A 71797-nucleotide genomic window follows, 5' to 3' on the forward strand; every position below is an offset into this window, starting at 1 on the left:
ATCATTATGCTCATTCTCTGTATATGCGTGTGTTATTTTGCATAGCCCTAGTAGTGAAAAGTGTAACATAAACATTATGCCCATCCTAAGATACTTCTTAATGATCTAACTGTTCCAGGACTGTCATTTCCTAGGGCACAGCTGTGCCGTTTGTGGGATAGAAGGTCAGAGCAACACAATCTGCACTTCCAGAGCAATTCACACTTAGACGCTCTTGTTCACCTGGACATTTGTGGTCACTTATCTTTTTCAGCACAGGGATAATGAGAAAAAGACAAGAGCAAAGAGCAAAAGCAAGCAGGGATAAGAGAGCAGCCAAAGAGAACGCAGCTGAGAAATTCCTTTCGGAAAACCAAACAGGAGAGGAGATAGACCTGAGAGGAAGAAAGGCTGAGTTTGGTGGGGTGAGGAGACAGGAAGTGTTATACATTACCAGGACAGAAATACTTCACACACTTCATGCAAATTAGGTACCGCGAGGCGGAGTGGAGCCCGGAACTGGCATTTGGGGCCCACACAGCACCGGCTCTTTCAGACATGCCTGCAGACACTGCCATCACTGAGCCACAGGCACCCCTCCCTTCAGTCACAGGTTCTGCTCTGTACAGCACAGAGCACCTTCATTTCAACGTGTTCAGCTAGTGTTGCGTGGATGGGACCATCTCCTAGGTAGACAGAATACATGGCCCAGTTAGAAAGCCCAGCCTTGTAGAGACTCCCCGAGCAGAGATGAAGCTGAAGACCAACACTAAGTAAACATTCTTATGCCACAGTTCTATACTGGGGGCCAAAGAATTGAACTGCAACAGGTGGATGCAGTGCGTGTGCTTGCATCCAAAAACCTTTAAACATCTTGCACTCTGATCTGGCTCCCATCTAAGAGTCTTATCATGCCAGCATCCACATTTGCCTCCCTGCTTGGCCTTTGAATACACTGGCATTTGACTCCTTCTAGTGCATGAAGAACCATTTGATATTCAGTTTTATCACTTTTTGTGTGGAACAATTGCTAGCATGGCAATATTCCTGACTAGATCAAACAAATCCTTTTGGAAATAGCAGGTGTCAGCACCAGTTTTTTGTATGTTCTCTGAGCTAACACTGTTTGCCTTTGTTTCTACAACTACATACTAGATGGATAGTTTTAATGATTTTTCAAGAATAATCCCTAAATCTCTTTCTTGATCTGTGTGCTAGAGGATTATTTTCTGCCTATATGTATCACTGGACTGGCCTCCTTGATCTACTATTAATTATTAGTTTGTCTCCATTAAATACATTTGTCATCTTCTGATCAAAATCATGAAAGTCTGAAAGACTTTTCCATTGCTTTCATTATTTATTGTTGGATCGTTCTGTCTCCCACCACCTGAATCATTAGCAGACTGAGAGATTTGGTTTCCAATTCCTTCCAAAGGTTCTTCTCTTTGTTGGAACTTCTTTGTGAAATTTTCCAATGTCCATGCAGAGCTGAACATTTAAGACAAAACTAGTGTAGCCAGTCTTTCTAGAAAGCATAAATAAAGTGAGAAATGTATTGAAGGTTTTGAACATTCTCATGATGGGGTATAAAATAATTGTTCATTATTTTATAACAAAAAATACAAATGAGGGCTGGGAAGGTAGCTCAGTGGTAGAGCACTTGCCTTGCATGCATGAGGCCCTGGGTTCGATTCCTCAGCACCACACAAACAAAAAGAAAAGAGCCGGAAGTGGCGCTGTGGCTCAAGTGGTAGAGTGCTAGCCTTGAGCTGAAGAGCTGAGGGACAGGGCCCAGGCCCAAATGGTTCAAGGCCCCACGACTGGACCCCCCCCCCAAAAAAAAAAAAACAAAAAAAAATACAAAGGAAGACAGATGCCTTATAAGATAATACAACAAAAATTTCTTCTCAAGCCCCAATGCTCTAAGATTTGCAGGCCTCCAGCCCTTTTAGAGATCAGACTCTGACATATCCTCAGGGTCAATTTAGGAGGGCTACAATGATTAAAAAAATAGCACAATCTCCATGACTTAGACGAGAGATCTATTGCCCCACAGTACTGGAGGCTGAAATTTCAAGGTCAGGGTGGCAGCATGGTTGGTTTCTCCAGAGGCCTCTTTCCTTGGCTGGTTAGACAGCTGTCTTCTCCCTCTGACCTTCCGTGGTCTTCCACATGTATCTGTGCCATGATCTCTTCTTCTAAGGACCCTAGATATACTTGATTAAGGCTCATCCTAATGGCTTCACTTAACTTCTTATTGTACAGTGCCCAAGGTAGAAAGATGTCTATTTATTTGTTTACCTTCTGCAGAGACAGGAAAACATACCTCAATGCCTGTGTCAGGCATTGAGCCAGGAGCAATTCACCCACACACATACACATACACACACACACACACACACACACACACACACACTCCCATTATGCCCTAGAGAAAATTGAGATGGAGAGAAATTAAGCAACTTGGCAAATCAAAATAATAAAAATATTTAATAATAAAAATAATAAATAATAAACCAAAATAATAAAAATATATTTAAAATATATGTTTACATTGCTTAAAACTGTTACAAAGAATGAGCTTGAGTAGATTTTGGTCTTGATTGGAGTCAACAATAGATATTCTTGATATGAAACCAAGAAAAGATAGTGCGTGTGTGTCTGTGTGTGTCTGTGTCTGTATGTGCCTGTGTGTGTGCCTGTGTGCATGGCTGTGTCGACCCCGGTGCTTGAACTCAGGGCCTGGGCACAGTCTCTGAGCTGTCTTCCTCAAAGCAAGTGCTCTACCACTTGAGCCACAGCTCCAGTTCTGGAACTTGGTGTAGGAAGAATCATCTCTCAGGTGGTTTGTTCCAGCTACACCCTTCCTAAGAATGTGTATGCGTTTTTGATTGCTTCTTGAGTCAAGTTAAAACTAATCATGAACTCTGAGGTTTCCTACTAATTTGTCTAAGAGCCCTCCCTCTGCACAACTCCAGTTCCATTGTCTCCTCTGCTCAGACACATACTGTCTTCCTTCCTTTCCCCAGAGCCTTCTGTTCATCTAAGGAGAAAGGCTAAAAATCACACTATAGTTTCCTTAAGAGAAAAACAAACCATTTCTGTGGAAATCACTACTGAAGGTTATCTTCTAAAGCATCTCCTCAACACTACTCCAAGTGGCTTTCTAGTCAAGTATATGTCTGTAATTTTTCTTGTTGTATTTTGCTTTTGACTTGTCTCTAGCTTTTTTTAATTTGTTTGTTTGATGAAACAGAAACTAGATTTGAAACCACAGCCTTGACCAGTTATTGCATTCATTTGCTTCACCTTGATGAACCTTGCTATCCTGACTCATTGTGAGAGCAGCCTCCTGCCCACCTGTCTCGTTGCTGCAGGCCTCAGAGAGGAAGCTTTGGGCGAACCATTGTGAGCTCCACACGACTCTGAAAATTCAAGACTGTGATTATTATTGAGACTATTTTCTACTATATATAGCTTTATTTATCGTGAAGTTCTAGGAATTGCTTTACACCGACGAAAACTTTACTGTAAAGCATTTTAAACTATTTTGCAAGGACAGTGATACAAAATTTTTATGTGCCACTTTAATAATATTATTATTCTAATAACATTCACTCAGTATCATTGTCCCAAAAGGCTTTAGTTATTTGCAAGGTACGTGCCTAAGTTAAGTACCTTTCCTCTCACCAGCTCTGATGTGGGCAACAGGACCCATGATGTACAAAGCAGCTTAGCTACACCAGAGGGTTGCAGACGTAAGAATCTGGAATGTAAGCAGGGTACCCGTGGCTCATGCCGGTAATCCTAGCTACTCAGGAGGCTGAGACCCTGAGGACTGATGTTTCAAGCCAGCAGGGGCAGAAAAGTCCTCTAGACTCCATTTCTAAAATAACCAACAGAAAACAGAGCTAGAGGCATGGATCGAGTGGTTGAGTGCTAGCTGAGCAAACAATCTCTGACCAAATGTGAGGTCCTGAGTTCAAACCCCAGAAACACACACACACACACACACACACACACACATGTGCACGCAGAATCCATTCCCCGAGGCCTTTCTCAGCAAAAGTTCTGTTTCTGAGGCAACTGGGAAACCCCAAAAGAAAAGCACCACAGTAAGCAGCAGTGAGCCGCCCACACTCCGTTCCTTCCGCTCTGCCTAACTAGTTGCAGTTACATTTCAGATTGGCCGAGCAACTTCTTCCCCTGGAGTTCACAGCGTCAAGGCTTTCCCTCATTAATGCGCACAGTGCTGTGTGCAGGAGGTGGGTGGCGAATGATTTCAAGTCTTTTCTTCTGTACCTTCCAAAGAGCCTGCGCTCTCAATAGCTCCCACGAACAAGTGAACCATTTTGGTTATAAGATTATGATTCGCCCATCACCCTACATTAACACCATTAAAACAACCTTTGTCTTTCTACAGATCTGTGCAGCCAAGTGCACAGAGTTAGAAAAAAGAACATAAAAGCCGCTCCGGACAGTATGCATGTGAGACCACGCGTTAGATGCGATTTTCTTTGTCTGGCTTTAGAAAATTCCCAAAGAACAAATAGGATTAAATGTAGCACTTTCCTTTCTCGGCAGCCTCCTGAGCCTCACCTCCTTTACAACCTTCTGTCCCCCACACAACCCTGCAGCTGCCTGCGATGGTCTCATGGCAGATGTCCCGAAATGCCTCTCTCTTCTGCCTCGCCATGCTGAAGATTGATTGCTACCATCACATAGAAGACAGGCAAGCTGAATGCCAAGCTTCGGGGCTGGGACGTAGCTCAGCGGTAGACAGGTCCTGGGTTCCATCTGGAAATAAATAGAGGAATCCCTAAATTTCTACATCCATGCTGGTCCCCCCCGCTCCAAGTTTCCCACCTGAGCCACCCTTACAGCAATGCCACATGTTGGGGATCTTCTCTGAACCCTCCCATCATAACTTCTTCCTCAGCTCCCAGGTTCACCACATGGGACGATCTCAAGTGAGAAAGGAAAGCTGGCCACAGGTGGCTTATACCTGGAATCCTACTTACAACAGAGGCAGAGGATTATAGTCTGAGGATTATAGTCTGAAGCCACTCTGGGCAGGAAAGCTCATGAGACTTCTTATCTCTAATTAACCAGCAAAAAGCTGAAAGTGGAGCTGTGGCTCAAGTGGCACAGTGCCAGCCTTGAGTGACAAAACTGAAGGACAGGCCTTGAGTTCAAGCCCTACTAGTCATGCAAAGAACAAAGACATATGGGAAGTTCCTACTATGTGCCAAGCACCCTGTTCACTCACCCAAATCCCAGCAGCCTAACGCAGATTTCCCTTCTCCCTGCGCAGCTGTAGTCATCGGGGTCACACAGTGCCAGGCTGGTGCAGGCGCCCCTACGCTCACTTAGTTATCACAAGAAAGAAGAAATCGTGGGTACCATTGGGATTTGCACAGCCCTCCCGAGTTGCTGGGGCTCCCGTTCCACTGCCCACCCCGATGCGCACACTCACGCGGTCCACGTACCTCACCCACGTGGTTCCCTGTAGCTCCCTGTAAGGGGACAGGGATAAGGCCCACCCTGTTGTTTTCTCTCCTTTAGAAATGCACATTTTCCCTCCTATTCTTTTTGCATGCTCTTTAAAAATTATGTTTATTGGCATATATGTTATGCAAATTGAAGGGTTCTGTTGGGATATTTCCAAACACATATATATTGTATTGTGACCTTATTCATCCCCTGTATTACTTTCTGTTCCTCCAGCCCTTCCTCTTGACAATTTTGTGTGAGGATATTCCGGTACTGGGGCTTGAGCTTAGGGAGTGAGTGCTGCCCCTTAACTTTTTTTGCTCAAGGCTAGTGCTCTACAACTTAAGCCACAGCTCCATTCCCAGCTTTGGGGTAGCTAATTGGAGATGAGAGTCTCATGGACTTTTCTGATCAGGCTGGATTCAGATCGCAGCTTCCTAAGTAGTTTGATGACCAGTGTAAGTGAGCCAGAGCCTCCTTGCTGTCTTGCAAATGTTTAAAAATGGGTTTACTTTGGGGAGAGCAGACCTGGAGTTTGCAGTCAGGGATGCGCTCCTGCTAGTCAGGAGCTTGACCACTTGAGCCATACCTCCCAACCATAAATGACTTCTCCAGAGGGACACACAAAATATTTCATGTTATTCTTTCCCCCTTCCCCACTTGCTACTGGTCCTGCTCTCCAACAGTCCCCCCTTCACCATAACACCTCTTAAGTGATTGTGTAGAACCTTGCCACAGGACTCAAGCCAGCCTGACCTCCCTGGGTGTTGATTTTGGACACTAAAATGGCTTCCCTTCAATCTACATTCTTCAAACACTTCTTTAATGTTCAAGGACTGAAGCTGGAAGACCAAGGCGGGGTGGTGGTGCTGTTTACACGTCCAGAGGGCAAGTTAGACTCGTTCATAAATAAATGTCATTTTAATAAGAGGCAGAGTCTGATGAATGGAAGGAGAAAACTCGTAAGCCTTTGGGACTGCAGAGAAAGCAATCATTTCCTGCGGAGGAGCTAGGAAGGGGCTTACAGGGGATTTAGACATTTCAATTGGGCTTTCAGGAGTGATTAGGATGTCCCAACAGGTTCACAAGAGGAGGGGGAAGGGCTCAGGCAATAAGGCTCTGGGGAGTTGAGCTCATGACACACGGGCTGATGTGTAGGAGGAGAAGGCAGGAGAGAAGAAGCCAAGAAATGCATAAGATTCACCCAATGCAGCAGGCGGGACATGGCGCCACTGGAAGAGAGGCCATTCTGGTATTATTTAGAGCTCTCATGGAGGTCCTCAGGATGCCAAGGTAGCACCCACCCTAGACCCCGTGACGGGCAGCCACAGTATGAACTGGTGAGTTTTGTCTTCTCCTGCCTTTGGGAATCCAGAATCTGCATGAACATATTTATTTTCCCTTTATCCTGAGGTTTGTAATCAAACATGAATTTAATCTGCCTAAACACATGTATCACAGAAGCAAAATTTCTATTTTATCTAGGGAAACTGGTAGCCAGGCGTTCACACTCCCTCGGCTTTTGGGGTGTTCATTTTTCCTCTTTGGAACAAATGTACTGGTAAATCATTGCAATTTGAAGACAAAGATCATGGCACAGAACACAGCCCTACATCCTAGTTTGCTTTTGTCATGTTGAGTTTGGCTGTGCTGAATTTAGACTTCCCCTGGCATGTCTAAAAAGCCACTTTTTCATCTGCTTGCTGTGTGCTTTAGCTAAGATACCTAGCCTCTCTGTGCTTGACTTTTTCTTCTTTCTTTTTCCTTTCTTCCTTTTTCTCCTTTCTTTCTTTCTTTCTTTCTTTCTTTCTTTCTTTCTTTCTTTCTTTCTTTCTTTCTTTCTTTCTTTCTTTCTTTCCTTTCTTTCTTTCCTTTCTTTCTTTCTTTCTTTCTTTCTTTCTTTCTTTCTTTCTTTCTTTCTTTCTTTCTTTCTTTCTTTCTTTCTTTCTTCTTTCTTTCTTTCTTTCTTCCTTCTTTCCTTCCTTCCTTTCTCTTTCTCTCTCTCTCCCTCCCTCCCTCCCTCCCTCCCTCCCCCCCCTCTATTTCTTCCTTTCTTTTTTTGCCAGTCCTGGGACTTGAACTCAGGGCTTGGACACTGTCCCTGAGCTGCTTCTGCTCAAGGCTAGTTCTCTACTACTTGAGCCACAGCACCACTTCCAGCCTTTTTCTGAGTAGTTTGTTGGAGATAAGAGTTTCATGGACTTTCCTGCTGGGGCTGGCTTCAAACCATGATCCTTAGATCTCAGCCTACTGAGTAGCTAGGATTATAGGTGTGAACGGCTGGTGCCCTTCGGCTTTCCTAAGTAGGAAAGTGTAAGTACTGATTATTTGCTCCTTCCTTGAGCAAATGTTGATCAAGTATCTCTTGTGGGTGAGGAACTGAGCTGGTCATAAATGACCTCAATAAAAGCATCTGATCCTCTTACAAAGAAAAAGGGCAAGGTATGTGCATGCCTATTGCGCGCTGGGGTTTCACACGCAGCTGTCAGTCAGCGCTGATGTGACTCCCACTGGGCAAGGCTTTGTCACATTCGATGCAAAGAAGCCCAGGGACGCCCGTGGGGACCTGAGGATGGTGTTCAGCTGTGGGTAGCAGAGCTGAGGTAGAGGCTGGGCAGACTGTTGGATCCAAAGGCACCTGCTGACTCCATTCTGCCGTGCCGTAAGGCACGGGTAGTGAGGCCTGATTGCTAACTGCACCTTATTTATTTTATTTCCTCCCCTCCCCCAAGAACTTTTAAACCTTCATTTGGCCTCTTGATAGCCACAGAAGGTAAGAAAAAGCAATTTCTTGGCAGATGTGCTCCTTGGGGTCACGTTGAGCCGTGATGGATGGATGGATGCCTGCCTTTGTGGGGTGCCCCTCCCCCAGCCTCCAGGGCCTCTGGCATCCCCTCCCCTGCCCTGCAGGCTCGTGGCTTCCTGGGGTGTCTCTGGAGGCTTTGACTGAATCACCATTTGGTCACTCCCTCTTAATTATTCACAATTACCCGAGTTCCCAGTCCTACAATAAGGAAGGAGAAGGGTAGCATTTTCTAAGACATATGTGTTTACTGTTGCAGGCAGATTTGTAAACTTATTAGTGCCTCTGCACACCATATAATTAAGATCAAATTATCCTAGTGCTTAAAATAATGCCTGCTGCTATTGTGCTGCTGAAAACGCTAAGGATGAAAAAAACAAAAGCCTTTTTTTTTTTTTTTAACACATGTACAGCTTGCCCTCCTCACACTTTGGGTGAAATTTCCATTCTCCAGGACCGAGGACTCGCTGGGCATGCTGGGCATGCTGGATGACTGTGTGGCCCCCTGGGCAATGACACTTACATTTAGGGATGCTCCCGCCTGTGCTAGACACAGACATTGTGGGACACATCTTAGGATCCCCCTGGAAATGGTCTGCAGGTGGGTCTGTGGGCAGGGCTGGACAGAAAATGAATGCCGAGGTGCATGCTCAGATGTTGTCTATGAGGTATTGGCGCAGCTGAAACAAAAATGACTGGAAGCTGGCATATCAGGAGGCAGCTATGATGGTCTAAGTTATCAGTGGCTAGAGCTAGTAATACACAAATGAGTATGAGATGCACATGGGAGGCGTGCTCAGAGAGCTAAGAGGCTGGAAGGGGAGAATCACGCACATGTATGAACTGCCCACGGCCAGACTGCTCTGGGCCAAGTTTAACTAGCTTACCCTAGGGATAAGTTCCCTAGGGAACTGAAAACATTTAGATGGGTGGAGGGAGAAGGCAAAGAGGCTGTCAGGAGGTGGCAATGAGGATGGCAGACGGGAGTGCATGGAGGGGCAACTTCTCTTCTCCATGGGTGGAGAGTGGAGAAAGGCTTACAGCAGTGGGGGGTCCCAACAGGTAAGACTGCTGATGAGAATGGGATGAGGTGGACTGCTCCAGAGCCTTCTTCCTGCATCCTCCACCCTGCCGTGTACAGCCTCCAGCTATGAGGCCATCGCCACAGTGTTTCAAGAAGACATATGTCCTGCGCTTAAGAGCCCAGACGTGGAGTTCTGAGTTCATATCCTCGTGCTGCCGCCCACTGCAGCCTCGAATAGTGCCGAGCATATGGCCATACATAAGCAGATGAGTGAGTCAATGAATGGCGGAGTGGAGTAGTGAAACCAAGTTGCTCATCCGGAGGCACAGTGTCCTCCCTGGGAAATGGAGCCAGTAACAGAATCTACTTCACAGCGCCGCTGGAAAAAGAATGGCGCTGTCAAGTGTTTATCCAGACAAGATGTCCAGGAGGGGAGGGTCAGGACAGCACTAACACCACCCACTCCAGCACCGCTACTCAGCATGGTGCCAAAGCCAGCTTCTTCAAGCCATCTGGGGCTGGGCCTGACCATTGAGAGGTCACAAGGGAGGGAGGGAGTCTCACCTTGCTACAGACTTATAGCAAGAGCTTTCAAGGGAAAAATGTGGGGTCCTGTGCTTCTTTTAGAGCCTCAGTGATTGTCCACCATGCTAACAACTAGGATCACTGCCTTGACATTCTAGTTCATAAATGAAATAGTCTACAGGTGAAGGGAGCAGTGCCCAGCAGAAGACCACAGAGGGAGACTTCAGGGTGGAGGATGGAGACTGAAGTTGGATGCGTGATGCTATGAAAGATGGAAGTTCTGAGGTAGAGTGACAGAGCTGCAGATGCGGAATCCTAAGTCCTAACACCACACTTCCTCATGGCGCCAAACTGCTTGGTGGTGGAGAGAGGGATCTGAAGGATGCAGATTCAGCTTGGTAGAACAACTGCAAGTGAGCTGGATTTAATGTGAAGAAGGAGAAAGACAGTGAAACGGAACCAAAGACTGGCCAGCAGAGAAAGCGGGGAGAGCAGACGCCATGGTTTTAGTTTCCCTCCTTTTACAGGAGAGTGTGCACCTTATTTCCATCTACTGCCTGGAGAGCTCCTATGTTCTTATTGACCACACATATACACATGCACACACGCACATATAGGTGTGCACACACACGCACAGACATAGACTTTGCTGGAATTTGGATTGTGATTATACTGAACGTTAAATCTTTCTATCCAAGAACTACATTATCTCTTGCCTATTTGGGGGTGACTGTAGTAAGACCTGTGGAAATCCGTACCAGTGAAGACAGTGTAGTTTTGGTGAGAAGATAAATAAGCACGCCAGTAAGGTAGAGTCCACAAGCAGGTTGTTCTGCACACGGTCACCAGAAACACAGTCAAGGAGCACCAAAGGAAGAGCCTTCTTTTCAGTAGATAGATGGATCAATAGAATCCACGTATGGGGAAAATGAGTCCTACATCATACCAAAACACAAACACCATATGGACTGCATAACTAAATGTGAAACTCAAAACAATACAGATTGTAGAGAGAAGAAAAGGAACAGGAAGTTTTCATGATCTTGAAGTAGACAAAGATTTATTTACATAGTATGTAAAATACAGTTTTCTCATGAGAAAAAAAAAAAAGGTCAGAAGATGCTGGCTCATACCTGTAATTTTAATTATTCAGGAAGCTGAGATTTGGAGGACCAAAATTCAAAGCCAGCCTGGGCAGAAAGTCCATGACACTCGAGCAAAAAGCCTGGCTCCATATATTGCTTAAGTAGTATAGCACAAGCAGAGCAAGCACAAAGCTCTGAGTTCAAACCCCAATACCAGAAAAAAAAAAGTATGTGTGTGGGAGATAAAATTTAGATGCATTGTATTGGATGTAATGTTTAATCTTGTATATAACATATCAAAATTAAGAACTTCTTTTTTTTTTTGGTCAGTTGTGGGGCTTGAACTTTGGGCTTGGGTGCTGTCCCTCAGCTCTTCAGCTCAAGGTGAGCGCTCTACCGCTTGAGCTACAGCACCACTTCTGGTTTTCTAGTGGTTTATTGGAGATAAGAGTCTCACAGACTTTCCTGCCTGGGCTGGCTTTGAACTGTGATCCTCAGTTCTCAGCCTCCTGAGTAGCTAAGATGACAGGCGTGAGCCACTGGCACCCGGTTAAAAACTTTTTAAAATCAAATGCCATTTGAAAAAGTCAAAGATGACACACAGAATGTGAAAAGCTATACGATGCCTATCTCCAACAGCACTTTATCCAGATTATGTGAGTAATTCCTACAAGTTTGTGGGTAAAAGGCAGCAGAGTGGAGCGCAGGGCCCTTGGAGATGTGAGGTGATGGGTGGTTCAGACTCGAGGTGAGAGGCAAAGCCGTGCAGGGGGGAAGGGTGTGGAGGTGGAAAGGAGGCGCTCTGGTGGTGAGGAAAGCAGGAGGCCTGGACTCAGAGGCGTCCCAAAGGGCTCTTGTAAAGGCACTGACGGGAGGCTTATCAGAGGCTTACAATCGGAGGCTCCTAAGCCGTTTCAATCAGCCCCACAGTTCATTATATATATGAAACACTGGTGGGGTCTGGGAGGAAGGCTAGTTTCTCTAGGCTCAGCCAGTCCCCCGGACATCCCAGCATCCAAATAAAGTTATATGCTTATTGCAGTGAGGGAAACACGACCTGGTCAGTGAGCAAGCACGTGGTTAGCACACACACAGCCCTGTGTAAATAGCACCCAAGACAATGCCAGAAGGTTATGGAAAATGAAACAACATGTCCTTCATGGCTCAGCCCTCTCCCTGCTCTGTTAATCTAGAGGCAGCTGGGTAGTGTACTGACGAAGGTATCTCTAGGATTTCAAAGCATACTTTTCTCTAGATCGTCAGCAAGTGTTCATGGAGGCACTGCTGGGTGCTGAGAGTCTACTGAACACAGTGGCTGCTGCATCTCAGAGCTTGATTCTAGCTACTGAGCCACGGGACCTGTTAGTGACATCCTGAGCTGTCAGTCACTTATGGGGCATAGTAATGCATCCTCGACCTGAGTAACTCACTTGGACCCTCAAATTGAAGGTGTATTTCTCTGGTAGAGGAACATATAAGCCTCCCTCTGGCTTGAACATGGTTTGTTCCCCAATATTTATGTATTGGAGATCTGGTTCCTATGTACTGGTATGGGGAGGAAAGGGACTTTCAGAAAGTCTGTAGGTCATAGGCTCCACCATCCAGTGGGGTTAATGCAGTTCCCCAGAGAGTGGGTTTGTTATCACAAAAGTAGGTTGTGATAAAGTAAAGCCTGGCACTTCCCCTCACTGTCTTTCACCATATGACCACGTTTGTATGCATCTGCTCATGCTTCTGCTATTCTTCCATGTGCAAGCAGCTCAAGACTCGGGGAAAAATGAGGATCTTACTGTAAGTCACTGTTAGTCAGTGAGGCTCACATCTGCCTGAAGGATTTGGGGTGTTGGGAGGGAATAAAAAGCAAAAAACAAAACAACTGGTCTTATCTTACCCATGAAGAAGCAGAGGAAGCAGGAAAAAGCAGGAGGGGGTGGATTAGGGAGTAGAATACATGTCTTGCTTTCCTGTTTTTTCTAGGAACTGCAAAATACATTTGCAATGGTAATCATCAAATTCATTGGCCACAAATTTCCTAGTAAGAAGCTATGTATAAAATAGACAAAAGGATAGTGCAAGACATAAGGAAATGGCTTCTTGGACTAATTTATAATGAATAGCCTTGGATTTAAGAAAATCCAGGAGGTCAGGAGCCATTTTCTAGAAGGATGGAGATTGAAGAAGCAGAAGAACTGCTGAACTGAAGGATAAAAGCTAGTATTTCGCCAGGAGCTAGTGGCTCATGCCTGTAATCCTAGCTACTGAGGAGGCTAAGATCTGAGGATGGGTGGTTTGAAGCCAGTTCAGGCAGAAAAGTCTCCACAAGACTCTTATCTCCAATAAACTACTCAAAAAAGTTGCAAGTGGCACTGTGACTCAAGTGGTAGAATGCTAGCTTTGAGCACATAGAGGCTCAGGGAGAGCACCCAGGCGTTGAGTTCAAGCCCCAGGACTGGCAAAAAAAAGCGCTAATGTTTATTTACAGAACTGGACAATTTGCATAAGGTAGGAAAAAAAAGAAAATCCCTGAACTTAAGGAAGGATGCAACTCCAACATAAATTACAGATCATGAAGAAAAGAAGGGAGCAGGATACTCTTACAAAGCAGCCAGGCCTTGGTTATCAGTGCCGTGTCAGAACAGTTCCCCATGGTGACATGGGTGTGAGCGTGATGGAAGGGCACAGAAGCTGTGTCTGATCGCCACATCTTATCCCAGGGGGCATCAGGCACCTCCTCAGAATGACTGGCAGGATGTGAAAGTCTCAGGGCAGGTCACTGTGTGACCTGTCTGAACAATTTCATGATGTCTCAGTGGACCAAGCACCCATGTGCAGAACCCCCAGGTACTTCCAGAACTAATGCACTTCCATTCTGTGATTCTCCATCACAGGTGGGCATGCTGATGGAGTATGTTCCCAGCGATCTCCAGTGGCCATTGCCACGATCTGGTGAGAGCATGCTGAGACACAAAGGAACATAAATATGTGGAAACTCAGCTACAGAGGTTTAATTTTGAGAGCAAATCACAGTATTCTAGAGAATAGTTAAAATTATTTTCTGGGCACTGGTGGCTCATATCTATAATCTAAGGATTGAGGTTCAAAGCCAGCCTGGGCAGGAAAATCCATGAGACTCTTATCTCTAATTAACCACCAGAAAACCAGAAATGGAGTTGTGGCTCAAAGTGATAGAGTGCTAGCCTTGAGCAAAAGCTCAGGGACAGCACCCAGGCCCCGAGTTCAAGCCCCATGACTGACCAAAAAACAAAACAAAAATCTGTAAATATCTTACTGTCCCAGCTGACCAAATTACCTTAGTGTTGAAAATTCAGTTTGGGGTGAGAGGACCACTCAGGTTCCCAGCCCCGTGTGACTAGCAGCTTGGACTTGGAACTGAGACAGCACTTGGCTTGATGCCAGCTCTGCTCCTTGCTAGTTGTGTGGCGGTGCTTGCGTCACTTGAGCTCTACGAATCAGTCTATAATTGCCAAATTTGGAATCAGATGCCTAATTTATAGGTAGTTGTAAAGATGAAATAATGCACAAAAAAAGTGTGCAATGCATGGTATTTAGTAAACAATATGAGCTATTACTAATTTATAAGATATCTGATCATTTTATTTTCAAACTTTCCACCAGAGGGTGCCCAACACCAGTCTGGAGTTTGAAAACACCATTATACAGTTTCTTCCTTATTTCTTTCCTCCCTCCCTCCTTCCCTCCCTTCTTTCCTTCCTTCCTTCCTTTTCTTCCTTCTTTCCTTCCGTCCTTCCTTGTTTCCTTTCTCCCTCTCTCCTCTCCCTCCTTCGTTTCTATCTATCCCTTATTCTTTCTCTCTCTCTGTACAAGACATAGATTTTATAAAACATGCTCTTAAAAATGTCAATTTATTAGAAAAAGGACTTAGCAGACTCCATTTGTTTTGGCCCCTTCACCCTTGAGAAATTGTATACTGAAAAGTCATTCTGAGGGGCTGGGAAGGTGGCTCAGTGGTAGAGCGCTTGCCTTGCAAGCCTGAGACCCTGGGTTCGATTCCTCAGCACCACATAAGCAAAAAGAAAAAAGCCAGAAGTGGCACTGTGGCTCAAGTGGTAGAGCACTAGCCTTGAGCTGAAGAGCTGAGGAACAGCGCCCAGGCCCAGAGTTCAAGCCACACGACCGGACCCAAAAAAAAAAAAAAAAAAGTCATTCTGAGTGCCATATTCTGCATGTCTCTTAAATTTCAACTTCTAAGATCTACATTGTGAAAAGAAATTAATCCCCCACACACAAAAAACAAAGAATAGGACAATGAACACTTTAAACTCATCATCCAGATTAACAATTGCCAATAAGTTGTTATTTTTGTTCTTCTCTTTCACCACATTGTGTCTGTGCATATATGCTGATGTATACAAAATATATGCATGTAAACATACATATACATTATAACTATTTGCACAGTTTTCCAGCGACAAGTGGATGTAAGCAGCAGATATCATAATAACATATTTAAATAGATAATTACTTATCTCTGGAGAAAAAGAATGTTTTTCCTTCATAACTATATAATCATTAGCATATCCAAGAAAGTCAACATTAACTCGATAATATAACAATAACAACAATAATAAGAACTTGATAATAACCCATCTAGTGTAAAATCCATGTTCATACTTCCCCCTCAATGTCTTTTTGTAGCATATTTATTGATGAAAATGTAGTCACGTTTCATACCTTGCATTTGCTTTATTTTTGCTGTGTATTTATGTATTTGTTGGAAATGTCTCTGTGTTGCCCGGGCTGGCCTTAAACTCCTGGGGTCAAGCGATCCTCCCACCTCAGCACCCTACGTGCTGGGACTACGGGTATGAAGTACCAGACAAAGCTTCTGCCTTTTTTATCTTGCTTTTGTTTCTTATTCTTACTCTTTCTTTTTATGTTGCTTTTGAATTCTTAGAAGAGCCCACGCCACTCGTCTGAGAACACCCTGCCTGTGGACTGTGTCTGATCATTTCCTCATGCCGAGTGCGTGTTCAGCAGGCTGGGCACAAACACATCCCAGGCGAAGCGGCTGTGGTACCTGTCACTGCATGGCATCAGGAGAGCGTCTGGGGTTGCGTTGTTATCTCTTGGCTGCTTTGGTGACCACCAGCCTTCTCCATTATGAAAGTGGGCTTTAGTCTATGTATTAACCTAGTTGTCTGTGGATGAGGGGGTGGTACTTATTGATCTGTCCTGCTAAGTTTGTCATCTCAGGAAAATAAGAGTGGGGAAGAGAGAGAGAAAAGAGCCGTGGAGGAAAGCCAAAGGGAGAGAAAGTAAGTGAGGGAGAGCTAATTGCAAGGGAAGTCACAGTCTATTAAACAAATTAAAGGGTTGGAAATAAAACTCCGTGTCGTCTTTAGCATTACACAGAGAGTGCTCCTCTGAGACTGTGTGTAGGAGACCTGTGAGGGGAGGGAGGTGTGGCTGAGGGCTGAGGGCAGGGCGCTTGCCTCACCATTTCATTGGACCCTGACTCTGACTGACACTCAGCGAGGTCAATGAACTCACCAGTAATCACTGAATTAGTCTTGTTGACATTCCCACCTCGTTAATTTTCCAACTTCTTAATTAGGCCTTTATCTTAGATGTGCCTCTTTATTTTAATTATATCCAATTATATGTAATTGCATATTGTTAGTTCATTTCACTATGGCCAGGAGTAGGAAAGCACTTTGGCAAAACAGCAAGCTAACTTTCCAGGCTTTCTCCCTCTTCTTCTTTCCTGCAGCCGGTGTGAGCGGAAGTGACCTTCATGCAGACGCCCTGACCCTCACAACCGCACATTGAAAGATGCTTCCACATGGCTCCACTGACAAATGGGGGTGTCTTGTTGTAGAATGGGTGGGTGGGCTTTGTGACAGCTAAGGTCCATGGAGGACAGAGGAAGGGACTCTGACATCCGAGTCTACGTCACGGAAGATGACTCAGCTTCTGCTCTGCTCTGGGGAATAGTCGATCTTTATACCTGCATGGGCTGTGACTGCATCCTGTCCACATGGGGTCGCCATAGCGCAGGACCGGGGTGGGGGTGGGGGGACACTCGAGAAGCCCTGAGGCTGCAGGGCCACAGGGGAGGGGCTTGGCCAGCCAGGCTGCTCAGTCCCACCTGCTCCTGCTCCATCCAGCTAGTGAGTGTCTTGTACAGCTCTAGTTAAGATGAGTTTTCACATAGCAGTACCAGCAGTCCTCCACCCTTCCTTCTTCGCCACTTCCTGCTCACTTGTCAGGATCCCATTCTTCTACTTGGTCCCCAAAATGAAATGGCTCAGTGGCCAAGACTCAGGAAGCAGATGTTGGAATGTGGCGATGAAAGGGTGGTGTCTGAAAACAGATCCATCTGTCTCATTGTTCCTGGACCTTCTGCCCTTTTATTGTTAAGTGCAAGGAGACTTGAACCATCTTTTGCTTGGTTAGGAAAGCCTGTCTTCTCCTAACATTCACATTCTACATCTTAACAGACAAGAGCCAGGCAAAGCCCAGTCTACTTTAAGTGAGTGGGACATCAAGGGCCTGGGCTTGGACACAGAGTTATGGTTCCTCCTCAGGCTGGGATTCACCATCCTCCAAGCCTGTCTGCACTGAACAATTTCTCTCCCATTTGCTTCTCCACATCCCCAGGAGTCATCTGAGAGTGTGTTGGAATGCATGGCTAGGCTGCAGCCACTGGCTGCACTGTCAATGAGTGCCATTGTCAATGAGGCCCCTCATCTGCTCCGAGTCCCTCACTACCAGTGAGAACAACCTTGAAAGTGAGCTTTGTCTTCTCTCCTCAGGGGGCTGCTGTGCATATCTGCCACAAGGTCTGAACTCACTCAGGTTTTGGTGGGGGAGAAGAGATCATTTACTTAACCACGTTAAGTAAATGCAGCGCCTATCTCCAATATACATCTCAAAATTTATTTTAATTATTTTTTTGTTGGTCATGGGGCTTGAACTCAGGGCCTAGGTGCTGTCCCTAAGCTTTTTCACTCCACTTCTGATTTTCTGGTGGTTAATTGGAGAGAAGAGTCTCACAGACTTTCCTGCTCAGGATGGCTTTGAATCCTAATTCTCAGATCTCAGCCTTCTGAGTAGCTAGGATTACAGGTGTTAGCTATCAGCACCCAGAAATGAATGTATTTTGAGTGGCTCTAGGTAGAGGCCCTACGTTCAGAGCTGCATACACACTACCATTAGGAGATTTCTTCCTGGTGGACGTTTGTGGACACAGAATGTCCCCAGTGCAGTTTATTAAGTGGTAAAATAGGTGAGAGAGGAGTACAGTGGGAAGTCTCACCCCATGGCAATGGAACATAGAGGCAAAGACCCTCAAGTCTGCACCTGACAGCTTGGAGCAGGGTCTGGGCCACTTGTGGCTATACAACCTTGGAAAATGAGTAAGTTCTGCACACCCGTTTCTTCCCTGGCAAAAGGAGAGTAATAACCAATTAGTATAGTTTGCTAGGGCTACTATATAGTAAAACATGTCAAACTGGGTGGTTTAAACAACAGACATTTACTTTGTCAGTTTTAGAAGCCAGAAGTCCAAGATCAGACAGTGGCAGTTAGCTTCTTCTGAGACTGCTTATAGATGACCACCTTTCCCCTGTCTCCACAGTCTTCCCACTGTAAGTTTCTTTTTTTTTTTAAGGACATTGACCTGCTCTAATGACCTCTTTTAACTTAGCTGCCTGTTTGAAGAACTTGGCTCCAAATACATTCACATTCTGAGGTGCTGGAGGGCAGTTGGGCACAAATATGTGTGTGGGGGGTGGGGGTGGGGCTCATAAACTCTTAAGTCCAGCCTCAGAGCACTATAGGAAGATGGCATGTGACAATATATGTAAAACATTCAGCATGATATCTGGAACACAGGGACAGTCAATAATGTGAGCTACTGCTAGGACATGGTGCTGTGGAGTCTACATAATGTGGTACCCATAGCCACATGAGAAACTAGGGAGGGCTTCCCAGGGTCTGTGATACCTGAGAGTTGAGGGATATCAATGAATGGGTCAAGGGGCAAGATATTGAGAGTGAGATGAATATGTGCCAGGAAGGAAGAGTACCGGAAATGTTTAACAGCATTGCTTTAATGCACATGAACATACAGATCATCTTGGGATCTTGTTAAATTACATATTCTGACTTGTTAACTATGGAACTGCTAACAAAGTTCCCAGAGATGCCAAAGATACAGGTCTTTGTCCAGACTTCCACTAAGTAGTAAGGTTCTAGCTGGTGCAAAAATGTCACGAGCAAAGTACAAGTTATTATATGAGGAGCATGAACATTGTGGGGAACTGCCAGAGAAGGAGGGAGCCAGAGAGATGAGATCTGAGATTCTGGCAACTGATTAAACAATTGTCACAAGAGCCCTGGGTTAAGGAGAGAAGGTGGGAGGAGGGGGGGAGAAAGGTGATGAAAGGGAGGAGGAGGAGGAGGGAGGAGGGGGGGAAGGAGGAGGAGGGGGAGAAGGAGGAGGAGGAGGGGGGGGAGGAGGAGGAGGAGGAGGGAGGAGGGGGGAAGGAGGAGGAGGGAGGAGGGGGGAAGGAGAAGGAAGAGGGGAGGGGAGGAGGAGGAAGAGGAGGAGGAGGAGGAGGGAGGAGGGGGGGAAGGAGAAGGAGGAGGAGGGGGGGAAGGAGGAGGAGGAGGAGGAGGAAATAAAAGGTTGAAGGGAAGCCCTGCCAGAACAACGAAAACTAATTTTTTAAAAAAACCTCTTGTTAAGGAAATGTTAAACTAGTGGTGGTCTGAAATGAGGTAGTACAACTTGGTGATTTGTTTGCTTGGGAGGCAACAGGGAAAAATGACACAAGAAAGAAGTGATGTGTCTACCACATTTATAAGATGATTTCTTTGTTGCTTTGTATGTCCCTTCCCCATGGTATAACCCCTGCTTTCACTGTATTTGAGGTTGGTATAATTTGTGGAGAGGAAGGGAAAAAACAAATCGTTTAAATAGGGATACAGGTGGACCCATTGCAACAACGAGATGTGCAAGTCATGTGGAAAGTGAACTTTACAACTTTGGTGGGAGGGGAGGAGGATGAGGGGGGAGGATGGGAAGGGATGGGAAGGGGAAACAAAGGAGGAGGCACAATGCTTGATAAGAAATGTACTCATTATCTTGCCCATGTAATTGTAACCCCTCTGTATAGTATTTTCACAATAAAAAAAAGAAGTGATGTGATATTATCAGTATACTGCCCACACCAATACACAACACAGCTCTGGACAGCTGTTCATTAATGGCTCATCCAAACAGTGCCCTTTCCATCTTACATGCAGGTTACTTTAGAAAATTATCAACCAGCTTTCTTCAAATTACCTTCCAACTGCTATGAACTGCTGAAGGCCTAGCAAGGAATCACTAAATCAGGAAAGTAAATTTGTACTTCAAAATTTGACACTTTTCACTAGCTCTTTCAAATGTGTTAGTCTTCCCCAATAAGCTACATCTTGATAAGGATGTTACTGTCAAGTCTGTTGTTTCCATTCCGACAGTCCTGATGACCAAGCAGGCCTGACAGAGCAACATCTGGGTGACTATACACAAACACCATTTTATTTCATAGTATGGTGATAACAACAACTTCAAGGCCCTGAACAAATTGTTTGAGTGTGTTATAACTATCATTGTCTAGCTGGGTGCCATGGCTCTCACATCGGTAATCCAGCTACTCAGGAGGCAGAGATCTGAAGATCACAGTTCGAAGACAGCCAGTGCAGAGATTCTTATCTCCAGTTAACCAGTCCAAAGCTGGAAGTGGTGCTGTGGCTCAAAGTGGTAGAGCATTCGCCTTGAACACAAAGAGCTTAGGGACAGTACCTAGAGGATGAATTCAAACCCCACAGCCAATAAAAAAATTCCATAATCTTTTTTGGATTATCAGAATTCTCTGAGATGTTTATATTCAGAAAGTTTGGACAATAATGCTTGACTAATTCCATTGCATTATTTCAATAGAAGGAAGCCTATCCCATCATTGCTGAATGCCACCGCCACCTACTGTTTATGTAAGGAAGTACATTCCAATGCTCCTGCTATGCTTTATTATTATTATTATTATTATTTTATTACTACTACTACTACTGCTACTATTGCTTGGTCCTGGACTGAATTCATGGCCTAGCCCTGGACCTAATCTTTTTGCTCAAAGCTAGTGCTCTACCACTTGAGCCACAGCTCCACTTATTGTTTCTTGGAGGTTAATTAAAGGTAAGAATTTCATGGACTTTCCTGCCTTGGCTGGCACTGAACCCTGATCCTCAGATCTCAGCCTCCTAAATAGCTAGGATTACAGGCGTGAACTATCAGGGCCTGGCCCATGCTCTATTATTAACTATTAAATTTTTGTTTTCCTCAGCTCTCAAGGGCTTTCGCTGCTTTGAGCTTCAACTCACTATATATGGACTTTTCTAACAGTTTTTCTGTTGTTTCATTCTAATACAGTAGCAGATACTGGCAATTTTTTATTTTAATAATCCAGCAGATAGCCGGGCGCTGGTGGCTCACGCCTGTAATCCTAGCTACTCAGGAGGCTGAGATCTGAGGATCGCGGTTCAAAGCCAGCCCGGGCAGGAGAGACCGTGAGACTCCTATCTCCAATAAACCACCAGAAAGCCGGAAGTGGCGCTGTAGCTCAAGTGGTAGAGCGCTCGCCTTGAGCTGAAGAGCTGAGGGACAGCGCCCAGGCCCAGAGTTCAAGCCCCACGACTGACAAGATAAATAAATAAATAATCCAGCAGATATCAACAATTTTCTCTCTACTGCACAGTTTACAGCTTTATAGTATATTAAACATTTTTCGCCATTTTTAAAATAACGGTACCGGGGTTTGAACTCACAGCCTTTGAGCTTTCTAGAAATGTGTTCTCTCACTTGAGCTAAGCCTTCATGGGTTTCTCATAGGCTATTTTTGTTTGTTTTGGTCGGTGGTGGGGCTTGAACTCTGGGCCTGGGCGCTGTCCCTCAGCTCTTCAGCTCAAGGCGAGCAGTCTACTGCTTGAGCCACAGCGCCACTTCCGGTTTTCTGGTGGTCTACTGGAGATAAGAGTCTCACGGACTTTCCTGCCAGGCTGGCTTTGAACTGCGATCTTCAGATCTCAGCCTCCTGAGTGCTGGGATGGCAGGCGCGAGCCTCGGCGCCCGGCTCTCGCAGGCTATTTTCAAGAAAACTGGAATACGAAGGTGGTCATGGAGTTAGAGGAGAACTTTTTTCCCACCTCTGGTCTGGGTCTTCCTACGTCCAAAGCATAAGCCTTAACCATCTTTCAACTGGGTGCTTTGTCCGTGACGCTTTCCCTAGTTCTTCAAGTGGGAAGTAAATTCTCCATTGCGTCCCTCGATCCCACACTTGACCTCTCCTCCCCTGCAAGGTGGAGTCGCCGCAACTCTCGGCCCGCGAGGGACAGTACGCGAGTGGAGGGCGGCGGCGCGGGGCCTGCGCGTCCACCGGCCGGGGCCTGTGGGACTCGGCGGAGTGAATGCCGCGCTCGGGGTGCAGGGAGAAGGCGAGGTCGGAACGTGTAGGAACCTTTATCTTCGGCTCTGGACTGTTTCTCCGGAGGCATTTCTACCGGACCGAGGCGGGGACAGACTTCCGGTAACGACCGCTACTTCTTCCGAGGTGTGAGCCGCGCTGCTTCCGCCCGCAGTTGCCGCCGGCCAGGGCTGCGAGCAGCCACTTCCGCCAGGAGTTCGGGCGGCTCGGGCTTGGGCGAGCCAGCCGCGGAGCGGCCGATTCCTACCGCCCGCAGCTTCCCCACCCGAGGCCGCTGGCGGCGGCGCCGACCGGGCCTGTCGCGGGACGCACTCTGAGGCCGAGGCTCCGGCCCGGCGACGAGGGAGGTGCGGCAGAGACTTCCGGCCAGGCCGGGCCTCCGCCCCGCCGGCCGGGCCCACACCCGGCGTCCGCCTCAGCCTTGCGGCGGGCGGGGTAACCGCCTGGCACCCGGGCCCCCGGGGTCTGGCGGGGCTCGGCCCGGGCCTCCGGCGCGGCCTCCCGGGCCCGCCCGCGCGGGTAACCGCCTCGCAGCGCCGGGCTCGGCCGCCGCGGGGCCATGGAGTTCGCCGAGCTGATCAAGACCCCTCGGGTGGACAACGTGGTGCTGCACCGGCCTTTCTATCCGGCCGTGGAGGGGACGCTGTGTCTGACGGGCCACCACCTGATCCTGTCCTCGCGGCAGGACAGCACGGAGGAGCTGTGGCTCCTCCACTCCAACATCGACGCCATCGACAAGCGGTGAGAGCCCGCGGGGCGCCGGGCGGGGGGGGGCAGGGACGCGGCCCGGGCTCCCGGGGCTCCGTGCCAGCCCGGGGGGCCGCCCTTGGCTGAGACTTTAGAAAGCCGTCCGGACGGGATCCCTGATTGCTGCCAGACCTGGGTAAGTGCTCACGATGGGCGAGCTTCAGACCGTGTGATTGCCTTGATACCGTTGGGGCGGATTTTGTCTCGTAAAAATTCTCCTTGAGCCATTCTATTTCGTGCGTCGTTATTGCCAGTCGCAGTTAATTAAGTTGTGATTGGGTACAATTTAGATAAATTTTGTTTACTTATTGTTGTTTTTGTTTTTGTTTTAAGACTTTATGGCTGGCCTGGAACCTGCTGTTAGCTCAGGTTGGCCTCAACAATCCTCCAGCCTCAGCCTCCCAAGTCTGGGATTACGGTTATGCCTGTTAAAGTCTTTGCCACTCACTGAATGTGTGCCAGTAGTGGGGCTTGAGCTCAGTGCCTTCAGCTCTTAGCTTTCCCTCTCACGGCTGGCACTGTACCTCTTGAGTTACAACTCCAGTCTGTTTACTACTTCATTCAAAAGCATTTTGTTTTCACCTCAAAAAAAAAAAAAAGAGAGAGATTAGAATCAGGTGTGCCTGTAAACCCAACCCTGAGGCAAAAGGAGGATGAATGTCAGGCCAGCCCTGTGCTATACAGAAACACAGTCTCAATAAACAAACAAAATTCAGCTTGTCATATTTCTCCTTATTTCTTGCCTTCTGGGTCATTATTCTAATAAATCCCAACAAAGGAATTTTATAATCTCATTATGCTTCTGGAAAAAACAGTGTTGGCCATCAAGAAAACGTATGAGCTAATCTCTCTCCCTTTTCATTTTCTTTTTTGTGGGGTTGTGGGGCCTGAACTCTGGGCCTGGGCACTGTCCCAGGTGAAGAGCTCAGGGCTAGCGCTCTATCACTTGAGCCACAGCACCATTTCCAGCTTTTTCTGCTTATGTGGTGCTGAGAAATCAAACCACCCAGGGCTTCATGCATGCACTCTATACCACTGAGCCACTTTCCCAGACCCCTTTTCTTATCTCCCCCTCCCTGTACTTCCTATCTTTGCAAAGCAGAGTCCCATTCAAAAAGTTTTTCTTCCATCTGCACTTAGGTTTCCCATTTCCCTTTGGAGAAAGCAGTGGTCTACTCAGCCACTTCAGTTTACACAAACCACACCTTTTCTATTCTATTCTCAGGAAAATTTGAATATTAAGAAGATTTCTACAAAAGATATGCCTTAAAATAATCTATACTGGTAGAATTTCTGGCTGTTGTGTGAGGCCGTGCTAGATTTATTTACTCAGGCAGAGGGCTTAGTATACTCCTGAATCATCCCTTTCTTGTGTAATTCTTCAGTGGTCTCTCATGGCCTGCATGGTAAAGCAAACTCTGTAGCCTATTGTTGCTGACATACCATAACCTGCCCTAACCTACTGTCCTGCCATTCTATGCATAGGTCTTTCATATTTCCTTTATTGACCCAAGCCTATTGATTCTCATGAACCAATAAACTAAGCTCTTCCTTCAGCAAGGATGACTAGCTCCTTCCAAGTTGATACTCACTTAGCTTTTATGTTCCAGACATTTGGCTGCCATTACTATTCCCTATATAAGTATTCTGCTTCACTACTTCCTCCTTCACAGCCTCATCTGTGAATTGCAGCTGGAAGTAATTCTCCTTGCCTTGAAATTCTGTAGCTGTTTAATGATCAGTCTTTTCACTAAGTGTATATTCAGATTTTATTTTGTTATTATACATATGTATATTTACCTTTTTTCTTTTTGTTTTTTTTTTGGGGTCTAGTCGTGGGGCCTGAACTCTGGTCCTGGGCGGTGTCCCTCAGCTCTTCACCTCAAGGCTAGCACTCTACCACATGAGCCAGAACGCCACTTCTGGCTTTTTTTTCCTGCTTATGTGGTGCTAAGGAATCGAACCCAGGACCTCATGCATTCAAGGCAAGCACTCTACCACTGAGCCACCTTCCCAGCCCCTATATTTACCTTTTAAAGCCAGGAGTCACCTTTAAAATGTCCAGCTGAGGCTCAGATATGGACAGACAGACATATGGGAGAACAGAAAGATTGACCACTGAAGGGAAGGTGGTGCCAAGGAGCATATATTAGTGGTCTCCTGTGATCATCCAGTTTTCTTCCTGGTTGCCAGTACTAGGGCTTGAACTTGGCATTTTACTTCCATGTGCCTTTTTCTGCTCAAGGCCTCCCCTAGTATCACTTGAGCCACAGCTCCATTTCTGGCTTTTTGCTGGTTAATTGGAGATAGTCTTATGGACTATTGGAACCACAATCCTTAGATCTCAGATTGCTGAGCAGCTAGGTTTTTAAGCCATGAGCCACCAGTGCTTGGCTCTGCCTAATTTCTCTTTGACCTCATCTTGTGGTTGTTCATTTTCCATATTTACTTAGCATGTACTAGGGTCCTGGGCATCGTTAGAACATAAAGAAGGAAGCATATGAGGCATGGGTCTTCTGCTCTGTTACAGGAGACACGACACGAGGGGAGTGGCCACGGCACTCCTCTCCCTGGGAAGCAGCATGGCATGGTGGAGAGAGCGGAAGTGTGGGCACGTCAATTTGCTTGTCTGTCTTTTCTCAGGGTATTGTTTGGGCCCTGCAGTGCTATAGTGACTGAGGCAGATAAGAGCTTTAGAAATAGCAGAGGAGTGAACTGTAGGATTAATCAACAGAGAAATACAAAGCAATGTTTGGTAGTGGCAGGAAGAAAAAGATAGAAATTAGAGTGGCTGTGTCTTTGGAAATGATTTCAGAGAATGCAGATGACCTTGGAGCTGAGACCTGAAGGAGAGAAGAAGTGATCTAGGTGAATATCTGGGGGGGAAACTTCCTGAGGCGTGGCGTGTGACAATGTATGTGAAGATGTGAGTTGGAAACATGCTATGCCTTGGCTTGTATAATGGGGAGCAGAGAAGCCTGTGGGTGGAGCATGATGAACAGTCCGGACCTGGGAACACAGCACAGGTGTGGCTGGAAGATGAGCCGGAGGGGCATCTGAAGGCTCTTGAGATGGTTTTCCAGGGACCCTAGGGAGAGTTGAAAGCAAGGAGGTGTAGTAGGTTTTGTATATGATTTTGGCTGCTGGCAGGAAATGAGTTGTAGAGGAGCAAAGCTGCTGCATCAGGTTCAGCTAAGAGACTGCTGGGTAACCCAGGTAAATGGTGGTGTGATTTAGAATGTGGTGGTGAGGCCGTTGAACAGATGTGGGATGTGACTTAAAGCTGGAGCTGCTTGCCTGGCTGATGAAGTGGAGCTGCAGTGACAGTCACACAGTGTCTGAGAGTGGCACTGGCCTTGTTACCTTTTAGTAGATCAATGTCCTGGGCAAGCCGCTGCTTCTCTTTGAACCTCAGGTTGTCACTTAGGAATAAGTAACCCCTCTAATAGAAGGAGAACTGATATTTGAGTACTTTTTCGTAAGTCTATAGAGTAACTTCATATATATTGCGTATTTGGTTTATTTTTGTTTTATTTGATCTTAGCACAGTCATAAACAAATCTTCCAGTCATATTGACCTTTTCATGTTTCTCTGAGGCGGAAAATTGAGATAATCTTATTCACCTGATGATAATCTTATTCACCTGATGACTCATCATTTTCATGATTAATTCCATAAAAGGTTCTCTGATTTTTGTTTTCTTGGTGGTGTCGGGGATTGAACTGGGGCCTCGAGCATGCCAGATAAGCACTCTTTATCACTGAGCACATTTCCAACCTTCCTCTGATTTTTAATTCTTCTACCTCCCTGTTTTCCACTCTCATTTCCTACTTCATCCACAGTTCCTTTGGGCAGCTATGTTAAGTGTCATTGTAAACTAGATGGCACTGCTATATGTTGGTGTGCACACATGCATGTGAGCTTCATTTACTTGATTTGATTGAGAGAATGTTGTAGATGTTGTTTTGGAGGTACCCAAATTTGAATTCAGGACCTTGTACTTGATATTGATAGGCCAATGTTGAACTTCTTGAGCCACACTCTGCAGCCCCTGTTCTGTGTCTTCAGCTTCTAACACGATACCTTTTCTCAGGATCTCTTCCTAGAGTGATAGGAGTAAGTATATTCATATCACTGCTTTTCACTGTAGCATAGAATTTCAAAGTAGGTAAAACATTTTACTTGGTAAACCTTGTTACATAACCTCTAAATCCTTGCTGTCATAAACAACTCTGAAAAATAGGTGCACTCAAGTCATATGTAGTCTTGCATAAATTTCTGTGGGATTGTGCCTAAGACAGAATTGACCAGAGAGTATAGATCTTACTTGGAACTCATGCCACAGTCGTACAGCATTCAATGTCTGTCCCTGTTGCTTTCCTGCCAGGTATGGGGGTCAGGAGCCCTGTTCTTCACATTTTTATCAACATTTGGTATTATTGTATGCCAGATGTTGCAAGTTGTCTTTTGATGAGCAATGGATATTTTCTTATTAATGGTCTTCACTGTCAGTCTGGGACCAGTTGGCTTTGTAAGATGGGTCTGAAGCCGAGCTCTGGGCTGGAGGGCCTCCTTAGCTGCCTGATCGGCCAAGTTATTTCTTTTGGTTATAGAATCAGTTCCCTTTTGATGGCCACGGCAGTGCATAATGGCAATATTTGCTGGTTCCCATAAGGCCTGGATGAGGCTTAAAATTTCTTGTTTGTTTTTAATATTCTTTCCCTCAGCTGTCAGCAGCCCCCTCTTTTGGTAAATGGTTCCATGGACATGCACAGTGGCAAAAGCATACCAACTGTCCGTGTAAATGTTTAGTCTCTTCCCTTTTCCCATTTGTAGGGCTTTTGTTAGTGCCACTAGTTCTGCTCTTTGTACAGACGTTCCCTGGGGGAAGTGCGTCTGCCCACACTATCTCGGTGTCTGTGGTGACTGCTGCGCCCGCGTACCTTTTTCCATCTCAAATGAAACTGCTGCCGTCTGTGAACCAGGTATGCTTGGCATGCGATAGTGGCGAGTCCAAGAAGTCTGGCCTCTTTTCCTTGGCCCGGTCTTTCTTTTCACACTCAATTTCATGTTCTCTGTCCTTCCTTTCTTGTCTTTTCTCCTCTGTCTCTCTCTTATTGTAAACCTTTTTCGCCGCGGCTACTAGATCCCTAATAGACTTTTCACCAAGTCTGTCTAGAGCCTGCAACTTTTGCTTTATGTCTGGTGCAGCTTGATTTGTATAGGCAAACATAATAATCTGAACTGACTCCTGGGTCTCATCCATGAGCCACTCAAGATATGCTGCTGGACTTTCATTTCCTCCCTGTCTAACATCATAAACTTCGGCCATATTAGTAGGTCGGCGAGCTGCCACCTTGAGACCTGCCAACAGAGCCTGGCAGTAGACGAGGAGTCGCTCCCTACCTTTAACCATATTGTAGTCCCATGTTGGTCAGATCTCAGGAAAATAGGCAGCGATCGGGGCAGGATCCGTGATGGGCGCTCCTGTGGGGCCAGGGATATGTTTCCGGGCCGCCTCTCAAATACGGACTCTCTCTTCGGTGGTAAAAAGGACATGGAAAAGTTGAGTGTAATCATCCGATGAGTAAAGAGAATAGTTTCAAGCAAGCAAATCCTGGGGTTTCTCAGAAAAGGGGGCATTTTGGGTGCACCAATTGTATAGATCACTGGTAGAAAATGGCCAATATTGGAGTTGCTGTTGACCATCCGCATCCACAGGACCTATGGCGTGTAAGGGGAAACCAGCTGCAGGAGAAGAGGGGTTGATCTTGATCCCATGGCATTGTCGAGTGACTGGCCCCTCAGAAACTTTAAGGGCAGGTGCCGAGGGTTCGGCTGCTGGTTCTATAGCTCCTTCCTCCTCTTGATCATTCTCAGGTTCTGCCAAAGGAACCTGGGAAGGGGAGTATGGGGGAGGAAACATTTCTTCCAAGTTATCTCCCTGAAAAACTGGGGGGTACAATTTCTTTTCCTCTTTTTTAGTTTCTTTTTGTAAGTCTAGGGGGCTAGAGTGTTGCCCATGGTTTCCAGTCCAGTCAGTCGTACAGTCCAAAAAAACAGTAAACAGTACAAACAAAATACACGCAGGCTTGACAGTTACAAAATGGAGATCTCCCAAATTGGTCCACTGGCTCCTGTCACAGTGGGGTTCCACACCGACCCACGCCCCACAGCAGAAGGAGCGGACCCACAGTGGGCAAGTTGGGCCTTGGTTATTTAGGAGGCCCTCTTGGTCAGTTCTGGCCCAATACCAAACCAACCCACGCCCCACAATTCACACGGTGGGGTTCCAAGGACCCCCTCCCCCCCACAAGAGGATCTGGGATGTCTCCCAGTTCCTCCAAGGTTGTCGTGCAAGCGTCTGCTTCGACAACCCTTTACACAATATGAATTGGAGCAGCCTTCCTCACAAAGGAAAACAAAAGTACAAACAGACAACAACAGGACAAGACAAATTAACAAAGACAGCGCTGTTTTACCTTTGGAGTCTGAGGTCTTGGGGGCCTTTGGGGGGAATCCCGGACAAGCCCCCACTAATATGTTGTGCCCAGATCGCAGGACCCCCACCAAGAAGACCACCGAGAATCAAACTTTACAGCTGTTTTAAGGTTTTATTTAGACGAGACACAGCGGAGCCTAGGAGGAGAGCCCCGAACTAAGGATTTGCAGGGCTTATAAAGGCTCACAACCAGGTGTTTGGATTACCACCACGTGTTGCTCTGCTAGCTGAAACAAGCAACAAATGGTCACTGCTTCGAGTACTTTAACCCTTCACTCCTAGGATATGTTGCTTTCTCTAATCCTCTGAACTGGCTCTTTCCCAGATACCTCTATCCATTTGTGTTGCTATGTAACAGAATATTGCAGACTGGGTACTTTATAAAGAGAAGAAAGTTATTTTTTCGACTTCTGAAGGCCAGGAATTCTAGTAGCAAGGCCTTCTGCTGCATTATCCTTTTGTAAGGACAAAAGAACATCAGAGAGATGGAGCACATGGGATCTCAGGACATACTCATTGTTAACTTTGGCCTCTTAGTGCTGTTTTGAGGATTAAGCTTCCATTGTGAACTTCCATAGCATCAGCCTTAGGTTACTTTATTCTCATTCATGTGCTGGTTAGTACTATGCTAGATACCTGAGGTCTACCCTCAGCATATCTCTGTAATGTTCTCTGTACTCTCTAGTACTCTTGTAGTGAGAGTACTAGTACTAAGCTTTAGTCCATTTGGTCTTTGCAGACTCTTGCTCCATTCAGGTTTTCTGTCCCTGCTTGGAAACTTTCAAAACCATAAGCCAAGCAATTTGAGGACTCACCTTGGTACTCATGCATCTTTCTTTTTGTTTCTTGCTGTGTTGCGGCTAGAAAACAGTCATTCCTTTTTCTATGTGTGTAGTAATTATGGTTCTTTGAGTCTCTGTTATCTTGCTTTTAATAGAAGCAGAAGTGCCAAGTGTTTGACTTTTGAAAATGCATTTTAGTAAAAGGCATCCCATTGTACTAATGGCTTGTGGATGCCCTGTGGAAATTTTCTTTACTAAGATTGGTTCCATGCTCATTGCAATATCTGCCTGTGAAAGTTCACGGGAAGTGATGTGAGTCCAACCAACTCTCAAGTTCCAAGGTGAACTTGGGGAGAATAACTGTAGGTTCTGTGTTACTAAATTGGGTAAAATGGAAATAAAGTTACCAGCTTTTGATCGATCTAGAACTTCCCAGTTTAGGGGAACTCAGAATGGAAGAGAATTGGGGGCAGTGAGTGCACAAGAGAAAAGCCCGCTCTTGGTAAGCATAGACAAACTGTATGACCATGAAAGAACATAGGAATCTCCACTAAGGTAAAGTAAACTTGACTGAAAGACTAATACAGAATTATGACTAAACATGACATTGACTCTCAAGCTTTCTTTAGTCTAACATAGATATTCCAAGTTAGTAGTTTTCAAATAATGAAAAGAGGTTTTTATTTTTAAAGGTCTGCTGCAAACTCAAGCTCTGTGCAGTCCTGTTTGAGAAATATCTGTTTAACACCTTACTTACAGAGCTTTTCCTGTTCTTTGGAGGAAGTACACATAGTCTTTGTTAAATGAATTAGCCACATTTGAATTACTTTATTTGAAAAAGAATTAGATACATATATTTTAAGTACTTTTTGGCTAATATTTAAATAATGTGAGCTTAATTTTAATTAGACTAATTGAGAAGAAAATTGAATGTTGATGGTGATTTCAACTATATTTTTTCAAAGAAATAATCATATTTAAAATTAAGAATTTCTGTATTCTTAGCCTAATTTATAATTCCTTTCAGATTTGTGGGATCTCTGGGGACCATCATCATAAAATGTAAAGATTTTCGAATTATTCAGTTGGATATTCCTGGAATGGAGGAATGTTTAAATATAGCCAGTTCCATTGAGGTAAGTATTTTGTAGGCAAAAGTGTATGATAAAAGCTGTATTCTGACTGAGCAGCTCTTACATCCTTTCTTGATATATTAAATTTGTTTGTGGATATGGAAGCTGATGGGGAAAGCCTCACCCTGATTTACTGTTATACTGGAGTAATGGGACTTCTTTTACTTACGGCAGTGCTGGTGTTGCTCAGCTTAAAGAACCGTAATTCCATTAACCTGTTTAAAAGTCTATGGAAGTGCATTCCAGTTACTTCCATAGCATTCCCATGAGGTCATGTGGGTCAAATATAGTAACTGTTTTACTTGAGTAGAACAGTTTGGAAAAATCATTGGATATCTTAGTTTTGAGAGGTTCTTAGGACAAACTTAAAGTTTTGCCTGATGTTTCATGTTCACTATGCAAGTCTTGATACTTTTCTTCTGTTAAAGGTAGTTTTTTTTTTCTTCCTCAATGGGAATAAATCATATTATATGAAATTTAAAAAGAAGAGGAATTGCTGGTGCTTGCTGTGGAGCCCAGGGCTGTGTGTTAGGGAAGCACTCTGCAACCTCCTACATCCCAGCTTTTGTGGATATTAAACCAGTAAGAACAGTTACAGCTGTTTTGGACATGATGTAGGGTGCAATTTGAGTGAGACAGGTGGTGCTGTAAAAGCCCCATTGACTTACCTGCCCTCTGAATTAGGAAAACCACTAGTGAGAGTTTGTTAGCAACTACACACAGAATTGTTTTGTCTTGAATGTACTGGCATGTCCCTTGTAATAGATTGCAACTCCACGGACATTTGGACAGAAATCTTAATATTGATCTGATTATTGTAATAGTATAGTTTGCTGTAACTCCACAGACATTTGGACAGAAATCTTAATATTGATCTTTTCATTGTAATAGCATAGTTTGCATCTTAATTTTTCAATCTTGAGTGAAGTACTTAAACCTTTGACAATGAAAATAATATCATCTAGCTCTTAGGGCTGTTGTTTTGTGTAGAGACTACTCCCATTGTTGTGTGACAAATCTCCATGATAAAGCAAGTTGCTATCAGTGTTTGTAGTCTTTTGTTTGTTTTTAGTAAGTCTCAGTTTCCACATTTATTTTCATCAGTTTACATATGTCAAAATATTTGCTTTATATTTAAACAATATTGAATATTGGTTCAGATCATAAATAGAAATTTTACTTGGTAGTTTAAGATTTTAATTAAAGGCTCACTCTGATGTATTCCTCATCCTAACCAACATTTTTATTATGCACTCAAATTTTAAATTACTTTATTTAAATCATTATTGACTTCATGTTTACAGTAACATCTAGATAGTCATTGGCCTTTTTTTCCTCTGTCTTTATGAGACTGACTCATTTAGGCTTTGTGTCCACAGAATGTTATGAGTTTGTCTATTAAAAGGAGGAAGAAAACCTTGACAGATCTGTAGCTAATATTTTGTTGGTTTATTAAATTGTGTCGAGGAATTATTTCATTTTTCTTCTAGAATAGGCATACATTTTTTGTTCGATTTTTTTTTTTCATTCAGGTGGCAGTTGCTGAATAATGATTATATGTCAGTGGTTTGTTTGCTTCTGCAGGACTGTAATTATATCTAGTGATAGCTACAATATTAGAGAATGACCCTAGGTACCATTGTCATTAGGCTTATATGGGTGTCATGTTGTTCCTATTTTCTTTCTGCCCCTTAGGCATTGTCTACCCTGGACTCAGTCACTCTGATGTACCCCTTCTTCTACCGGCCCATGTTTGAAGTGATAGAAGATGGTTGGCATTCCTTCCTTCCTGAGCAAGAGTTCGAACTCTACTCTTCAGCTGTGAGTTACTGTTTAAGAATTATTATGTTGAAAAACAACCCTAGTTGTGAATGTGACTGCAAAGTTGACCTCTGTATGTATAAAAGAGTTATATGTGCTGTAGCTTCTGTCATTCAGAGACTTGTGGGTTTTTTTTTCAGAGCTGTAGCTGAAATGCTTTTTCTCCTAGTGGGCTTAATGTATCCCAGATATTACTTCAAAATGATGTGGATGGCTGGGCGCTGTTGGCTCATGCCTGTCATCCTAGCTACTCAGGAGGTTGAGATCTGAGGATCATGGTTCAAACCAGCCTGGGCAGGAAAGTCCGTGAGACTCTTATTTCCAGTAAACTACTAGAAAACTGGAAGTGGCACTGTGGCTCAAGCGGTAGAGTACTTGCCTTGAGCTGAAGAGCACAGGGACAGCGCCCAGTCCCAGAGTTCAAGCCCCACAACCAAAAAAACAAAACAAAACAAAAAATAAAATGATGTGGATGAAACTTTAAAATTTACTTAAAGATAGTCCTAGCCTCTTGTGAGTTAATTACTGTCCCCAGATAACTCAGAAATGTTTCCCTGTGGCACCTGTTGGAGAACCATGGTCTTGAAGCAATCACTTAAGTCCCAAGAGGTACAGTTAAGTTAATGCTGCCACTGGGTATGGTGGTACAAGCCTGTAAACCCAGCACTAAGGAGGAAGAGTGGTAGAATTGAGAGTTCAAGACCAGCCTGGGCAACACAGTGAGTTTAAGGTGAGCCTAAATTATATAATGAGATCTTGTCTCAACAAAAGCAAAAGGTTAATCCATATATTAACATGACATGAAATCTTAAAAAGTAATCCAAAAGAAGGCAAGAATAGAAGCAACATCAGTGAAAAACAGCACAGACAAAATAATTGCTGGACTAAAATCCACCTAAGCAGTTCACTTAAAAGGCAGATTCAATGAAAGAAAGAACAAAAAAATGCATGCCTCTTCTAGGAGAAGACTAAAGCAAGCTCCTATCTCAGTCTATAAGATGTATTTAGTGGCACATGTCTTTTCTACCTCTGTCACATATTCTTGTTTAAAAAAACAAGACATTGCTGAGCACCAGTGGCTCACACCTGTAATCCTAGCTACTCAGGAGGCTGAGACCTGAGGATCTCGGTTCAAAGCCAGCCCAGGCAGGACAGTCCGACCTTCCTGCCTGTGAGACTCTTATCACCAATTAACTTCCAGAAAACTGGTGCTGTGGCTCAAGTGGTAGAGCACTTGCCTTGAGCTGAAGAGCTCAGGGACAGCACTCAGGCCCAGAGTTCAAGCTCCATGACCAACAAAAAACAGAAAAGAAAAGAAAAAGAAAAGATACCATGTGGCAGAAAAAGGATTACTCATGCATGTTATTCATAATGCTAGTGTTTGAGAACATATATTCATATTATCATGAAAGGAAGAGTTCAGTGGATAGACCCAGTTAAACTGCAGAATATTCTTTATACTGGGGCTTGAATTTAGGGCCTGGGTGCTACCCCTGAGCTGCTTCACTCAAGTCTGGTGATCTACCACTTAAGCCACAGCTCCACTTCAGGTTTTTTGGTGGTTAATTGGAGATAAGTTGTCTCAAGGACTTTACTGCCTGGGCTGGCTTTGAACCATGGTCCTCAGATCTCAGCCTCCTGAGTAGCTAGGATTATAGATGTGAACCATTGATGCTGATATATCTTTAGTGGGTCAGATTAAATGTTAGTTTGGGGCAGTTTTGGTTACAGAACAAAGGGCACATTCCAAGGGTCTGGTTACAGATTATCAGGGGGCAATAAGGTAAGTACACAAGCTTTCATCCTGTCTTTTGACTGGATCTCTGTGTAATGTCAAACTCAGAATCTTGTGTCTTTACTTAGACACAAGATAAGGCAAACACAAACCTGCCATTTTCCGCTGGCATCAGGCTTTCTCCACATCCACCATCTACTACTTCCTGCACTCAGTTATAGCTCCCAGAGACTCTAGGGTCTCCACAGTGAGTTAATTCCAGAGTAGGAAAAAAGAGACATTAAGACACAGAATATTATGAAAAGGTTTTATCATAATAAAAAGTGAATTCATCAGGATGACATATATGTATGTATGTATTAACACAAATTGAAAGATCCAGACACTAGTAGTTCATGTCTGTAATCCTGACATTTAAGAGGCTGAAATCTGAGGATCTCAATTCAGAGCCAGCCCAAGAAAACAAATCCTTGAGACTCTGATCTGGGGGGGAAACAATAAATGTAGGCATAGCTCAAGTGTTAGAATACTATCTGTGAGCAAAAGAGCTGAGCAAGAGCATGAGTTGATTTGTGTTCTACTGTATCTAACGTTTTAGCTTTCTCTTCTTACTAATACTTGTTTGTAGTCCAATCACAATTTATGCCACATATTGAATCTTATCTGTAAAAAGCCTTTTACAAACTTCCAAGTGGTTTGCAGTTTTCTTTAAAAAAAACTTATTTTGAGCTGGTGGCTCATTCCTGTTCTTCTACCTACTCAGGAGGTTGAGACCTGAGGATCACAGTGTAAAGCCAGCGTAGGCAGGAAATCCATGAGACTCTTATCCCAATTAACCATTTAAAAAAGTCTGACATGGAATGTGGCTCAAATGGTCCCAGGCTCTGAGTTCAAGCCCCAGGACTGACACAAAAATAATAGTAACTATTATAGTGCTGGAGATCAAAACCAGGGCCTTATACACACCAGGCCAGCTCTTCATCATGAGCTACATCCTAACCTTACAAATTACTTGATTGTTTTATATTGTATGCTTCTAGTCCTTAGAGTATTGAATCAGAAAACATTTTATTGATTCCTAAGTCATTAAGTCATTGTTATTTTAAGAAAGATGCTGCCATTCTTATTACATTTTCCTCCTTTTCTAAATAGCAAAAGGCAACACAGGATGTAGCTCTATTTTAAGTTCTATTCCTGCTAAGCATAATTTGGAGTATTGTAGTCTGTAGGTGCGATTTTAATTTTAAGAGCACCATTCACAAACTAGTGGTACCCAGAAAATAACAGATTTCTTGAAATTATGTTGGCCTCAGTCATCTTGTATGTACTTAATATACTTAACCTGGAGAAGAGAACACTAACGGGGAAGAATTGTCTTTAAATCCTTGGTGGGATGTCATACGAAATGGGGAACTTATGCTGTGTTCTCTGGCATGATAGTAAAAACTGATAGAGGAAGTTACAGGCCACGAGTTTCCGCTTGCTAGAAGAAAGAACTTTCTAGGAACAGTGATATCTTTCAGTGAGGGAGGCTGGCCTTTTATTAGATTACCGAGCAGTGGCTTCTTCATCAGTGGAAGTTGATTTCTGAGGTCCTTTAAACTTGTTCTGATAATATTGTGAAATAAGATGCTTATTTAGCTTTGACATGTGTTATGTTTTTCAGACTAGTGAATGGAGGCTAAGCTATGTCAATAAAGAGTTTGCTGTCTGTCCTTCTTACCCACCAATTGTCATAGTGCCCAAGTCTATTGATGATGATGCTCTTCGCAAGGTGGCTACATTTCGACATGGTGGGCGTTTCCCAGTACTAAGCTATTATCATAAAAAAAATGGAATGGTAAGTGTCCCTAGATGTTGCTTGATTTGCTGAAAGCGTTGGCTTCAGGTTGTCAGATATAACTGCACTTAGCAGTGGTTTGTAAGTACAAATCTGACAGAATATCAAGGTGAAGTTCCTGGAATACTGAAAAAGGATGTCTGAGGGCCTCTAGAGGCTAAATAACAGACAAGGAACCTTCAAAACACTGAAAATGATCTCCAAACAAGAATGGTGCATAAACTTATTTTTATTTTGTGTTGTACCATTTGTCTTTTATAATTTTTGCCAAAACCTGCCAGCCGTGTGCGTGCGTGTGTATGTGTGTGTGTGGTTGTAGGGAAGTGTTATTCTTTCCCTGAAAGTTTGATGGTTGTCTACCAAAAAAAAAAAAAAAAGATAATACACAGACAAGAGGAAAAAGAACATACAGATTTTATCATATGCCTAAGTATAGGGGTGAAGGCTCAGAAAGCAGCATGATCATTAGGGAAGTGTGATGTTCAGGCTATCAAAAGGTAGTTGGGTTACTATACAGACGAAATCTCTCAGGTATCAGTCAGCCATCTGTGGTTGTCTCCCTTTTTTGTAGGTAGAAGGGAGCAGAGGGACAGCAGATTAAAAAGCTTCTGCTTGCATTTTCTATTTGCTATTGTAAACAGAGAGAGAGAAAGGAGGTAGAAAGAGAGCCATACCTATAGGTCCAAAAGTAAGCAGTTTATTAGGGTGGGATATTTCACTTTTCTATAAAGTCAAGGCTTATTGACTAATGGGCCATTAATGACTTAATTACTTCATCACAGGGCCAAGTCTTATAGGTGTTCAAGTCATTAAATTGTAATATTTGGTCTTAAAGAGGTGATTTAATTGTGAATATATTTTGAGGTAGTAGGAAGAAAAATGATGTGAAAGTACAAAGTTTATCATTTTTACACATATTAACTACTGTCAATACATTCAGTTGTTTATTTTTCCATGAAATCTATCCCTCCAATGCGAGAATGTTTGTGAGACATTTTTGATTTGCTTTTTTTTGGGTACAAGACTGAGATTCAAATTCAGGGTACCTGACGCTTTTGCTCATTGGCTGGCACTCTTTATCAGTGAAGTCACATTTCCAAACCCTGTGAGACACTCCTAAGAAAGCTACTTCCTCTCTGTTTTAGAGATCTTATAAGCAACTGTTACTAATTCTCAGCTTATTGTGCTTCTAGGTAATTATGAGATGTGGTCAGCCTCTTACTGGTACCAGTGGGAGAAGGTGTAAGGAGGATGAGAAGCTGATAAATGCTACTCTCCGGGCAGGAAAGCGAGGCTACGTCATTGACACCCGATCTCTACATGTAGCACAGCAAGCTAGAGCCAAAGGAGGCGGCTTTGAACAAGAAGCTCATTATCCCCAGTGGAGGCGGATTCATAAGTCTATTGAAAGGTAAAGATTGTGGAGACAGAGACAACTCCTACTGCACACTAATTGGAGTGGCTAACCCCTGAGCTACTCAGAAATTACAAGTACTCAAGTGGAATTTACTTGCTAATTTAGAGCCCATAATTGACTGGACAATTATATTGTGAGTTTTGTTTGGCGGGATTCAGGTTTGACAAAATCTGTATGTATTTTGTGCTATTTTGTTAATAGTTATGCATTGTGAAATGTTTAGATCAATCTAGTTTATCACCTCAGGTTTATTTTTCTGTGATGAGAACATTTAAGGTCTGCATTCCGAGGTGCTGTCACATATACGATAAAGTATGACCAACTGTACTTAGCATATTGTACAATACATCTCCAGAACTTCTCCTGTCTGACCCAAGCTGTTGACCAACATCTTCCTTCCTCTGTGTCTTCCCCTCCATACCTGGTTACTGTCATTCTACTTTGCTTCCATGAGTTTGCCTTTTTATAGAGTCTAGAGATGAGTGAGATTAGATGGTGTGTGTGTGTGTGTGCATGCACATGTGCACGTGTGCATGCATGTGTTTGTGGATTTTTTAGGTTGTGGGGCTTGAATTCAGGGTGTGGATGCTATCCCTGAGCTCTTTTGTTCAAGGCTAGTGCTCTACCACTTTGAGACACAGCACCACTTACAGTTTTCTGGAAGTTAATTGGGGATAAGAGTCTCACACTTTCCTGCCTAGGTTGACTTTGAACCACAGTCCTCAGATTTCAGCCTCCTGAGTAGCAAGGATTAAGGTGTGAGCATCAGTTTTCTGTTTCTGGCCTTTAATGTATTGATGAATATTCTTCTCATACCTAATTTGTTTAGAGTTTTTGTTTTGTTTTGTTTTGTTTTAGGTTGTGGGGCTTGAACTCTGGGCCTGGGCGCTGTCCTTCAGCTCAAGGCGAGCACTCTACCACTTGAGCCCCAGTGCCACTTCCAGTTTACTGAGTGGTTTATTGGTGATAAGAGTCTTATGGACTTTCCTGCCTGGGCTGACTTTGAACCTCGATTCTCAGATCTCAGCCTCCTGAGTAGCTAGGATTACAGGCATGAGCCAAGGGTGCCCAGCTGTTTAGTTTTTTTTTTTTTTGGTCGGTCGTGGGGCTTGAACTCTCGGCCTGGGTGCTGTCCCTCAGCTCTTCAGCTCAAGGCTAGTGCTGTACTTGAGCCACAGCGTCACTTCCAGCTTTTTCTGCTTATGTGGTACTGAGGAATTGAACCCAGGGCCTCATGCATGCAAGGCAAGCGCTCTACCACTAAGCCACCTTCCCAGCCCGTTTATAGAGTTATTATCATGACTGGAAGTTGAATGCTTTTTCTGCATCTGTTGAGATGATTATGACCTATAAAGGCTCTTGTTTGACATTAAGTGAAAGCTTTGTCAGTGCTCCTTGGGGGTTGGTGAGATTCAAAGCTAAAAAGAATCTGTGTTGGTTTGGGGAAACTGCTTTAGGCTCAGGATGAGTGCTAGAGCAGTGTGGGGGATAGAAGTAGATTGGAGATGCAAGTGGTAATGTCATGTGACCAGTCACTAAATGGCCCTTCCCAGCCCTCTCCTATCAGATGGCCTAACTCTGTGCACTGTCTCATCTGTTCATGTTTAAGTCTTCAAAATCCTCATATGACAATATTTTGAGCTACTTTTTTTTGTGTTGGATATATTGGAGGATGAACTTTTGGTGTAGTCTTTCATCATTCTATTAAATCTTTTTTCCCTCCTTTTTATTTTTTCTTATTTTTAAAAGATATCACATTCTTCAAGAGAGTTTAATCAAACTGATGGAAGCTTGTAATGACCAAACGCATAACATGGACCGATGGCTCAGTAAGTTGGAGGCTTCCAACTGGCTAACTCATATCAAGGAGATTCTGACAACTGCCTGTCTAGCAGCTCAGTGTATTGACAGGTAATGTCATTTCAGCCTCCCTGAACTGGGCATGCACTGATAAACCCTTGGTTTTTATCCACATATATGTTTACAGAGTATTAAATTTGTTCCTGATCTATATCTAATATTCATATCATCTTATAAATTTCTATGTAAGAGGTAAAACTATTCAGTTACTACTGTATATAGTATTTGGTATTTAATAGATAATTCTCATTGAATGAATGTGAGCCAAGTACATATACAGGTCTTATGACACCATTTTAAAAGTACTAAAAATCATTTTTAAAAATATTCTTTGCCCGGTACCAGTGGCTCATCCCTATAATCCTAGTTACTCAGGAAGCTGAGATCTCAGGATCATGGTGCAGAGCCAGTCCAGGCAGGAAAGTCCATGAGACTCTTATCTCCAATTAACCACCAGAAAACCAGAAGTGGCGCTGTGGCTCAAGTGGTAGGGCACTAACCTTGAGCTGAAGAGCTGAGGGACAGCACCCATGCCCAGAGTTCAAGCACCATGACTGACCAAAAAAATAAAAAATAGTGTGGGAGAGGAGGAATGTAGCTTTAGTTTCCTTTCTTTCTTTTCTTTCTTTCTTTTTTTTTTAGAATAATGGTATCTCAGATACCTTATAAGACTCGTAGGACAGTAGTACCTAGATTGACAGTTAACTGTTTTTGTTTTATCCCCATTTCTACATATCTCAAATTGTGTGTAGGACTTGTTTCCCAGATCTATTACAGTTTATGGAAGTGTCCCTATAGGTAGCTAATGGTGTCAAGTAGAATTCAAGGTCAGGAAGTAATCTTAATGTATATTTATAGGTTTGATGAGAAAAGGCTTTGCTCAGCTTTAAGCATTAAAGCAGGAAAAGGTTAGTGCCTTCTATGATAAGGACTGCTTTTCAGTTTTGTGTAGGGATAGAAGATTCAGCTGAAAAGTCTAAAATTTATTATAATTTAATGGGATTCTTGCCATTGCCATTTGGGACTTTATGCTAGTCTTACTTTCTTCCCAAGAGGACTTCTCATCTATTCAATTCCTTATTTAGACTAGGAACCCTATAACACAGAGCATGGTGCATAAGAATGAAATACTAAGTTAGTATTAACAGAGTACTTGCCCTGTCAGGGTGCCTCATTTGTACTCTGTTTACCTGTCAGGGAAGGAGCATCGGTACTGGTTCATGGAACAGAAGGGACGGACTCCACACTTCAGGTGTCCTCACTAGCCCAGATCATCTTGGAGCCTAGGAGCAGAACCATCCGAGGCTTTGAAGCCCTGATAGAGAGGGAGTGGCTACAGGTAGGACAAGCATTTGGTAAGAAGAGCAGCTGCTAATCATTGATGTTGCAATCCTTGTTTGTGGTAGCTGACAGCATAAGTGAAATTTTGAAATTGTGTGTTTAATTTTTTGTAGGCCAGCTAACCTGTTTTCCCTTCTGTCTGTAGGTGCTTGTAATCTGTAACCTCTCTTCTAGGTCTTTCTTTGCCTATATTCTTGCTCATGTTGCCACATTCATTCACTTTGACAACAGCAGCAGCAACAGACTTGTGAGCCGTTATCATCCCTTTTCTGAATATCCAAAATGTTCTAAAATCTGCAGCTTTGAGTGTCAGTGTCTTACCTCATGTGGCACAATGCAGTTAAAATGCAGGTGCAGTAAAAATACTGCATAACATCACTTTTAGACTATGTATATAGGTATCTGTTACATATACATGAGTTCTGTGTTTAGTCTCATGGTCCATCCTAAGATAATTCATTATGTATGTGCGAATATCCAAAATATGAAATCTAGAGCACTTAAGGTGGGCTCACACGTGTTAGACATTTGATACTCAACCTGAATTTTGTTATGTACAGGGAAAATACAAAAAAAAATGTAAAAAACAGGCTGATAGCTCAGAAGCTGAGTCCTGGTAGAGATAACAAAACAGTAGGGAAAGGGAGTGCATGGCTTGTACTTTAGCACCTTTTGCATTTTGCCCATCTTGTTCCCTCCTGCCCTCTTCTCTAGCCAGCTAAAATCTGAGTCCTGTAAGATCCAGCTAAATGACCTTGCTGTCACAAAGTTTTGAGACTTTAAGCTCCTCCACAGATGCCCTAATTCCTGAGCTAGATGCCCCAAAAATGATTTCTTTAAGGTCAGAAAGCCATGCTGTCTACTAATGTTTCTCCCTAGAACACAGCACAGTGGTGTAATACAGTGCTTGATGACCTCTAGGATAAAGGTCTTGTAATTATGCTGTATGAATTTAATAATTGAGATTGAAAGTAGATGCATATATATATATATGCATATATATATGGATGTGTCTCTGATGTACAAGGATTCTAATCCTTCGAGTTGCAGTGCATATGTATTATGCATTGATGCTGGTACGAAGGCCCTGTCTCATCCTGCCTCATAGCCAACTTTTATCTGTTTAAGGCAGATGGTCCTGAATTTACTTTCCATGTTTGGTGGACGTCTGTTTCGATACATATCCATGGTGTGTAGTAAAAAAGCAAGTGCATGTGCTTTACTTAATTTGTATTTGCCATTTTAATGGGTATCCAGGTCCCATCAGTCACTGGAATTTTCATTGTCAGATAAGTATAAGGCAGGAAAGACAGCAGGACTGTGAGATGTCTAGAGCAATGTGATTTCAGGTGAGGTCAATACTTGGGTTCTAAGCAGGCAGGCTAATGAGTCTTAGTAAGAGCAATAGATGATAGACTCTTACAGTTCTTTTTCAGAGAAGAGGGTAAGGACAGCTTTATCTCTGTACAACTACAGTATTCATTAAGAGATCTTCTAGACAATAACTTTTCCCAAATATAGCTAAAAATTCAGTGTTTAAGCTGACTGTAAACTTTTTTAGAGTTCCACATCTGTCTCCATTTATTGTTGAGGCCTACATAGCTTTCAGTGTAACTGACAGTATTTCAGGTGGACAAATGTGATCCTTGTGCTTGTCCTTGGTTTTGTACTCAAGAATTTATATTCTTTGACTTGGTTCCAAATTTTACAGACCTAAGAAGATTTAGAGTCACCCTAACTGTGTGAAATGGTGCTGTAATGTGGGCTTACCCCATTTCTCTTGCCCCAGGCTGGTCACCCATTCCTTCAGCGTTGTGCACAGTCTGCCTATTGCAACAGTAAGCAGAAGTGGGAGGCACCTGTGTTTCTTCTCTTCTTGGACTGTGTGTGGCAGATACTCCGTCAGTTCCCATGTTCCTTTGAATTTAATGAGCACTTCCTCATCATGCTCTTTGAACATGCCTATGCCTCACAATTTGGAACATTTCTGGGCAACAGTGAAAGTGAAAGGTGGGTGCACTGCTCACATGGGGTCAATTTCACTTTTAGTTGTTTTAGTCACTTCCTAAGAAAAATGAGAACTTAGGGCTATATGAATGTTATATATAAAAGGTAGATGCTACAGCCAGGCGCCCATGGCTCATGCCTGTAATCCTAGCTACTCAGGAGGCTAAGATCTGAATGTTCAAAGCCATCCCAGGCAGGAAAGTCCGTGAGACTCTTATCTCCAATCAGCCACCAGAAAACAGGAAGTGGTGCTGTGGCTCAAGTGGTAGAGTGCTCGCCTTGACCTGATGAGCTCAGGGACAGTGCCCAGGTCGAGAGTTCAAGCCTCCCGACCAACAACAACAACAGAAAAAAGATAGAGGCTACAGTTAAGTGTTACATAACATTCATTTAGACTTACTGTAAGTTTAGACTTAGTATGTAATTATATTACATAATAATCACATGTAAATGAGGGATATTTTAGACTAATTTTAATCTATTAGATTAAATCTATTGAAATTAATCTGTTAGGTCAATTCTAAAATAGTTCGTTTACTGGTTAAAAGCTTTGAGTAAATTGAGCAGTCATTTTGAATGTAGAAATGTCTTACCTTTGGGAGAAGTCTAACATAATCCAACTCTACTCCCATTCCCCCCACCTCGTTTTTGGTTTGTTTGTTTGTTTGTTTGTTTCTGGTCTGGGACTTAAACTCAGGGCCTGGGTGCTGTCCCTCATAATTTTTTGCACAAGGCTGGTACTCGCCTCAGATGTCAGCCTCCTGAGTAGCTAGGATTATAGATGTGAGCCATCAGCACTTGGCCTCCTTCTCTTTTTATTGATTAAGATAATCAGAACCAGATAAGTTAAGTGACTTATGCCAGGACCCACAGCCAGTTGACCACCAAAAGGGTGGCCTAGAGACAGGTCTTCCTGCTCCTACTGAAAGACCTGATTGTTATACTTGGAAATTGTCATCAGGTCCTGAGTGACAGTCTTACTTCACAGCCCAGAGGCTGTCAGGTGTATAGATTAGAAGATTCTTACATCAGAATGATGTTTCAAGATGCTTAACCAGCCATCTTTCTTTAGGGTACAATCACCAGGGTGTCCTCTGGGTAGAGGCAAGATTTGCCTCATTGGTAGGTATCTCCATCATCGAACTGAATAGTAAACTTAAGCAACTTTTTCACAAGTGTCTAGATTTGTTTAATCTTGACTAGTTTGAAAGCCAAGGCTAGGCACCAGTGGGTCATACCTATAATCCTAGCTATTCAGGAGGCTGAGGTATGAGAATTGAAGTTTGGGGCCAGCTTGGGGAGACAAATCTGAGAGACTTTTTATCTCCAATTAAACCAAACCTGATAAGCCCAGATTCTAGTTTTGTCTTTACTAGCTTGTTGAGAGTTACAGTGCTGCTTGAATTTTCTGGCAAATATTTTTATTTTACAGCATATTTTTTCTCTTTTAAGAGTCTTGTTTTCTGTTGAACAGAATAAAGAACCTATTCTGCTGAGAGGTACATTTGACAGTGGTTACTATAAATTAACTGCTTTATTTTCTTTCTTGAGCAGATGTAAATTGAAGCTACAACAGAAAACAATGTCTCTGTGGTCCTGGGTCAATCGGCCCTGTGAGTTGAGTAAGTTCACCAATCCTCTCTTTGAAGCCAACAACCTTGTCATCTGGCCTTCGGTTGCCCCACAAAGTCTCCAGCTGTGGGAAGGTAACTCACTCTTACTCCCTCTCAGGTGTGCTCTGTCTGCTGCACAGGTGCATGTGCCATTGTTGACATGTGAAAATGGTGAGCTGGCTGCTACTGTTTTCTCCATGGGGATGTGATCCTTCTTCCATTTCCTTTCTCTGGTCATACTCTGTTTTCAGTCACCCGTGGAGTGATTAGACACTTCTGGTTGATTTTCTTTTCTGTTCTCTTTAGCGAAATGTAGCATAAGAGAGTTAAGTAAGTAGTTGGGACATGAATAATTTGAAACACCTGTTTCCTTTATTAAGTGGCCATAAAGTTAGGTTCTTGTGTTAAATGCCATCATATGATCTGAGGACCATTCATTCCAGTCAGATTCTTTAAATGGAAACAGTACCATCAGAATAAAGCTTTAGACACTCATTGGGAACAGCGATCATGCTGAGTTTTCCATGTTTGAAAGTAGGGTTTCCAGACTACTGAAGCTTACTGTCTTAAATAGCAAAGCTTGTTTTAAAAAAATTACCCAGGGCTGGGAAGGTGACTCAGTGGTAGAGTGCTTGCCTTGCATGCATGAGGCCCTGGGTTCAATTCCTCAGCACCACATAAGCAGAAAAGGCTGGCAGTAGTGCTATGGCTCAAGTAGTAGAGCACTAGCCTTAAGCTGAAGAGCTGAGGGACAGCGCCCAGGCCCAGAGTTCAGGCCCCATGACCGACAAAAAAATAAAATAAATTGCCCAAATCTATTTAAAATATATTAAGCGTTCATTAGACAAACGCTGTAAAATACTATTCTTTGTAATCTTTTTAAGGACAGTACATATGTCTTTATGATTTAGGAATAGTAGCTGTTTGGTAAATTAAATTACTATAAATGTTTGGCATTCTATGTTTTACCGTCAAGGGCAATCCATGTGTGGAAATTGCAATTTATTCTTTGTAGGAAACATGTTTTGCCTTCTAAGTCTGTCTCTGCCTCTCCTCTGAATGTGCCATGATGTCTTGCTCTTCCTGGCATGGGCTGTTGATTGCTTTTCCCTCTCATTTTCTGGTTCTACGCCTGTCTGTTGAGCTCCACCCCCCCACCCCCGGCCCCTTCTCCCAAACTCTGTAGGTTCTCTTGTATGAGTTTTCATGTATCTACTTCGTGGAGGATTTCACAAAGAGAAGTTCTTTGTGAGGAACTTTCTAAGTTACTGTTGATTGTTATAGGTCATAGTAAGTAATCTCTTAAATGACTGAGCAGATTTACTCCTATTTAAATCTCTGGGACAGTCTACCTAAAACCCACTGCCATATTTAATCACTGAAAAGTAGAGGCCATTCAGGAGAAATGTTAGTTGGTTGGTCTGTTGTATGATTTAACTATTTTTTTATTTAACTAATTTTTTTATCAGACCTCACTGGGAATTAGAGATTAAGTGAAAGAAGGAAATCTTACTTTATGGAAAATTCCTATTGCTTCATGAAGAATAGGATTATAGAATAGGTTATATTTTTTACTTGCTCAGTCTAAGGCCAGGAAATTCTATAGAAGGTTAAACCCTATGATTGGGGTGTGTGTGTGTGTGTATGTGTATGTGTGCGTGCATAATATAGTATAAGGCTATTATTTATATTTACGTTATCACTAGGTATCAAAAGTGGTTTCTATATTGAAGAAAAAGAATAGAATAAGCATGTAATAGAAGAAACAGGACGGGCCGCTTGATCTTTATACTATTGATTCACTATCTGTAGGTTCCACATACATAGATTCAACCAACTGTGGGTCAAAAAAATTAAGAATACATTGTCATTCTCAATATAGCATAGCAACTATTTTTATAACATTTACATTGTATTTGGAATGATAAGTAATGTGGAGATTATGTAAAATTTAGGAGGGGTGTGTGTAGATGTGTGATTTGTATAAGGGACTTGAGTACCTGAGCATTTTCTTATCCATGGGGCATCCCATGGATCCCATGAGACCATAACAGAAGGGAAATACTAATTGAAAGCTTCAGTTGTCTGCAGAACTAGAACACTGCCTTAAAAACAATGGGGGGTGGGGGGGGAAGCACATGCACACACTCCTGTGTGGCTTCTGCTTTTACCGCCACTCACTTTCTCAGATGTGTAAGACCTGGGGTCCTATAAGCATAGTTATGCAATTGTAAAAACAAATGATCACTGTTGGGAAACTGGAAAGTTTATAACACTGTGAATTACCAGCTTTGTTTCCTGAGTATATCACAAAACAGTACTTTTTTATATGTGGTAATTAATAAGCATGTACATAAAGTTCTTGGATCCTGTATTTAATTGGTTTCTTTCAGTCCTTCCAAATCCCTGAATCTTTTAGAGTATAATAAAATAAAATGTGAGCTGGGTGTGGTGGTTCATGCCTGTAATCCAAGGTACTTGGGATGCTGAGGCAGGAGGATCATGTCTTTGGGGTAAGCTTGGGCAACATAATAAGACCCTGCCTCAAAATAAAAAAAAATTAAAGGTATAAAGCTCAGTAATAGAGTTCTTATGGAGCATGTGTGAGACCCTAAATTCTTTCCCCCACAATCACATACAAAAAAATCAGTATGAGTTTTGAAAAGGGGAAAATGTATAATATGTTGATACATTGAATGTATCTTTCTCCCTTCTGTTTTTCACTCATGGATTCCATAGGACTTTTCCTCCGTTGGAACAGATCCTCTAAGTATCTGGATGAAGCATATGAAGAAATGGTTAACATCATTGACTATAATAAGGAATTACAAGCAAAAGTCAATCTCCTGAGGAGGCAGTTGGCCGAACTAGAAACTGAAGATGGACTTTGTGAGAGTCCTTGAAGGATGTTCCCATGCACCATAAGGACCCTCTCCAGCCTGAGCTTACCTCTCTTTCTGTTTGCCCTTCCATTTACTTGTACACACTAACCTTGACCGGCTTTGGAAATGGGATCCTCTAATGCCATGGAATGAGGGTCACTGCAATCAAATCTGGTTTCTGTGGCCTGTTAGACCTTTTGCTTTAGGAGAAGGAAGGAGGTGCTGGTCCTTTCCTTGGGAGTGATGTTGGTGGCCACTTAACACTCTCCTGTGTCCCCTGAGTATTCGGTACTCAAGTAGGCCCAGGCACAGATCATCTATTTAGGGAATATTTGGTGATGGGTCAGGCTTTCAGGCACTGAGTAGAGAAGTGTTTTTCAAAACTAAAATGATTGATAAACCAAGAATTTTGTCTTTAACATGCTACTTCTATTTGCCATATAAAACAACTGTTCTCTTTCAAACAGTTTTGGACTGACAAAGCTGAATTCATTCTTGTTCTGTCTTGTCAAGAAAGGAAAATTAGAATAGTTATTCACGGGAAATTCTTCCTATAGGATAACATATATGTCCTCCTGACATTTACATTTAAAACAGTGAAATGTATGTTACGAATAGACACTAAAAGTATGTGCAATATAGAATTAAAATAGGAATTGGTTTTTCAGGTTTTGACTTCAAATAGTGTTAGTTTGTTATAATTAAACTGTAAATATGGTTTTCTTAAACCAGAGATGCACTGCCCTTGTCTAAAGTTCTTATTGCACTGGTTTATATTATATATGGCGTTGTGTGTCTTGTTTTATTAAGTATTCTAAGAGCCTACTAATACTAAGTTTAACCTTGTTTGCTTGAGCCATTTGAATATTTATATCAACTGTGCCGCTTTGTCCTGTATGTATTAGGCAAACATAATCTATCTCAAGGGGAAGTTTGTGAATATGATGCCACTTTAGGTTCTGAACTTGAGAAATGTTTTAGCTGTCTCTGTGTTAAAGGGCAATGGCTACATTTGTGATCTGCTCGTTTATGCCTATGCTCTCCATGTTTGTGGTTCAGTATTTTCCAAGTATGCTTTTCTCTTGTGGCACTGCTCATTTTAACCAACACTATCTGTTCTGGTAGTTCTCTTTTAAAAGGACAGTTGAATAATCTTTAATACAAGTTCCACTCTGTGTATAACCATCTCAGTTTATAACAACAGATTGGACCCTACTTTAGAGGTTAAAATGTAACTTATAGAGGTAAAAATGTATTAAAACTCCATTCTAGCATAACCTGGGGTCCTAGTCAGAAGCTTTGGGAAGTGCTCTCCATCTTCTTTGCCCACTTGCCATTTTTTTCTCTTTCCTTCTAGGAAACACAGGAAAGGCAGCAACCATCCATACAGATTGTTCTGGTTAATTTGCCTCTCTTCACTAAGCTTGGTTTTATTCTTGATTTAGTTTCTTGGCTAAAGTTAGATTCTCACCAAAAAGCTTAAGTAAAGGAGAGTATAAGAGATGTTATATTTTGCTGTTGATATCTCTGTGTTGGGTGAAATGTCCATCTTGGTTTGGAAAAAAAAGAACTAGCCTTCCTTTTTAGAAATGGCTCCTAAGAATTGCCTTGTCAGCTGGTGTGCCTGACCTTTTTTTAATCTTCTCCCACCTTTGACTGAAGGCTACATATAAAGGAGCCCTTTGCTTCTCACCAAATAAAACTATGTTGAGGTTTTTTTCCTAGGCGATTCTTTAAAAGTGAGCCCGTACTGCTTATATCATCAACTCTATGCTTCTGTGGATGGAGACTTTGCAGGGAGGTTTCATTAGACTTCATCATGGAGAAGTCAGATCCCATCAGGTACTTCTATACCTCTTCCTAATGAACATTGGGTATGTGAGCCAGAGACAAGAGCTCCATAGTATTCCAGGTTTTCTTTATTGTTGAGACAGCTGTCATCACTGTTTTGACATTTTTACATTTTAGAGTTAGTTTAAGGGATTATCTAAATTTCAGGTGTGTTTGGAAGCTATGAAAACAAACTTTGATATCTGCACATTTTAAAAGGTCATTTAATAATGTAAGTATTAGGATCCTCAATCTTAAGGACTCTATCCAAAATAAGTACATTATCAATGCCATTTAAAGAGGGCTTCAGTCACCTTTCATCATTTGAGAAAAATAAAATACATTCATGGAAAGATACTTGTTAAGTATTTTATTTGGTGAAGTTGCCTTTGATGATTATCTCTGATAACATTTAATGAAGACAGCCTGGGAGCCTGGGATAAAGATCAACTCCGTGTGTGTTTGTCGCCACCCCTGAATTTGGAGTAGAGGATGATGGCTTTTATATGAAGGATGGTCCATAGAGTTGTCCCCACAAGGACCAATTTAAAATAATTTTCTTTTTGTCAACAATACAGGACTTTTAGATTTAAATTAATACATTTTTGGATTTGTTTTTTTGTTTTAATCAGAGGAACACAGTTGCTTATCTAAGAACCCTATAACTTGGTGGCAAACCTTTTCAGTAAATATTTGGTCAAAACTTTATTAAATGGAATGAAAAGAATAATGAAATCCAATAGATTTAAAACAACATAAATTTATTTTATTTCTAGGAAGAATTAGGCTGTCAAAACAAGATTTTAGAGTGTTTTGAACAAACTTGAAAAAACAATGGTTGACATTCATTGAAAGATCCCAGAGAGAGGATTGAAGACTCACTGCTTTTCGTTTAAAAAAGATGAAGCTTAGTGAGGGTTAGACTTGGGTCAGTCGGGATTTGATTTCTATGAAGTAAAAAGATCTGGCCAGTTGCTTAGTCTCTTAAAGTGAAAAGTGGGAGTGACATCTTGCAGCATTTGAAGAATCTGCGGCGAGACAATCCTCTGTAGCTACCTGGCATCAGGGACAGCTGCTGTCCTTGTGGGTCCTCATAGGTCCTTGAGCCCACTGACTGTCGGACTTGAGTCTGAGTCAAAGCTGAGTTTGCCTTCTCTAGGTTTAGCGGATGACAGCTACAGGAGGATACTTCTTCAATTCTGCATTAGAACAGCATTCCTGGGTGGAGGATGGGCACTGTTCTGGAAGCTTGGAACTTCACTGAGGAGTTTAGTTTTTCAGGATGTCCAGTATGGGTTCATGCATACCTCAAGACAGCATAGTCCCTGCTTATTCTTTCCTATGAAGAAAACATTCTCCTCCAGGGCTGCAATTTTAAGTTATTACCAGCTAGTATTTTTATGCTTCTTAAAACATTTACCATCTTAACAAAATGCATTGAAAGACTGACTTCTTTATTCTTAGATGATATGAAATGCTGTATTTCTTTCCTAGAATCTGCTAAATTTTGTTTACTTGAATAAATCACCTTCTACCTTCCACTGAACCTTTATACTCCATGGTCTACAGCATCTTCTTGCTTTAAACCTAGTCCCAGAATAGGTGCTCTGAAAATCCAGGAGAAGGCTTTAAGAGTTCTGAATTAGTTAACTAAGTTCCTGTTCAAGAAACGTAATGTCTTGCTAAGACCAAAAAAAAGCAAGCAAGCTCTTGTCCTGTCTCTGAACAACACTTCAGAGCAGCAGTTTGTGCTATGCAGTAAAAGGTCATGGAGCTTGCTGCAGACACTAACCATCCTGACGGTTTAGAACCAGTCCACAAGTTTAAAGATTTAACTATGATTCGTAAGAAGACCAGTTGTACAACCCTGCCTGCATCTGTCAGGCAGGCATTGACTTTTCAAATGAACACACCTCTGCAGAGGTGAATTACCCACAGAGATCTTTTCTAAATCCCATTGTTTCAGATCCTTACAGATCTATTTACTATCTACACTAAAAATACTGCACTTATGCAACTTAGTTTATAAGAAAAAGAATATGCATTCTTCAGTAGCCAGGTATCGATTGTATTCTTGATATATTTGAATGTGACTCTTGGATATAAGTGGATTATTCTTACCTTAGTAAAATTGTATGGCAAATGTGTCTATAACATATGCTTTGCTGAAACCTCAAGAGTGCTGTAAAGTACAGGTTTTTATATTGTAAACCTGTCCGTGTGTGTGTGTGTGTGTGTGTGTGTGTGTGTGTGTGTGTGTGTACACACAGGTGGTCTTAGGGAAATTTTCTGAACTTTGTCTGTATATATTTGAGTATTATTTGTAACATTCACAAAGTAGTAAGTGTGTCCTCTAATTGGAATTAGACTTCTTGAGTTGACTGGTTTGTCAAGCCTGGTTTACTGAATTGAGATGGGTCAAATGTGATACTGTTCTCAGTGTGTAATATTTGTGTGTGGTGGTCTCCTGTGTCTTGTTTCAGAGATACTAGTGTTAATCGCTATAGACAGTGGTAATAAAATATTTGAACACTGATAAATCTGTAGGCTAATTATAATTTTAACATGTTTGTGAGGTTAAATAGTGTTGCAATTAAACTCTTACTTAAAAAGTTGAGACTTGAAAAAAGATTGCAAAGTAATACAGTAATCTCCCACATACCTAAATTGGATGGTTGAAAACATTTCCCACATTTTCTTCAACATCGTACATGTGCGTATGTGTTATTTTGCTGAAATATGGGCAGGCAAACTACTCCTCGTGACCCTTTCCTCTTAAATACTTAAAAGGTATTTCCTAAGACTCGGGAGTATGTATTGTACATACTATTGATAAATGTGCATATTAATTACAAATCAGTGAGAGAAAAGGAAAACTTTAGAGCAAGATGTCAATTACTAAACTTGGAAAGGATGATGAAATTAGGTTATTCAGTGAATCATGTAATAACTGGTTTAGGCAGTATCACCAGTGAATGGCAAAACTAGCACATGAAAGTTTGTGCAGGTACAGAGTACTTGTCTTGAACTATCTTCCCACGAAGTATTTACTTAATACAAAGGGGAAAATAGTAATCTTACAGCAAAGGAACCCAGTACATATCACCTTATCCAAGCAGAAGTTTAACATCACTAGGAGTAAATCATGTGCTCTTGATAATGATCTGTTGAGAACACAGCATCAGTGTTGGGTGGAGGGCACAAACAATGGCATTTGCATTTGCATGTTCCACAAATGGAACGTTTTGATATAAATACCAACATAGAAATATAATCTTTATGAAAAAAACTACAAAACTAGGGAAAAGAACAAAAACTAGACAGATGAAGAAATGCTTCATATTTATGGAAGATGGGAAGACAGTATCAGAAAATGTCAGTTCTTGGGGCTGGGAAGGTGGCTCAGTGGTAGAGCACTTGCCTTGCATGCCTGAGGCCCTGGGTTCGATTCCTCAGCACCACATAAGCAAAAAGAAAAAAGCCAGAAGTGGCACTGTGGCTCAAGTGGTAGAGGGCTAGCCTTGAGCTGAAGAGCTGAGGGACAGTGCCCAGGCCCAGAGTTCAGGCCCACGACCGGAACCCCCCCCCCCCAAAAAAAAAGTCAGTTCTTGCCAATGGATTCAACACAATCCCAGTAAAAATAAACTTTGTAGGTACTGACTTACTGTAAAGTTTACAAGAAACAGCTGGGCGCTGGTGGCTCATGTCTGTAATTCTAGCTACTTGGGAGGCTGAGTTCTGAGGATAGTGGTTTGAAGCCAGCCTGGGCAGGAAAGTCCATGGGATTCTTACCTCTAATTTTAACCACCAGAAAACCATATGCGGTGTTGTGGCTCAAAGTGGTAGAGTGCTAGGCTTGAGCCAAAGAGCTCAGGGACAGCGCCCAGGTCCTGATTCAAGCCCCACAACTGACCAAAAAAAATTTACAAGAAACAAAACCTGTAACACCCAATACAATGATGAAGAACTAAGTCAAAGTACTGTTAACGACTCAAATTCAAGACTTAATATTGACCGTAGAATGAAGATACTTTTTGTCTAGCACCAGTTGGCCTAAAGCAGTATCATCTCACTTTAATTCCTGTGTATGTTCAATTGCTTTGCCTTTTTTCCTTAGACTTCCCACCATAATGCCTTCATCTCAGCCAGTGTTCACATCCTTCCCCAGATTCCCTGGCATCAATGTCTTGCTCGCAAAACGAGGGTAAAGAGAGGAACATTGCAGCAATCTGATCTGAAGTACAAGTTTTACTCACGTCTCACCAGTTGTCCCACTAATCATTGTCTCCTCTTGTTTAAGCAAGCTGTGTCAGTGCCTCCCTCGCGCCCTGTCCATGATCTCCGAGTACCGGTCAGTTACCTTGCAGAACAGGTCTGTGCGGTTTGGGATGTTCCCTCCAGATTGGGGTAGTGTGGGGCAAGCACCAAGGTCAGCCATCATATGCGAAATGAGGTCACAGGCAAACCCGGGCACCTGGCTAAGGTGATGGCCTGTAACGTCCATGGGACATGGCGCTTCAAGATCAGGCAAACAGCCTCCATCAGCTCTCCTGCCTGTAGGCACCACAATTCAAGGTCCCCTTGGTGGTTTCCCTTGCATTTATTAACAGAAATGTCCCTTCCCTTCCTTCTCTCCCCTTCCGTCCTTTTACATCAATTTGCACGAATCTGAGAGCCAAACCACCCTGGAGACAGGAAGCCTCCAGCTACAGACTCGCGGGTTGGAGAGGCCTAAGCGGGTGGGGAGCCACGGCCTTTGGGGGCCGGACGGGCCTCAGGAAGGAGGAAGGAGGGTCGGACCCCAGACTGCCTGGGGGAGAGGGCAAGGCCGGGGCCGCCCTGCGCCCCGCGTTGGTCCTCCGGGGACCCACCCTCGTCCGGCGCCCGGGGCTTAACGGACCTCTGGCGCCGCCCCCACCTCGGGGAAGCCCGGCGCGTTCCCGCGGGGTCCCCGCGCCCTGCGGTCTCCGCAGGGAGCACGGGCAGGGGTGGCGGGCGCGCCCCGCCGCGCCCCACGGGATCCCCGCCTTCCTCGCACCCGGGTCGGTGTGCCGGCTGCGAGCCGAGATTGAGTGCTGACTCGTCCGGCGGGGCTCCGGGGAGAGGACGCGCGCCGGAACCCCGCGCTGCCCCCGCGCCCGGCCCCCCCTCCCCCCCCACCCCGCCCCCCCCACCCCGCCCCCGGGCGAGCGGGCGCGGTGCGGGCCGGGCCGCCTGGCGAGCTCGCGGATTGGTGCGCGGCCAGGCGGGCCGGGGCGCGGAGAGGATAAAGGCGCGCGGATTCGGGCGCCGGGCGTCTCCGGCTCCCCGGCCTCCGCACGTGGTGCCCCGGCTCCCGCGCCCGAGCCCGACCGCCGCATCCCGGGCCGCCGCAGGTCAGTGCGGGAGGTCGCAGACGTCCGGGGAGCGGGGCCCCTCCGGTCCGGACTGGGCTAACACTGCACCGCCCCCCGACGGCAGAGGGTCGGCCGGATGCCGGGGTCCGGGGCTGAACGGGGCGTCTGGGGTCCCGGGCAGCCCGGCTCCCGGCGCGAGTCCCGGACCCCGGCCGATCCCGGAGCCCGGCGGGGCCCAGACTCCGCCGTCCCCAGCGCACCCCCGAGCCCGGCGGGGCCCAGACTCCGCCGCCCCCGTCTTGCCCTGGAGCCCGGCCGCCCCCGTCCAGCCCCCCGAGTCTGGGGCCGCCCCCGTCCAGCCCCCGAGCCCGGCTGCCCCCGTCCAGACCCGAGCCCGGCCGCCCCCGTCCAGCCCCCGAGCCCGGCCGCCCCCGTCCAGCCCCCGAGCCCGGGGCCGCAGGACGCGCCCTGGCTCACCCTCCTCTTGCAGGCTCACCGGTCCCAGCAAACTGGTCCGTCCTGTCTGGAAAGGGGGTCCCCGCCCTCCCCTTCGGGGCGCAGGTGAGGCTCTCGCGTCCGGCCTTGTGGGCAGGACGCGGGTGGAAATGCGCTCTCGTGGTGGCGAGGCGACCTGAGGTTCGGCCTTGGAACTGCGGCCTGGCCGGTGGCCGGGGTGGGGCGGCAGGGGAGGGGCCTCCTGGGGTTTCCTCTTTGTGCTCAAGTTCCTGGTGGGGGAGAGGGGCTCCTGCCTCCCGCAGGTCGGCTGTGCTCCAGCCGGCCTCCATCCTGGGTCGGACGCCCGCCCACCTCGGGGTTGGGGGGGCCTGGAGGCCAGGGGGCCGTGCAGTTGGAGGCGGGTGGGGGTCCGTGGGGGCGGTCACCTGGGCAGCACTGGCTTCCAGAGAGGTTTTGGGGTGCAAAGCTAGAGCCCGGGCGAGGCTGGTCGGGAAAGTCCTGGGGGATGGGGAGCGGGGAGGAGCGCGCAGGGGGTTCAGCGGGCATGGACGCCGGGGAGGGCAGGAGGGCAGGGATGCAGGGCACGGAGGTCCCCCCGCCCCTGGCATAACTGCTCCTAACCGGCTGATGTCCAACACCTCAGCCGGGGAAGCTCGCCCTGACCCTTCCTTTAGACTGTGGTTCAAATCAGATAACATCAGATTCACCATCTCAGTTTTCCACTTGACCTGCTTCTCACTGAGCTATACACCTGCCATGTATCTGGCACACGTTTTATTGTTGTTGTTGTTGTTTGGGGGGGGGGGGGGTCCGGCCGTGGGGCCTGAACTCTGGGCCTGGGCGCTGTCCCTCAGCTCTTCAGCTCAAGGCTAGTGCTCTACCACTGGAGCCACAGTGCCACTTCTGGCTTTTTCCCCCCTGCTTATGTGGTGCTGAGGAATCGAACCCAGGGCCTCAAGCATGGAAGGCAAGGTCTCTACCACTGAGCCACCTTCCCAGCCCTCTTGCACACGTTTTTGAAGCACAGCAGTGTTTTGTTTAAGCACAGTAGTGTTAAGTACACTCACCTTGCAACTGCTTTCGGGAGCCTTTCATCCCTCAGTACTGTCACTATACACAGTGAACAAATTCCCCTCCCTCTTCCTCAGCCCCCTTTCTACTCCATATTGCTATGATATTTGGCTACCTGTACTCACAAGGTGGAATCTTATAGTGTCTGTCCCTTTGTGACTGGCTAATTTTCTTTAGCATTACCTCCTCTAGGTCTTCCGTATTGGACTACATCAGGATTTCCTTTTTTCTCCCATTTGTTTGTGCTGGTACCCCAGCCTGAGCCCAGGGACTAGGCCTTGTCCTTGAGCTTTTTCCCTCAAGGCTGGCATTCTACCACGTGAGCCACAGCTCCACTTTGGGATTTTTGGTGGTCAATGGGAAGTAAGAGTCTCATGGCCTCCTGCCCACCTGGCTTGGAACTGTGATCCTCAGATCTCAGCCTTCTGAGTAGCTAAGATGAGGGATGCTGCCTGTAAATTCATTTCCTAGCCTGGCAACAGCTATATTCAGAGTCTGATCTGGTGGCTGGGGTCCCTGGCGCCTTTTATACAGCCTATGAAGTTAAAACTATTTTGGAAAGAATGCTAAAATGTCATTTGTAGTTTTCATTCTTTCTCTTACATTGGCTTCCAGAGACCAAATGACTTGAGCTTTTCCTCTTGTGACCTGTGCCTGTGTATCCTTGTACATTTCTTGTTGGTTGTGGGGCTTGAACTCTGGGCCTGAGTGCTATCCCTGAGCTCTTCAGCTAAAAGTGAGCACCTTACCATTGAGCCACAGCGCCACTTCTGGTTTTCTGGTGGTTTATTGGAGATAAAGGAAAGTCTCATGGACTTTCCTTGCCCTGGCTGGCTTTGAACCTCGAACCTCAGATCTCAGCTTCCTGAGTAGCTAGGATTACAGGTGTGAGCCACTGGCTCCCAGCTGTACCCTTGTACTTCTAAAATCTTCTAAGGTAGTAGGCTTGTATAAGTATATAGTATGCTCATTTTTCCGAGGTGAAATCAGTTTGTTTAGTGTAATTTTGCTATAAGGTGAATCATCCCAGAAGCCACATTTTTTTTGGAGTCTTTATTATACAGTTATCAGGCTGCAGGCCACCTGTTTGTTATAAAGGCCTGTAGCATGCAAATACACATAACAGAGTTAGGAAACATGCTAAGAAGAAGTAACAAAAACAATACCAACAAGCCAATTCAGCTCCAATGGAGAGCTGAATTGGGACACCATGATGACTGGAGACTGGCCAGGAGATGGGGACATGATCATGGAGACACATGTGGCATGGCATGATGGCGGCTGGGCTGGTCCAGACCTCAATAGGAGCACAGGGGGCAGAGTCTCAGGAAATTCCCAGTCTCGGGCACTGGACTGACAGATTCACTAACCTATCAGCCAAGTGCCCAGCTTACCTCCAGGAATCCCGGCACGCCCATCACCTGGGAGGCAGGGATGGGCAGGGAGTTTTCTTCCTCCAGCATGAGTTTCTTCCTCCACCATGTGGCCAATACGGCACTGGCCAGACCTGACTTCCTTACTTCAATTTGCTGTCTTCACCTAAACCTGCTCTTGTCTTTGTGACTTTGCATTCTAGAATTTTCTTCTGTCTACCTGGGAAAACAGCAAAAGATATGTGTACTTGGTAGTCTTGATTTGAAAGCTGTTCTAGATGTATGTGTGTGATATGGAATTATTTTATTTAGTAACAATTTCCATCATATATGCGTAAGATAGGTCATTGGCTAAGAGCGGTCTTGATCTGTGTCTATAAATGCAAAGGCCTCCTCCCATAGAAGTTCTGTATCCCTCTCCATACCCTTCAGCCTCTATGTTTTGTATCTCTGTGACTTTTAGCAGTCTCGTACATGCAGGTTCCTGGGTGTTACATCATGGCCCATTGCCCTTGGAAGTTGTGTGCTGGCATGGCCATCCTGTCAGAGGGCTACACACAGGAAGAACTCAAGCAGGCCGTGTGGAATGGTATGCTCCACAAGCGTCCTGTGACCTGGAGAGTCACCTAGCTTTCTCCTAGACACACCTTATTCCCTAACCCTGCACAGCCCCACCCAGGCAGCGCCCCTCCCATCCTGGGCAGGATCTGGAGCTCTGCTTCTTTTTCTTCAATATATCTTGGCCATTTTACTTCTCTTTCTGTCTTGTGGACTTACTCAAGACCATAGAGACGAAGGACCTTATCCAGGTGTTGCATTGGGAAAAAGACTTCAGAATAACCCTTTTGAAAGAGATGCTATTTATTTTACATAAAAATATTTACAGCTTACCAAATAGTGCAGAGGGTCTTTTTCTCACAACCATCTGCCTTTCTGGGGTGGGTCATTCTGGAGATAATGTGTATGTTCATATGCCGTGGGGCAGGGTGCCAGGCTTAGTCTGGGACCTGCCGGTCCTCTCAGATGATTTGTGACAAGGAATGGAGTCAGCATTGCAAACCTGCCTGCTTGTGGCTGTCTTCCCAGTGTCCTCCATCCCCCCTCCACCCCAGAGAGCCGGGAGGTCAGTTCAGAATCCCTGTCCCATCTTTGTGCAAATGACCTCCCAGTTCTCTACCTCTCAGTCCAGCCCGGGCTGGTTCTGTACTGGCTTCCTGTGAACCAACTCGTAAGTTCTTTTTGGTGAGCTTCTTGAATTTCTTAACAAACTCTGCTCCAAAGCTAACCATTGTAGAGTTCACTTCCGTTGCTGAGTTTGGGAGATAAAAGGTTGGTAGGTAACGGCACCTTTTTCCTCCCGCAGGGTATTTAAAGAGCAAATGCAGGTCTTCAGGGTGTTGAGGCTGCGCCCAGCCTGTAGATGCCCGAGCACTGTCGTGCCCTTCCGGCTTCTGGGTAGCTCTCCTTGGCAAAGCCCAGCAAGTGCCAGCTTCCACACCACGTCTTTCTCTGAAGCAGAAGCAGACCTTCCCCGGGTCTTGATTACAGGTTGGTTTCCTTCCCATTGTTTTTGCTGTGTTTGTGGCTCAGATCTTAGGGATGCTGCCTTTGTCTTTCAAATTGTGTTACATTCCCAGAGCTTGTCCCTCCCTGCCAGAGGTAATGTGGTGAGAGCAGGTGACAGATCACAAGGAAGCTGGATTCATGGCTGTACTGGGAAAAGGGTCTCAGAATATGGCACCCAGAATGTCCTTTTTTATTTTATCTTTTGGTGCTGTCACTTAGGGTCTGGGTGCTGTCCCTTAGCTTCTTCACCTAAGGCTCTACCACTCAAGCCACCTCTACTTTTTTTTCTTTTTCTTTTTTTTTTTTTTGCAGTTAATTGAAGATAAGAGTCTCACAGACTTACCTATCCAGGCTGGCTTTGAACTGCAATTCTTAGAGCTGAACCTCCTGCGTAGCTAGGATTTTTCAGATGTGAGTCATAGGTGTGCAGCCCAGAGTAGGTCGTTTTGAATCAGGGCAACCATTAGCATCGGACACCGCCTTTCTCATTGGCTTTCTCTAGAATGGTGCAGATTTCCTCATTCACCATTCCTGTCAGGTTTGGTTTTCTGGCTGAAATCCTTCTTGGTGTCTGAAGGGACTTAGGAATCTGGGTCCTGGTCGCTGTCCCAGAGCTCCATTCCCTTCCGTGTGTGGCCAGGCCCGGAGGTTTTAGAACCACTACTGAACCATTACTGTACTCCTGTATGGTGGAAATAGAGAAATAAGTTCGCCTCTGCCCAGGGAGCATGTTGCCTTTGCCTCATACTGCCCCTGCCCACTACACGTGGTGCTGTTACTCACAGCACATTCTAGCCCCCTTCCTGTTTGATTGGCAGGTCTTATTTCTTCTCCACTGCAAGATTACCACCCTTGCCTGCCTCCACCAGGGAGCCATCTCTTAGGGTGGCTTGTGTTTAGTTTTATGTAACTAAGCTGCAAGAAATCTACTGTTGTGTCTTCCTGCCCACAGGGTAACCCTCCTGTGAAATGTGTCCTCTATCCTCTGATGCGCTGAGTCCCTGTCCCTTCAGTTCCTAGCCATGGCATCTGTCTATTTATCTAGTTTATCTTTTATTAAAGTATTGTACAGAGGGTTGCTATTTCATGAGTCAGGTAATGAGTACATTTGGTTTGTGGTCAGAAGCAGCCCTTCTCTCCCTTTCTCTCAGTTTCCCCTCTAGCCCCTGCCCGCAGAGTTGCATAGGTCATTTTCCACATAGTATATACTGAATACCATGGCCGCATTTGTTCACCCCTCCTCCAGCCCTTCCTGTACCCCCTATTTACCTCCCCTAAAAAAACAAACAAAACCCCAAAACAAACAATACCTTCACTACCAACAGAAAAAAAAAAAAAAAAACACGTTTCCATTTCCCGGAATTTATTTTGACAAGTTATGTTTTAATTGTTCAGAGGAGTTACCACCTTTGGTTCCCTCCCGTAAGAATGTCTTCCTTTTAGTCTGTGTGTGAATGCCTAGAGTCTTATATAGGATCTCTTGTCCAGTTATATTTTAGATCTAGCTTCCACATATGAGAGAAAATAACTGCCGTTTATCTCTCTGAGCTTGGCTTATCTCATTTAACATGATTTGTTCTAGATCTATCCATTGCCCTTCAAATGACATGATATTATTCTCATGGCTGTGTAAAATTCCATTGCATATAGTTACCACATTCTTTCTGATCTACTCATCTGTTGTAGGGCATCTGGGCTGTTTCCATAACTTGGCTATTGAGAATAGTGCAGCAGGGAACAAGGGTGTGGAAGTAGCTTTACCATATCCTGACTTGTAATGATCTGGGTAGATGCCCAGTGCTGGTAAGCCTCAGCCTGGCATTGTTACGTCTCCAAATTAGCAGCCGAATACAATTCATCGTAAATTACGTTGTGAGTCGCCATTGATTCTAGGATCTTCCCTTTAGTCTCTTGACTTCCTGCTTTACATCTTCCCCCTTCACCTTTGTAACCCAGCCCAGCTGTTTTGTGTGGAATGTTTTGGACACCTGAGTTTCATAAACTCATTGAAACAATAAGAGGCCAGGACCAAATTCTGCACGTGATTTTTCTCCTTGTGGCCCTGCCTCCCTCCCCTCCTCCCCTTGCTGTCACTGGACGTGTCACTGAGTGGGCCTCACGTCCTGGCTGGATAGCGTGCGCCGCACTGCAGCCGTGGGCTTTCACCTCCCAGCACATTCTGGGAGCGAGTGAATGGGTTAGATTTGGATGAAAGCCTCACCGTGTCTCCTTCTTCGTCTAGGGGGTCTTGGCCAGCTGGGAGTGGGGCTCGCTAACCTCTTGAGGTAAGAACCTGAAAACCTAAAGTGCAAAATCAGAGTCCTGGAGACTGTGCAGCTTGTCTTTGGGATCATTAACCAAGTGTCTTCTCTCCTGTTACTCTAACAGTCAGTTTTAAAGGTAACACGTCTAAATAGCCACGTAGGGGCTGGCAGAGTGGCATAAGTGGCAGAGCACCGGTCTAGCAAGTGTGAGGCTGAGTCCAACCCCAGTACTTCAAAAAATAACTACTTGAAATACGTTTTCCCTGAATGTCACACAGTTGTCGTGGGCCTTGACATATGGCCTCCACACCAGCCCTTGCTCTCTTGATGGAGGCAAGGTGAGACTCGTGACCATGGTGGCGCACTTGCCTTTTGGTATTGGGGACAGTGAACCTGGGGTTTGGAGAGGAGTGAGGAGGGAGAGGTACACTGCAAAGACATTGGTGACAGACATAGAATGAGAATGGGTAATAGACATAGAAGGTGTGGAAGGGCAGGTGGTGTGAGCATGCAGGAGACAGGACTGGGCAGAGGCCCGTGTGGGTCTGCGATGAAGAGGAAGGGGGGCTGTGGAGGCTGGTAGGAAACTGCAGTTCCTGTTGAAGAAGGTGGTTCTGGTAGGACCTGTTACATTCATTCTGTTGCCTGTGTGTTTTGATTTTTCCTGTAGGAAGCGATTTGGGAAGGACAATGTGATTTTGTCAGACATAAAGAAACCCCCTGCTCAGGTCTTCCACAGCGGTAAGAGACGGGTCAGCCCTGCGGTTGCTTATCTTTAATTTTCAGAGTGCAGTGAAACAGATAGCTCATGGAGTCGGTGTGCCCATAGCCCGAACCAGGTTGCAAATGAGAGGAAAGGGACGAGGCGCAGTCATGTGCTTAAAAGTGTTTTACATCTGTAATAATCCTGCTGTTCAAGAGGAATAAGGCTAAGAATGAAGCCAGGAGCCGGTGGCTCATGCCTGTAATCCTAGCCTACTCAGGAGGCTGAGATCTGAGGCTTGAGGTTCAAAGCCAGCCCAGGCGGGAACCAGATGTGGCGCTGTGGCTCAAGCAGTAGAGTACCTGCTTTGAGCTGAAGAGTGCAAAGACAGTGCCCAAGCCCAGAGTTCAAGCCCCATGACCAACAAAAAAAAAAGGCTAAGAATGGAGCTTGAAGTTAAGTTTTAGAATAATAGCTTTTGGAATATTATATTTGGGGAAAATATCTTGAGTATTGTCATTTGAGTTATTACTAAACTTACTGGCCCAGAGAGTAACAAGGAAAAGGAACTTTAAGAATCATCAAGGGCTGGTGGTTCACACTTACAATGGTAGCTACTCCAGAGGTTGAGATCTGAGAATCATGGTTTGAAGCCTGCTGGGGAAAATAAAACTTTGACTCTTATCTGCAATTCACCAGCAAAAAAGCTAGAGGTGGAGGTGTGGCTCAAGTGGTAGAATACCAGTAGCCTAGGAAATTAAGAAGCCTTGAGTTCAAGTCCCAGTATTGTCTTGTATACATACACATGTGTGCACACATACACATACACACAGAATTTGGAGAAAGATTGGGTAGGATGATATCTTCCTATATAATCGCATCCCTCAGGTGGTCAAAACAGGAGAATCTCAAGTTCAGGACCAGCCTGGACTACACAGTGGGACCTTGTGTGAGAAAAATAAAAGTAAATAAATAAGGAAGGAAGACTCAGATGCCTAGTTCACATGGGAGGCTTTTGGTTTCAGCTAAGCACTGCAAAGAAAAAATAAGCAGACAAATCACACAAAACCAAAACTAATGAATGACAATGTGATGCCGAATTGGTTTTAAGTTCCTACTCACATGTGTGCAGATGTATGCACGTGCACACACACACACATGCACAACCTCGAGGGATGTTTGCTCCTGCCTCAAAAGCACATTTACATCTTAGTCCTTCCTCTCCCTGCTCAGCCTCTTGCTGCTTCCTGGGGCAAATGACCAGTTTGCTGTAAGTGGGGACAGTTGACCTTGAACAAAGTTGGCTCTGCTCTGGTGTTATTAGCGTGGAGAATGTGGGGCTTGCTCTTTTCTGCCACAGGTGGCTGTTAAAACCTGAGCTGTGATCAGGGAGCCCACGTGCCTTGGGTAACTTTCTGCGGCCTGTTCCCTCTGTGCCTCCAGTTCTTTGCCACGGGAGACAGTGAACTGGATGTAGAACCTGGGCTCCTGGCACAGACACCTTCAGCTGAAGTGTCAGCTATTGCCACCTGGGGGTGGTGGCTGCGACCCCTTGACCCTGTTAGAAATTGTTGCCTGCTGCCCAGTTGACCTGGTCACTAAATTGATACTGATGAAACTCACAAGTCAGTGACAGGCCAGCAGGCCCGTTTAGCTCTCCCCCGCCACTCTCTTCACGCCCGTGGTTCAGCTCTGTGCGTCTCACAGGCCCATTTGTCTATGCCGACATCTTGGACTACAAGCACCTCCGAGAGATCGTCGTCAACAACCGCATCACCTGGCTCTTGCACTACAGTGCTTTGCTCAGCGCCGTTGGGGAAGCCAACGTGTCCCTGGCCAGGGCTGTGAATATAACTGGTGAGTGTCTAGCCAGTTTGCCCAGCTCTTTGGTAAGAAGGGATTTTCTTCTTCAGATTATAGTGGTGTCTGTTCATTTCAGGATTGCATAACATTCTAGACGTGGCAGCAGAACATAATCTGCGTTTGTTTGTGCCCAGCACAATTGGGGCTTTCGGACCTACCTCTCCCCGGAACCCAACCCCAGACCTCTGTATTCAGAGACCCAGGACCATCTATGGAGTGTCCAAGGTGCACGCCGAGCTCATGGGAGAAGTAAGCATCACTGGGCAGGATTGATGAGTGTCTGGGCCCCATGATTCTGTTTCCTGTGATGTTCTTTTTGTCTCAACCGTCTGCTGATCCGTGTTGAGGGAGCTTTCCTCTCCACTATGCCCACCCTGTGTTTGTTTGCATAGCTCCCTGTGACTGCCAAGTGTCAGGTCACCTTTGTCCCCTGAACGCTCAGCTGTGGTGTGGACACTTCCCGCCCCCATGGTAACCTTCCCCATCTCCTAGACACTATAAGGGGCTCATGGTTTGCACTTGCTTTCTGTTCTGTGGATGGAGCTTTAGATCTTCCTGCTATGGAGGCTGGGGGTTCATACAGTCCCAGCATGTAGGAAGCTGAAACAGGACAGTCGTGAGTTCAAGGTCAGCCTAGTGAGACAACAAATAAATGTTTTCTACTATGAAAAACTTCAGCCATCTTTTTCCTCTGTCATTATAATTATATAGTAAAATAGTTGGCATTGTCCTGCAGCAGGGATATCCTGGTCATTGCTCTCTGGTTCTCTGTCTTCCTGAATGGAGGAATAGCTAGCGTGCAGCTCAGAACAGTGAGCAGCAACTCCCTGCTGGAGGCCGAGTTACCATTTGCAGTGTTCATACAGTTCTTTCAAAATAAAAACTTAACATGTGAACCAGGTGTTTGTGGCTCAGGCCTGCAATCAGGAGGCTGAGGTCTGAGGTTCAGGAGGCTAAGGTCTGAGGATCGGGTTTGAAACTAGCCCAGGCAGAAAAGTCTGTAAGACTTCTATCTTCAGTTAACTGGCAAAAAGCCGAAGTAGAGGTATGGTTCTAGTTACAGAGCACCAGGCCCTGTACCCCAGAACTCACACACACACACTCTCTCTTTCATTAAAGATGAATGACTGTTGGAAATTCTAAAATATTCCTTTTCTTAAGAACATTTAGATATAACTACATAGATTAGTATTTCGGGAGCATGCTGTTTCTTTGTTTCATCTGATTTGAAAGACACTGGGGAGTCGACAGGCCTTGCTCACGTGGTAGCGCACTGCCTGGCAAGCTTGAGCTGTTGGTTCAAACCCCGTTCTGCACATCAATAAACAGAAAACAAAAGATTCTCTGTTTTGAGTAAGCGCTCTCTTTTTCATAGTATTATCATTACCGGTATGGCCTAGATTTCCGGTGCCTGCGATACCCCGGGATCATTTCCGCCGACTCCCAGCCCGGCGGAGGGACGACTGGTAAGCGATGCCTCTGCGTTCTCCTGTGCCGAGACAGGCTTCATGCTTTGTGGTGAATGAATCTACTGTTTCTCCAGCCGTGTGCTGTCCGGAGTTTCTGCAGCCCTCTGGACCCCTGCCAATGAGCCCTTGTTCACTGCCCGTGCCCCTGCCAGCTTAGCATTGGTCCCCTAGTACTGAAATACAACAGGTAACAGGGGAATGCGGACTTGCTGGTGACAGCGTGGAAGCCCGCCCCCCGAAGCACCGCCTCTTTCTTGAATACAGACTTGGTTTCTTCTTTTCATCTGTTTCTGTTGCTGTTTTTTTGTTTTGAGACAAGGTCTAGCTTTATAACCCAAACTGGTCTCAAAACCATGATCCTCCTAAACGCTTGGGTTATAGGCATGTATCACCATGCTCAGTATATTGCTCATCTCGATGTAGCTCTGACCAAAAGACCTAAGAGAATATCTTAAAAGGGAAAAGATTTGTTTGGAATGCTCACAGAACCCTCTGAGCATGGTTCAGTCCGTGGGTTCTTCGAATGTCAACACCATAGCATCAGGACATCTTCACCTCATGGCAGACAGGGAGGAGAGAGGGGGGAAAAGGGGAGAGAAGGAGGAGGAAAAAGAGGAAGGAGAAAGAGGAGGGAGGAGGAGAAGAGAGACAAGAGAAACGAGACAGAGGCAGGGACAAGACACCCCAAAAGGCCCAGCCTTAATGGCTGTCTTCCGCCAGCTAGCTCTTACCACCTAAAGTTTCCAGAATCTTCCCAAATAACATCACCAACTGGGGACCAATTATTCAATATACAAGCCCCAGGCAGTGATTCTCTTTCTACAGACACAAAACTCACATGTACCGCATGTGTTGCATATTTGAAAGGAACATAAGCAGAACTATTCTGGGCTAACCACACATCATTACATGCATTAACCTCAGGGATTCTCCCATAGTGGTGCTGGTACACCGTGTCAAAGATTCTTAAGCCAAACTGAGGGAGGGAGCTTAAGGGAAGCTTTGGTTCTGGTAACTTTAAAAAGCCATGGACCCGCTTCGTGTGCAGTGTGGTGAGAGGGTCCCTGGGCAGGGACCTTTCAAGGAGCTGAGGAGGTCGGAACTCCCTTCCTGTGAACACGGTGTTGGTGGCTGTTTTCCCTCTTCTTTCACAAGGGCCCTGTGGGCTTTCGCAGGCTGCCATCAGGGGACAGGAAGGTGGGTTGACTGCAGAAGCTGGTGGAGGGGCTCTGGCTGTCTCCTGTTTAACTCAACACTAAGGAAATTGTCAAGATATAAAACAGGCCATCTGTAGTAAATATGCTTTGCTTGGAAATTGTATCTTTTCCTTATAAAATACCATGCATGCTCATATGTGATAGGTGTGTCATCTTTAGAAAACAGTAATTAGAAAAAAACCAGTTTACTACATAAGTAAATTTTGATGTAGGCCCCTTTGTTCAGATTTCATTGGGAGTCTTTTTTTTTTGGGGGGGGGGGGTCCGGTCGTGGGCCTGAACTCTGGGCCTGGGCACTTGAGCAACAGCGCCACTTCCGGCTTTTTTCTTTTTGCTTACGTGGTGCTGAGGAATCGAACCCAGGGCCTCAGGCATGCAAGGCAAGCGCTCTACCACTGAGCCACCTTCCCAGCCCGGGAGTCTTCTTTTAAAAAAAAAAAATCCTTTGCTGGGTGCTGGTAGCTCATGCCTGTAAGTAATCCTAGCTACTCAGGAGGCTGAGATCTGAGGATCACGGTTCAAAGCCAGTCAGGGCAGAAACATCTGTGAAACTCTTATCTCCAGTGAACCACCAGAAAACCGGAAGTAGTTCTGTAGCTCAAGTGGTAGAGCACTTGCCTTGAGCTGAAGAGCTGAGGGATAGCACCCAGGTCCAGAATTCAAGCCCCACGACTGATTAAAAAAAAAATACTGTTACTATAAGGATGATGTCCAGAAGGGTGACAGTTACGTAAGTCAGGTAATGACTTATGTCATTATGTCATTATGACATTATGTCATCACCCCTTCCACATTCTCCCAGTTTGTCCCTCCCATGCTCACCCACGGAGGCCTATCTTCTCCAGGACTAACGCGCTGGGACATGGGGCTGCTTTGTCATCCTGTTTCAAGGGAGCCCACAGACTGGCATGCTCTTTCAGATTACGCAGTTCAGATTTTCCACGCTGCTGCCAAGAATGGCAAGTTTGAGTGCAACCTGGAAGCCAGCTCCAGACTGCCGATGATGTACATCGATGACTGTCTCCGGGCCACGCTAGAGGTCATGGAGGCTCCGTCGGAGGCTCTCTCCATGCGGATCTACAACATCAATGCCATGAGCTTCACCCCTGAGGAGCTGGCCCGGGAGGTCTGCAAGCACGTACCGGGGTTCCAGATCACCTACAGCGTGGATCCCCTCCGGCAGGCCATAGGTGGGTCCCCCGGGCCCAAATCAAGCTTTGGCCTTCACTGTGAGGCCTCTGAGGGGCACACAGCGCTTTCCGGTGCCCTTGTGTATTTAGAAGTTGTGTGAGATTGTAGTGATAGGATTAGCGCTGCACCTGAGAGCATGTGTGCCCTTGTCTTCTGAGAAGGTGACTGGGTGTGTGGATAATTGTCTGTCTCCACTCGGAGGGAGAGGTTTTCTTCTTTGAACCTTCTACAGTCAACTTTCGTGTAAAAGTCCTCTCAACCATCTATAAATCTAGAGCCTGAATTACCCCTGTATCTCTCCCTAGCGGATAGCTGGCCGATGAACTTGGACGACAGCAATGCACGGAAAGACTGGGGCTGGAAGCATGACTTCGACCTTCCGGAGTTGGTGACGCTGATGCTGAACTTCCATGGTTCCAACAGCAGAGTCGCCCGGGCCAGCTGAAGGGGTGAAGGGCTGCTGGCCCCCGTGCCCTGCACAGTGTAAGGGGACCATCTCGGACCCCGGGAGGCCACACTCTGTAGAGTTGAGGCACTGGGTGGACTGTTCTGTCAGCTCATACTGAATTTCTGGGTGTGGGGGGGGGGGGGGGGGAGTAGAGTAGTTTATTTTCATTTTCAAGATTTGGGGAGGAGCTCCCAGCATTTGTTAATACCCTAAACTGACTCAATCGCATACCACAGCAGGAAGACCTAAGCTGTAAGAGGGAAACGGTGGTCCTTGCTGGGATGGTGGAAGTATGCAAATTTGCCTTTAATTTAAATATCATTCCAAAGACATCACTGTCCTCTTCACCAGAGACCAATGATTGCATTGTAAAGACTTTCAAAGACACAGTCCTCATTTAAAACTGTTCTTTATTACCCGATTAAAGCATAAAAATATTTGCTCTACTAATTCTTTATTCATCCTATTTGGAAGTCACTTCTTCTAATTATTTTTCTGTGAGGAAATGTATCTGTAGGAAACTGAGTGTTCAGATGGTGTGCCTGGTGAAGGGGCAGCCCCGGTTCATCTCCTAAGTGGAGTGTGGGGACGGTCATCCCCTGTCCTGTGATGTTAGATGCTAGCGTCCTTAGGGACTGTGCCTAAACAATCAGTCTCTAGCTCCATCCCTCAGACTTACTCAGCCTGTGGAAATCACACAGTGGACCTGCAGTTCAAAGCAGCTCTGAAGCCACTAAATAGTCCTTTCTTGTGACCTTCCTCAGGTTCTGGGGCCAGGCCTGCCCACAGAAGAGCTGTTCTCAACTCTCGGTAAACACTCGTCAATCCAGCTACCTCAGGAAGTTGCCTTCAGGCGGGACTCCGGGATCCGCAAGCCAACCACGGTGACAGCACATAGGTGTTTCTGTTGTGTGTGAATGACAGTCGGTTGCCGTGCTGTTGGAATTGTGAGGTGTTGGATTTCAGTGTGGGATTTTTGGAGTCATAACTAGAGTTCGGATCTGTTCGGCTGTTATATCAGTATATGTTCCTCCCCCTAAACGTGGAAGAATTAAGCTCGAAGCTTATGTTTGTAGATTTTTTTCTGAGTTGCTTTTATAGCATTATTAAAATGTAGTTTGTACACTTAAAAATTTATGGCTTAAGAGTTTTATTATGTTACAGTTACAGAGTGGTGCAACCGTCACTGTAGTGGGAATGTAATGGTACACATGAAATCAGCATTTAATGTATGTCAGAACTTCCTCTCTCATTGCTATATTCTAGCCTATTTATCCCGTTTTTTCACTGAGGGATGTTAGCTTGGTTGTGTGTTTTTCTGCTATGGATGAGGCTTTATAAACTTAAAAAAATGTTATTTGTTTAGTTTTGAGAGTGCTGGTACTGGGATTTGAACTCAGGGCCTGGGCATTGTCCCTTAGCATTTTCACTCGAGGTTACCACTCTACCCGATGAGCCACAGCTCCACTTGTAGTGGAGCTAATAATGGTTAATGGACATGAGAGTCTCACAGACTTGCCTTGGAGCTATGATCCTAACATCTCAGTCTCCTGTGTAGCTAAGATTATAGGCATGAGTCCCTGGCACCCAGCACTGTTGAGAACACTTATGGAGAAAAGAGTTCATAAATTTGCTTAAGTCTCAGTTATCTTGAAGGAATCAGAAGTTAATTCTTTCTTCCGTGAGAACTGCAGAAGCAACTACTGGAGTGACTTTGGTCCCTTAGCTCTGGTCTTCTAGAATTTCTGTCCAGTTCCTTGAATGCCCCTGTTTCCGGCACCTTCAGAGGAATTTGTTTTCAATGGCTTCCTTGAATCCTGAATCAAGGGAATACGCAGTGAACCTCTCAGCCTCTGCAGATGACTGAGATGAGCTGGTACAAAGCCATTTGAACCGTGTTCATGCCTTAGTTACTTTTGAAGTAGAGTCTCAATTTGTACCTTGGACTATGAGGCTCCTATTTGTGCCTTCCATGTCACAGGAAAATGGCATTGAGAAAACTTTTATGCCTTAGTTGACCTTGAACCATGGTCCCCCCATCTCTTGCCTCCAAAGTACCTAGGATTACAGGTTGTGGCCACAGCACCTGGTCTACAGGAAGGAGTTAATCTAGAAATGATCTGAAGAGTACTGTGGAAGGAAAAGGTGTAAGATTAAGATTTTAAATAATTAAGAACACTAAGCATGGCTCCACACTGAAGTATCTTCCATCCCCCAAAGCTGTGAGCATCATCAGGGAATATGACATATACCCATACTTGCCTTTTCCAATTAGAAGATTAAAAATTGTGTTTCTTGGGGGTGGGGGAAATCTGTAATCAAGTATCAATGATGACACATAATAACAAAGTCATCATGAAGTCACCACCGACTTAGGCATGGACCATTCCTATGGGCAGCTTTGGCCTGTAAGACTGAAGTGATCATTTTCTGGCCTCCCTTAGTAAAATGTGATGGAAGGTCAATTAATATTTCTATTTCTTTTCACTTCTCAAAAAAATTATTGTCACCACACTTTAACTTAGAAAAGGAATTTTCCTTCAAACCATTCAGCACTTCTTTATGAAGGTAAAATTATTTGATTGTCCTGCCAAGAAATGGATAATGGTTAAAATCTGGGTTCCCAGCCGGGCGCTGGTGGCTCGCGCCTGTAATCCTAGCTTCTCAGGAGGCTGAGATCTGAGGATCGCGGTTCAAAGCCAGCCCGGGCAGGAGAGACTGTGAGACTCCTATCTCCAATAAACCACCAGAAAACCGGAAGTGGCGCTGTAGCTCAAGTGGTAGAGCGCTTGCCTTGAGCTGAAGAGCTGAGGGACAGCGCCCAGGCCCAGAGTTCAGCCCCACGACCAACCAAAAAAAAAAAAATCTGGGTTCCCATACTGTGAAATAGGTGGACCATTGTGCTGC

At 44.8% G+C, this 71797-nt stretch overlaps 1 protein-coding gene across 1 annotated transcript; it reads left to right on the plus strand.

Moving 5' to 3' along the window:
• Positions 1–22948: 22948 nt before the first annotated feature.
• On the plus strand, positions 22949–52466 carry Mtmr9 (myotubularin related protein 9). The gene is made up of 10 exons (XM_042699847.1): positions 22949–23163; positions 31482–31590; positions 33283–33408; positions 36810–36983; positions 38177–38394; positions 40150–40311; positions 41458–41599; positions 43391–43611; positions 45163–45314; positions 47961–52466. Exons 1-10 carry the CDS (start codon positions 22982–22984, stop codon positions 48122–48124), a joined length of 1650 nt encoding a protein of 549 aa, XP_042555781.1. The 5' UTR covers positions 22949–22981; the 3' UTR covers positions 48125–52466.
• The last annotated feature ends 19331 nt before the right edge of the window (positions 52467–71797 follow it).

The sequence above is a fragment of the Dipodomys spectabilis genome, unplaced genomic scaffold, assembly GCF_019054845.1.
Source record: "Dipodomys spectabilis isolate Male_0828 unplaced genomic scaffold, ASM1905484v1 ptg000263l, whole genome shotgun sequence".
Lineage (NCBI taxonomy): Eukaryota > Metazoa > Chordata > Mammalia > Rodentia > Heteromyidae > Dipodomys > Dipodomys spectabilis.

Bases quoted from the DNA above. Each gene is read 5' to 3' on its own strand.
- Mtmr9 (XM_042699847.1), top strand. From the start codon at position 22,982: ATGGAGTTCGCCGAGCTGATCAAGACCCCTCGGGTGGACAACGTGGTG. The intron at 31,591-33,282 runs GTAAGTATTTTG...TCTGCCCCTTAG, and splicing joins ATATAGCCAGTTCCATTGAG to GCATTGTCTACCCTGGACTC. The intron at 36,984-38,176 runs GTAAGTGTCCCT...TTGTGCTTCTAG, and splicing joins ATCATAAAAAAAATGGAATG to GTAATTATGAGATGTGGTCA.